A 72089-nucleotide genomic window follows, 5' to 3' on the forward strand; every position below is an offset into this window, starting at 1 on the left:
TATTATAAAATGTGCAAGGGTTCTGCGGAACCCAGAGTCTCGCCTACTTTTGCTGTTTATCACACACTCAACAAAAATGATGAAAAAAATCAATAAAAATGTTCTTCTCGATACTACAGAGAAGTGATCGAATTCGCGTTTCTTTACCGTCAGAATAAATTACGTTATCGACAAACTTATTTCAGAAGTGACAATTCAATTTTCTTCATCGACAAAATATTTCATGTCCCACGTGTAAGTTTTCATTGTTTAAGTCGAAGTTTTTTTAACACAGTTACATTTTTTATAATCAACCTCTGTCATTGGCATTTTCATTTTAACGGTAAAGGAGCTAATACGGAATCTATCATTTGTTACGAGGAAAATTAATCATTATTCAATCGAGCATATGTTTTTTTCATGAAACATATTATGAAATACAAAGGAGTTGATATGATCAAATACTTTCGAACTGACGGAAACAAAAATACATAATCTAGAATGTGTGTTCTGTCATAAACAATGGCTTCGTCGTGCGAATCGACGAGATCACGTTACATGTAACTAATCTTAGCTGTAGAAACAGTTAGTGCGACCTCAATAAAATCTTTACCCTACTACGCGTGAAGAATGAGTACAGAATCGTCCCATACAGGACATTTTCTATGTTATCCTAGTATATTATCCGAAAGTTAAGAATAGAATCTGGTCAAATTTTGAAGTTGAACATGTGGGAATTTTTTATTTTTGCCACGGACCATTTAATTTTCATGGAGGAACGGGCCTGGTTGTTTTTAGAAAACAATATTCTGACCCTGATTTTGACTTTAAAAATCTGCTGTCTCAATATTTTGTCATATGAAAAAAATATTGTCAACAAAATTTTCCTGTATAAACTTTAATAGAAAATGTGTCTATGAGACACAGATGCCCCCTCCAAATAGGAATTAGACAAATGACAGACCTGAAAAGAGAAGACACGGTACTTTTTACCTTGATAAAGCTTCAGACAAAATATCAAACCAATCCGACATACACAAGCCGATATATATTTGACAAAAAATGCATATACCGGACGTACAGACGTACAGACAAGGGTAAATCTTAATGCCACATCGCCTAAAGATGTGGGCATAAAAATCTGACCAGCGAAGCGGTTATTAAAATATCCTGAGATATATAACTATATATCCCCCTTTTCCTCTCCTGAAAATCAAATGTGTCGTGCCTTAGCAGATGTGTGTCAGCACTAAGTTGTTCAATTAACGCGGTTAAGAGGAAATGTATATGTGTATTTCGACAAAAATTGGTAAATTAACACCAGAGATTCCTTCGTTTGATCGAAGAGTTTTCTTGCTTCAAGCTGAATCATTCACACCGTTCTACATGAAAAAAAAAAGATTTAAAAACCAAAGTTCCGGCGGGCTTTTTCACGTCCTAAATGTGGAGACCTGACAATCCGGGAAATTAAAACTCCACTTTACCAACAAAAAGATAATCCCAGCTTTATTTCTTGATAAAGGGTCTCTGGAAATAATGATACGAAGTCAGAAATAACTCAGGTTTTAAGAAAATTATACGTAAGCTTTCTCGTTTGAATTGTTTTACAATGTCTTATCGGAACCTTTTTTTGCTCATTGTTGAAGGCCGTACGGTTACCTATAGTTGTTAATGTTTGTGTCATTTTGGTCTTTTGTGGATTGTTGTCTCATTGGCAATAATACCACATCTTACTTTTTATATGTGTACATTCTGGATTTCAAAAGTAGGAATTTTTGACAACATATTTGGCCTTGGATAGTGCCTTTTATCAGAAAAGGAGGTCAGATGTTAAACTAAGCTGCCTAAAGGCAATCGTCTTGGTTCAGGATCGAAGTCGCTGGATTCAACGTTTGAAGGAGACTAATCAAGTGTAATTTCAGCAGATATGTCGAGATTTGGCAAGTGGCTTAAAAAAGGACTTTTGCAAAAATGTTTCAGCGTGGCGACCAAACATTTTCAAGAACTGGCTGGAAACGATCAAGATTCTTTCAAAATTTGGTTCCTATTTAATCAGTTGTTTCATTTACACAAGCACGGTGGGCCGTGGAAGTATAAATGCAAAATGTTCACACTTCTTTGTCGGCTATAGAGTACATTTTTCATTAGAAATACCGCGTCTAAAATGAATTAATAGTACTCGGTATACAATGCAATGAATTATTCCAAACATTTAACAAGTATTCATAATTTATCTTCAAAATTTCTGTGCATGAAAATACCAAACTGTATACTACTATTGAGAGGACTGCACTTGTTTAATGAAATACATGTTTTGTTTGTAGCCAAAACTTCCTAGATCAAAGACATGGGAGTGCGATCCCCTGACACCTGTTTTTAAGCAATGAAAATGTTTCGTTCTAACGATATAGCTTTGATTTTACGAATGTAAAGTTTGGTCTACCCCACATGTACAGCTTCACCCAGCCAATCCCAATTTTCGTTCTTGTTCCTATTCTTGCCAATGAAAATCTGATGTCAGTTTGCAATGCTAAATATAAGTCATAAAAGTACAAGACCTAAATTTAGTATGCAAGATTCTTCTATTTAAGACTCGTCAGTGACGCTCGAATCAAGATAATTGAAAAGGTGTTCCTACTGGGTAATGTTTTTAGGTATATTTGGTGTATTTACTTTTGTGATATATATTTGCGTGCAGTCTAACCATCCATGTAAAAACGAATATTCAGTTAGAAATGACAAATATCTGTTAACCCATATTTCTTTACCAAAAAGCAGATTGGGTGAATTTCTGTGTGATTTTTGTAATTCGTCTGTTACTGCTTTTGTTTTTATTGATTTTTCCTTTTACCACTTGTTTTGGAGGGTTGGCATACCACTAAACTAGTTCAACTCCTGTGCCTGTCCCAAGTCAGGAATTGTGGTAATAGGTTTGTCTTCGTTGTTTTGAGTTGAATTGTTTTGTTACATGTACAGCAGGTAAGAGCAGGTAAATTTTAGGCATAAACGTTTATTTATTTGAGACGATTTAGAGCTTTTCACAAGGATTGGAATTCCAACCTTGTTTCCCGTTAACATGTTAAACCCCGTCAAATTATTTATGTATGTGCCTGTCCAAAGTCAGGAGCCTGTACTTCAGTGGTTGTCGTTTGTTTATGTGTTACATATTTGTTTTTCGTTCATTTTTTTACATAAATAAGGCCGTTATTTTTCTCGCTTGAATTGTTTTACATTGTCTTATCGGTGCCTTTTATAGCTGAATATATGCGGTATGGGCTTTGTTCATTGTTGAAGACCGTACGGTGACCTATAATTGTTAATGTTTGTGTCATTTTGGTCTTTTGTGGATAGTTGTCTCATTGGCAATCATACCTCATCTTCTTTTTTATATTGTTGAAGGTCTTGTGGAGACTTTAAGATTTGATTTTTTTTCTCGTGGTCAGAGTGTGATCTCCGACATTTACCCCATATTTTTTTCTTTTTCATGTTCAAGAAGAAATAAACAGACATTTAACAATATATCAATATCAATTTTCAAAAAAAATAAAATCACATATTAATTTTCAAATTATTCTTTAAACTCTTGCAGAATATGTCACTGGTCACTCCCAGTGAATTAATACACATTAAAAAATCAAAAAATCAAATAAAAAATCCTTCGACGATCATTATTTTCCAACGGCACGTTAGGTAATTCAAAGATGATAATAAACCTTTTCTTCAGGCCAAGAATTGTTCTGATTTCCACAACTTCTTTCCTCAAAGTTTGAATTGGGCACTGTCGAATTTTGAGAACCCTGAGCCTGGTAGCCATACACGTATGCAAAGTTTGTGTCATTTGGGGTATGTGGTGGGTTATAAAAACCAGTAGGAGGGTTACAATCTTCAAGTGTTCTACCATTACTTGGATCAGAACTTTCAGGATTGGGAAAAGTGTGAGATGTAGGCGCCTGACGTGTATTAGCTGAATTGTAGCATTCGTCACCAAACTTCGGAAACTTTACATTAAACGTTGGATTGTCCTGAGGTCTTTTCCTAACTGGGTCATTTTGTCGAACGTCTTTTTTTCCTAGTCTCTTGAACTTATTAAAGTATTCTTCGATGATTTGGGGGAAATTCTTTCGCTCCCTTTCCAGATCCAACGGAATTTTCCCTTTGTAATGTTGCTCAAGGATGAAGCTGTGACAATTTATCTTTTGAGACTTCAAGAGTCTTCCGTTTTCTCTATTACTTCTGAAAGTGTAATCATCAGGGCTGGAATTGACTAAATGTGGTGTGATGACACTTATAAAAGATGACGACACTTGCTTCTCTAGCAGCTGTTGAGCCTTAAATCGGTCTGAAATTTGCTGAGATCCTTTTCTATCTGTCTTTTACTTTCGGCAGCGTCGTTTACTTGTTTCTTCTCTTGTGGATGCTTATCTATGTCGTTGCACTGCATTGCCGATACACACGGCCCCTGAGGACAATTTCTTTTAGTATGTCCACTACGCATGTGACACAATCCGCATTGCTGTCGGCTCCTGTCCCCATTAATAAGAGGGTTACTAAATTTTGCAGTAAGTGATTCCAGAAATTCAGTGGCACTCTCTAATTCAACTTGTTTAACACGAGTTTCGTCTTCTAAAGTAGCCATTTCTTCCTGAAGTGGGGTTTTGTAAACGAAAGTGTTGTCTTCACAAGTGGTATCCACGGCATATTGACCAAGGCCATGTAGGCTGTTATCATTCACTGGCTGCTGCAATTAGTAGTTGTATGTTTAATTTCATAATGGACAAAGTTGGTGGCCTTAAATTCAGTCTAATTTGGTCTTATACAATTAGTGCCGATTACAAGGGAAAAACAAATATTTTGGATTGGCTTTCTAGAGGAAAAGGAGAAAATGGACTTCCTTGTTGAACAAAACCCAAAACTTGTAAACGTTGTGGACTTTGTACAACCTGTTGGCTACACGTATTCTGGCAGAACTGATTTATGAACTCATGTCAAGATCTGAATATACATAGTTTAAACAAATGTTTCTAAAGTCAGGAATATGACAGTTGTTGTACATTCTTTTGATGTGTTTTTTGTCATTTGATTTTGCCATGTGATTAGGGACTTTCCCGTTGAGTTTTCCTCGGAGTTCATTTTTTTTGTGATTTTACTTTTTAATTCATTTTAATGGTGAATTTTACTTGCAGGTTAATATGATGACCTTGATTCAGATTCAATATTAACTTAATAAATATTTAATTAATTTTTATTTTTACTTTGCCGTCTTTCAACAGGTATTCATTAATTATTTTTCCCGAAAAAGTATTAACTTATTTTTTCCGGAATCGTAACTATTTTTCCAGAAAAGTAAGTTATCTATTTGCGGAAAGGTAGGGCCAATTTTCGGAAACGTAAAACGCCAAACATCATACATGTACAAATGTATTACCTACACCATTATTTGTTTAGGTTTAGGAGACCAAGGGAACTTGTTTCACTCTTTGTTTACTATGAAATTTTATATGACGACAATGTGATTTCTTATTCTGTCAAAAAGAGGTTTACAAAAAGATAAAAAAAAAAAATAAGTTGTGTTTGTTTATTGTACGGTGAATTGCATAATACGAATTTTTCTTTTGTATGGCGAATTTGTTTTGTGTACGGCATCTTGTATTTATATGCAATGGAAAGATGCAATTAATCGTTACTTCTGAAGTAACTATGTTGTCCTCTCAGTAATCATCTAAGCCAAACATGTCATGGGAAATTACATCATACTTAACGTATATTGAAAACTACTGAATACAAACTGGAGGTTATTACGTTACCTGTATGCTTCAAATTCAGATAGAATTACATTAAAACGGCAAATTCGAGGTAGGTGTTGTTTTATTTTCGATTATATAGTAGTAATCGAACATTTATTGATTCATCAATTCAAAATGGCGGGTCTCTCCTTAGTTACGCCTGGTCAACTGTGGATTTGACGGCAACTTTTAGCCAATGAAAAAACTTGTAACATCCAAATTGCATTAGAATTAAGGAATAACAGTACTGTAGTTGAAGAGTTGCCACCGTCAATTGTAGATTTGACGGTCGCAAATGCAGTTTTACTGGCGACGCGTAGCGGAGACAGTAAAACGGAGATTTGCGACCGTCAAATCAAAATTGACGGTGGCAACTCTTCAACTACAGTACTGTTATTCCGATTCTAATGCATTACAAAAAGAAAAAATACGATAAAACTTGAAAAAATGTCTAAATTTGTCAAATAAAAAATAATCCGCGAAACTTCATGAATGATTTTGGCACAAAGACGTCATGGCTTAACGTGACGTCATACAAATGAAAACTTACAAACTGGAGGTTATTACGTTACCTGTATGCTTCAAATTCAGATAGAATTACATTAAAACGGCAAATTCGAGGTAGGTGTTGTTTTATTTTCGATTATATAGTAGTAATCGAACATTTGTTGATTCATCAATTCAAAATGGCGGGTCTCTTCTTAGTTACGCCTGGTCAACTGTGGATTTGACGGCAACTTTTAGCCAATGAAAAAAATTGTAACATCCAAATTGCATTAGAATCTACAATGTACTATAATTGCATGTGTATGTCATAGTGTTGTCATCGAAGATATGATAAACATTTGTTGATAACGCAATTGTTATATTTCAGACGCCCCTGTTATTACAGATGTGCTATCATTAACTGAGCAGTATCAAGTATTCTCCATCTACTATTATGCAGTTTCCTTTCCAGTTGAAGTGCAGTGGTTTAGGTATACAGAGAAGATAGAAAATTCAACTTTGTTTTCTCTGATCAACGCAAAAACGAAAATAGCCTTGCATGTGTATGGAACTATGATAGAGCGTTATGGATATAATGCAAATCTAACTATTAAAGATTCATCCTTTGGAGAATATAAAGTAGTTCTAAGAAATGAGTTCGGAGAAATCGAATATATTTTTGATTGGGAAAAAGGTATTTAATTACTTGATTGAACATCATAACAATAATTCTATTGCCCTTTTGTGGCATCTATACGTTGATTAAATTCTGTGGGTTCCACTCATTGATTGTTTCATGTTCAAAGTCAAGTGGTTATTATTTGCAGGACCTGCATTTTTCTTCGTAACAGGCTATCGATTGAGGCCTCAAAGACTTGTTACAATGGTTCATTAATGTGAGATAGTGTTACAATCATTCTATACACAAGAAGTCATTGGTAACGTCTCTTCCGATGGCAATCGGGCGTGGTGATCCTTTATACGTCCAGCATAGCTAAACAAAAGCTTTACTTTAATTTGCATGACACGAGTTTTTTGTTCTGACGGACAGAACAAGTCCCGAAAAATACCCTATTTATCTACAATTTTATGCTTGTTTGTAGTCAAGAGCACACGTCATTATTTATGCACGCATGTATTATAAAGCGTCATTTTGTAACTAAATACGTTTAAGAGTTTGCCTATAACTGTTTTAATCTGACTTCTGAGTATATTGAGATATCCATTTGATACATGTATATAATTGAAGATAACACAATTTTAATAGTAACAGGTAGTCAGCTTAGAGTTGTTTAAAGTGGAATATTTGTAAACTTTTAAAAGTTTTAGAGCCAAATCACGTATAACCGATAAAATAGATATATAAATAAAATTTAAAGTGTTCGTGTTTTCATAACCCGAATAATTCAGTCCCTCTCCATAATGTATCTCCAAGATTTTCAAGATTTTATTTGAACACTCAGACACAGATACATGTGTAACATGAGGTCATACATAATAGCATTATATAAACGTGACGAAGTAATTATGTGGTATCAATTGCATAGATATATCATAAAGATATATAACAATAACATGCAACTTTTTTTAACATTTTCAGAACATATTGGAAATGTTTTTGATAAATACAGAAAGTCGTTTATACAGTTGTACATTACATGTTTAAAGAAGACAATCCATTTTGTAATAATAAGGGTTCACGGTGTAGTAGCTTGGTAGAAACTTTTCCCTTCATACAACAATATTTTGATAAGTACATTTAAATAAACAATGAAATTTATCACCAATATTACTCTTACACAAAGTACATATTCTATCAAGCCTTGGGATATTTTGCCATCTGCCTGTTTCGATAGACAGACGCAGATTTGAACACCTAAAGTGTGTGATCCAAAGCCTGCATTATTCAGGAAGTTTTAGAAGATATGTTTCTAAAGTAAAATCTTTTTTTAAATATTGAGTAAAATTGTCCTTGTGATGAGTTTTCAATACCACTAAACCACTGTTGTACAAATTGATCACAAAGTATTTGTTTTAAGTACATTTTATCACAGTAGCAAGCTGTTTGATTGGCAAAACTATATCCAATGCCAGTATCGTTTAATATTGCTTCCATACAATTTACCCATTTAAAGGTGTATTTAGATTTAGTCTTTAAACCAAGCATCAGTCTATACAATAAACTGCATAGTTTTGATTCATTATTTACAATTCTACACCAATATATAATCATTCTAATTTTCACCTTTAGTTCAAGAAAAAATCTGCCCAATTCTCCGTAAACCATAAAATTAGTCGTAGTGTTTCTAACTTTCAGTGCCCTTTTGCAGAATTTCAAGTGAGTTTTTTCGATAATTTTCAGGTTTTCAAAGCCCCAAACTTCAGAACCATACAGTAAGATAGGTTCTATAATATAATCAAATAATGGGGAGGGGGTAAACTTCTGCAAATTTTGTATATCTAAAATCAATGTTTACATATATATCCCTATTGTTCAATCAATTTTGCCCAAATCAAGTTAAGAGGGGGGTGTGGGTCCACAGGCACTTGTTTCTATCCATTGGAAGAACCACTATCAACGTATATTTACGAGTGGGGGTCAGTGAAAAAAACACTGTGAATTAAGTTTTTTTTATCCTACATTGAACTTTTGATGTTATCCCCAAGCTGGTAAATAAATATAAATAACAAATTATGATACTAAATTATAAAAAAAGAAATCATTTTAATTATTTTACTTACGAGTTCCAACTGGAACTATGATTCCTGTTCTAGCATGAATCTCTTTCACTTTTTCCAAAGATACATTTCTGTCTGCCTTTACCCCATACCATCCTCCATATATTTTGTTGTCTTTGTTGTGAGAGGAAATTATATCAGGTATCCCACATATCTTTGATTTGCAACCTGCTTTGTTTTTATTCAAAAACCTGTGAAAATGTTCACTGCACACTTGAAACTTCTGTGTAATATCACTTGGCAGTAGACCAGCCTCAGTAAGAACAATGGACTGCAATTCTGATGACAAAGAAGTCATTGGGGAATTTTCACCTACACATTCACATATCTGTGAGCTTTTAAAGCTACAGAAGGACATAGTTATTTACAGACCATAACTATTGTTTTAACACTGACTGTTGATCACTGATATCGTCTGCAAAGTTTCTCCCATTTGTGTAAACTTCCTGTGTACATGTGTGCTTTAGATCAGAAGAGTTATACCAGGGGAAATAACTCTATATTATCAATAATGAATAATGAAGATTTTCTTAATACTTTTTTAAGGACATGCTTGAATATCCCATTCAATTTACAAGTTTACTTGGTTATTTATATAATATAGATTATATTTAGATCAGATAGTACTTTGAAATCAGTGTGGAAAGGAATGAAAACATCTACAGATTTTAAGGATCTATGGAACACTGTAGAACCACTAAATTCTTTAAAATGTAGAAAACCTTGATAAATCTGCATATTGGCCTATTAAAACTTTTGAAAACATTAAAATAAGCTTGGAGAACATTTTTCATGACATTAAGCAGTCTTCAAACAAAAATTTAACAAGATTTTAATTACCTTTATTTTTACCTGAAAAGTCATGTTTCCATGGCAACAACAGGGTGACACATTATGATTATGGAGTGGCAAATATTTTTTTTTTGAAAATTAAGACATTAAATGTATTGAGGTGAAATTTGGTGGAATTCTGCATCATGTCATGGCCAGCTCATTTTTATATTTACAGAGAATTGATATTAAATAGTATATCAATAGGTAAAGTTTCATTACATACCTTTTGGGCTTGGTCTACAAGTTTCTTTTGGTATCAAAAAATGTACCATTGTATTTGAAAATGACACCCAAATACGAAAATGTATCAACAATTTTAAGTAAATCATTCTGCAGTGTGAATTTAAGATTTTGTTTAGTTTTCCTCTTGCTAAATACCATAACTTTAGTTTTCTGAACATTAAGCTTTAGTTTCCAACTTTCACAGTACAACTGGAAAATATCTAAGGAATTTTACAAGCCTTCTTTAGTTTCTAAAAAGATTACTGTATCATCAGCATACAGAATTACAAGCTATTCAAAAAATATATGAAGTTCGTTTTCAAATTTTTCCTTTAAAAGTTCTAAAGGAATACCATCTAAATTTCTAAAATATTGTTCCAAATCGTTCAAGAAAATAGAAAATAAAAAAGGAGATAAGTTTTCCCCTTGCCTAACACCAATCAGACATGAAAAAAATTCTGATTGTTCACCATTATATTGAACACAAGATTTGATACCTTGATACATATTAAAAATAACTTTGAAAAATTATCCCTTGATTTCACTAAGATGTAGTTTTTGCCATAATCCAGTTCTTAAAACAGTGTCAAAAACTTTTCTAAAGTCAATAAATGTACAAAAAAGTTTTTTCCAAATGAAAAATATAATTCTACAAGTGCATGTAACACAAAAATATTATCTATTGTTGCATATCCTTTCCTAATACCAGCTTGATTTTCTGATATAAGCGAAATTTCATTCGCAAAAAAAATTTAGTCTAGTATTAATATTGGAAGTATACAGTATAATTTTCCTAAACAGCTGATAAGTTTAATAGCTCTAAAATTATCAGGATCTGTAGGATTGCCTTTTTTTAACACAAGTTTAATAATACTATTTGTCCAAGAGTCTGGAATAATTCCAGTATCTTATACAATATCAAATAATTTACAATACAATGATATAAAAACAGGTGGTGAATTTTTCAAAAATTCATTAAGTATTTTATCAGAACCAGGAGCCTTGTTATTTTTTTTAATTTTTTATCGCTTCCAATACTTCCAGTTCAAAAGTACCTCCATTCAATATTTCATCATCAATGGAAGTTTAACATTCTCTCTGCATGTTTTATGTTATAAGATTTTGATTAATATATTTATACTTCAGAACTGCCAACCTTTGATTTTCGAACGATTGTGTGGGTTCTAACAGGAGTTTCGATATTTACTGTCATAGTTAGTGTAGTGGCAATCATAATGAAACTGACAAATGTACAAGGTAAGCTCCACCTCGGAATGTTAGGTACGATCAGATATGTTTATTAGTTAATAATTAATGTAAAACCAAATATTCTAATAGAAAACTATAAGAATGGAATTTCAGTACAGTTGTGCAGCTGAGATTAACCAATTCATGTATATATGTGAAATCCCTACCGATAAATATATTTCACAGCGTAATCATGATAAGCCATTCATTTATTTATCAGCTCAAATAGTACCTATATGCATATACAAAGAGTTTGGGAATTTCAGTGAAATCGTTTCATAACAAACTGAAAAGTTATGACCCATTTATATCACCAGTTGTCAATTACTACCAATTGATATATTTCCTCCGTAAAATTGCACCTCATTGACATATTTGACGTATCAAAGAAGGTACCCATCCAGCGCCACTTATGCTTATATCTTCATATAGAGACCCAAGCCCCCCCCCCCCACACACACACATTGTGGCTATGTTCCGGACCATATGAGTATTTGGACCATATGCGTATACTCATATGGTCCGACCAAACGCATATGCTCCGACCGTACGCGTATGGTCGGACCATATGAGTATAATACTCGTATGGACGGACCATATGAGTATAATACTCGTTTGGTAATTACTGGGCCGGACCATATGAGTATTTGGACCATAAAGGTATTTTTTTAAAATTACATTATAAAAGATTCAATAATACAAACCTTTATCTAAAAAAACAATGATGGTTACATTACAATGTACATGTATTATTTTTATAATTCAAATTCTATGTAAAAATTAAATATTGATGCATTAGTTAGTTTTCATCGCTAATTACATTTTTTCATGTAGGTTTGGGTGACATTTACTTCCAACGATATCATAGCTTTATTGCATTTGCCAGTCTTGGTTGTGTACGATCCTTTTAATTTACACCTTTTGTATGCGAGTGAAAAGCTAGCTTTTTTGTAGCTGTGTACATTGATACCGAGGTCTTGGGTCATTCCGATATTTCTACGGTGTTTTTAAGAAGCTATAGATCTCAACTATCGACTCCAAGAACACTATGGATCACGACACCAGGTGCCGGTAAAGGCCTGACATCCGCTCTGGGAGAGGCCCCGATCAAAAGGACGTAGGCACCCGTACATTGCGCCAATAGACGTCCCAAACACCACATTTCCCTGCAGCGCAAGTCTGCGGGATTCAGTGCTGAGTTCTTCCCGCTTCATTCGCCAATACTAGGGAAATCCTAGTTAGTTTCTTTTCCTCCACTTAGTGATATGCTTACATTCAGCGGGTACTTTCGTCTGATCTGAGGTCAGATAGATGATGCGACCGTTTCTCTTTGCCTTTTTTGTCGTCCCCGCAAATAAAGACAAGAGACGGAGAGAAGAGTCGATCGTGGATCCGTGGTCTGCCGTTCGCTTCGATGGTTGCATGGGCCCTTTTTCTTTGAATATATATATATATATATATATTTTATTTAGAAAACTACCCCTTTACATCGGGGGCACCAGTCATCAGGGTAGAAGTGATGGTGCGTCTATACTATATTATTTACAATTATATACATTATAGTTAATGGTTTCATTATAAAATGTCTTTGAACAATAACATACATGGCACATTAATAAGACAAAAATAGAGATTTCTAAAATACATAATCATAATAAAAAAAGACAATTTATAGAATGTTAAAATATACATGTATTTTAAAACACTCATAGACAAATATGACCATGCAGCATGTATAAAGCATAAACACTAAGATCAATCAATATAAAATAGTACATACGAGTAAGTTAACTCAAAAGTTATTTTGGTTCAACCATTTTGACGTAATGTAAATAATTCTAAGAGATACATTCTTCCATTAACATCATAAAATGAACCAATTTCATCTTTAAAAGCATAACCAATATCGCCAACTAAAAATAATACTTGTGCACGTGGCGACAGTTCCAGAAAACTTACATTTCTATTATTAAAAGAGGCAAATAAGGTGAAAAATTTAGAACTGGTTTGTTCAAGAGATGTACACCCGAGCAGAAAATGTTCTAAATCTTCTGACTCCCCTGAATCACAAATAGTACATAGGTTGTCTTCGGACATATGCATTCTAAAATGAAACTGCTTTAATGGCAAATAATTTGTTCTTGCGAGCAGTTTAAGACGAGATGAATTAAAATCGCTTATGTCCTCTAAGTATAACTGGCTACCTGTCTTAATATAGCAGTGCTGATACAAATCAAGGCTACTTTTAGTAGTAAAATCAATAATTAAATTTTCCCTTATGGCATTACCATACTGACAGTTAAAATTATCAAACCCAATATATTCCGTGTAGGTGTTTATCTCTTGAACATATTTCCAGACACTTTCGTTTAATTGAACCATTTCACTAAAGACTCGCTTGCACAGTCTATCGTCTGGTATGTTATTAAACCTTTTAAAGTACGCAACATTTTGGCGGGTGATAAATGCAGATACCGGTTCCCATCCAAGCTCGAGAAGGAGAGCGGAAAGGGGAATATTCATTTTAGTGTTCATAATGATCTTAGCTGCGCGGTATTGCCAACTGTCGATGATCGATATGTTTGTAGCTGAAAGTGGCATCCAGACGGCGCATGCGTGTGTTAAAGAAGGCCGGAGCACTGAGTTCCAACGGGCGTCTCCAAATTTTACACGGTTAAAACTTCCATGCTCCCCGAGAACACGTAACAAATAGTTCAGCATATTATCCATCTTATCTTTCAAATAGTTATTAACATGGAAATTTGACTTTAGTGATCTATTTATGTAGTAACCTAGGTATTTATATTCATTCACTTCCTTGATATTGACATCACCAAGAGACCAGACTCGTTCCGGATTCAACAGCTTCCCAACCACTAGAACTTTAGATTTCTTATGATTAAATTTCAAGTTCCATTTAGTAGCGAAATCGTGTGAAATCCGAAGTAACGTCTGTAAGTCTTCTGGCGATTTGGCAACAAGTACAACATCATCTGCAAATAGGAGACAATTTATAAGTTGTTGCGAGCGATCAAAACCTACACCGCTTTCATTAAGCATATCAACCAAGTCATTCATGAGCACAGATAATACAGTGGATGATAATATGCAGCCTTGTTTGACACCATATTCCTGTTCAAACCAGGTAGATTCAATGTCACCAAATAGTACCTTATTTTCTACATGACTATAAATATTCTTAACTAGACGCCATACCTTCCCTTGTATCCCCCTTTGCCATAATTTAACAAAAAGCCCATCGCGCCATACCATATCAAACGCCTTTGATAAATCCAAAAAGGCTAAGTAAAGGGGTCTTTTAGAAGAGCGTGTCAAAGTACAAATACCTTGTAGAGCAAATATTTGATCTTCAATGCGTCGATCCTTTCGAAAAGCGCCCTGGTTTTCCCCAAGTACTTTGTGTTGTTCGAGGAAGTTCACGATATGTATTTCCAAAGTCTTCGAAAAAAGTTTATATACATTTGATGACAAAGTGATACCTCTGTAATTATCTAAATCGTAAACAGAACCGGATTTATGGAGAGGTTTTATAATCCCCCTTTGCCATTCCACCGGTATCTGTTCGTGATCAGATATGAAGGTAAACAGATCACACAAAATATTAACCATCGTATCACCACCATATTTCAAAATCTCGTTCGGAATATCATCGAAGCCGGGTGCTTTTCCTAGTTGAATCCAACGCAGTACATCTGAGATAGAGTCACTCGAAAAAGTTACTGAAAGCAAATTTTCGCCACGGCCACGGTTGCTCTCAATTTTAGAAAAAAGGTTTGTGACATGGTTTTTGAAATCGGGTTTAGTAGTTGTGTCTTTTCCGATTTTGCTAAAATGAGTTTTTAGACACTCACTTATGTCCGCATCGTCCTCGATAAAATCGTCCTTATTGTTGGGATCAATAATTCGACTGGGGTTAACACTTTCTTTCGGACCTCTGAGCAGTTTCCAGAAAATTTTACTATTTTTATTAGTAGCTACAATGTATGCCCTTAACTGTGAGACACTTAACCTTTCTGTCGAATTCCTTACGCTTAATGGCTAAGTTCCACATTAGCCGTGTCGGATTTCGCCGTTTATTAACGTCGTCTCGTTGTTTACGCAGCCGAATCCGAACAATTACATGGTCGCTATGGAGATGTAAACTCCCAAGTTCGTCCATGAAAACCGATTTGACATGGTTACAAAGCGCTTCCGATAATAAAATATAGTCAATTGCAGACTTCTGGTTATTAAGAACCCTGGTGTAAAAACCTTCACAGCAGTTCATAGAGTTGGCAATTTCTAGGTTTACAGTTTCTGAAAACTGACGAAGTCTTACATCGTTGTAGCTTTGTTTTATATCGGTTACTAACGTCTTGCCAGTAAAATCGCATTTACTTAGGATTTACCATTAAAGTCGCCCGTAAGACAGATCTCGTACCCGAGCCGGCGAAAGACTGAACAGTTTTCCAAAAGCTCGTAGAACAGCTTATCAGTAGTGGGTTTATCCACTCCATCATTTGCAAAGTAAACAACCCCTACAGCTGTTTTAACATTATTCATTCTGCACAGGATCCAAAGTCGTTCAAAACCATCGTCTCGACTATCAATTAAGTTTTCGCCTAAAATATTTAGCCGGGAGTTAACACATAAAATTATACCAATTCCACCCTTAATTTTAGAACCAGTACGACAGTTTCCTACCCAGACATAGTTATTGTGCAAGTCACGAGGTTTGCAATTTGTCTTCACAATTGTTTCAACCAAACAAAGTAAGTCTGGGGAATCTTGATCAAGGTGTTTGTTTACCTCTTAAATTTTACCCTTGATGCCTCTTATATTTAATAAATCAATACATGATTGTGACATTTTATTTTTATTTTTTCGACCCCTGTGATGGCGTCGATTCTTTGTTGTCTGACTACATCTTACGTTTAAAATATCATTCGAACTGTCGCCGTGTCCGGCGCTAACATCATGGCCAAAAACCTACAAATTACAGTGTTTCAACTTGTGGCCATACTCGTTACATCTCTTACACTGCAAGTATTGCCCGTGACGACAACTTTTAGATATATGTTTACCTTCACCACAGTACCAACAAGATAGCTCATCTTCATTTGTTTCATTGTGACGTCTGTTTTCTGATTGGCTGTGTCTCTCATAGCGGACATGTTGCGCATTACGAGTCGCAGTCGGCTTACTTTGACTGGCTGCTTATCGGTTATTGCGCTGATATCCTCTCTGAGGTGCACCACCACTCTTTCTAGCATTACTTGGCCGTGGTACCTGTTTAGCAACCTGTTTTTCAAAAATATCAAGGCTGTTTGCAAGCTTTACAGAACCCTTTTTATTTAAATGTACACCATCTCTGTTATACAATAAACTGTTTATAGCACCATTTGGTAATCTAAAATCATCATCATGTTCAATATACAAACAATTTTCATCACATGCAATCTTACTAAGGACAAAATTACCAAGTTTAATGTTACCAAATCTATCGTCTAGGCGTGGGCAAATAGAAGAGATAACAACATTTTCACACTTACTTTGTGCGGTCATAACCAATGTCTGGTAGTAATCGCGGAACGATTCCTCGTCGAATAAATTACTCGCACAGTCATTACTACCTATTTGCAAGATAATGTTTTTGTAAACTTCATCACCAGGTTTGCTGAGGAGTTCTGCTGTAATGTCTGACACCCTGCCACCCGCACGCATAAGGGTTGGTTGTCTAGTTTAAAGGCATCAGTAGTAATATCACGGATTACTGAACTTCCAACTAGCAAAGTTCCTCTATGTGGTTTACTATTTTCTGTAATGTTCCTTTGTTTATCCCTCAAACCATCTTTCTTGCAACTATGAATGTTTAGTTTGGTGAAACTCTCACATTCGTTTTCTTTATTTTTTGTCTCGTGTTAAACAATCTCGCAGGCGGTTGTTTTCCTGTTGAAGATTTTCAACTTCTTGAGATTCATGTTCTAATTTACACTCGACCTCCTGATACTTAGAGACGAACTGTTCTAACATTGTTTTGATGTTCTGGATTCTACTAGATAAAAGTCTGCAATCGAGACAAACCCAGAAACCAACTACAGAATAATTTTTGTCCAGGACACAAGCAACATGAAACCAAAGCTGACAGAGGTTACAACGTATCATATTTCCTGTCTTGTTGCTTTTGCAGATGCAACTATTTTTGCTGTCCGTTTGGAGGCCCTTTTGACCTTTCTTTGTTTTTTTCGCTTTTTGTCGCGTCTGAACTGTTTCTTCTTGATTTGGAGTTATGTCAAGTGCTTGTTCTTCGGAAAAAAGGGTTTTTATTTCTGTGATACTGTCATCAAAATTTTCGGCTGCAGAAGGGCAAACGACAGATGATTCATTTTGCGAAATAAACAACTCATTCATGGATTCAGAGAGTTCTCCTAAATCTAACTTTTCTTGTACCGAAAAAACTATATCGTCTACATTGTCTTTGACAGAATTTATAGTATTCCCACTGTTTTTTTTCTTCGGTGGTAGGTTGTTTCTAGATTTATGAGGAGTTTTTTCGCCTTTTTTGCGCCGTTTCCCAAGTTCTGCCTGGCATTCATTGTTAAGAGCGTTTGACATACAGTGACATTGACTTTTAAAATGTCGATTGAAACAGTACCATTCATTTCTGTACTTAGTTCACATATCATAATGTCTTAGCTTTATCAAACTTCTTAAGATCACAAAAATACAGAGAACGAACAACGTTTAAGTATTTATCTTTAATTTCGTTTTCCGCTTTCATCAACTGTTCTCGAACCTGTAAAGGTTGTTTTAGCACTTCCATATTTTTCACGGTCAGTGTTAAGCCTTTAGGTATTCGAGTCCAAAGTCCAACTCCGATAACTTTAACGGTCAAACTTTGTCCAGTATTACGACCACCTTAGTGAGTAGTTTTCATTTGTGGTGTTGTGTACATACATGTATTTGAAGTAATGAAATCAATCAAAGTCTATATGGGTAAAAAATGAGAAAACTCACGATTAAAATTTTCTTATGTCCAACTGAAACATCAATCCATACGAAAAACCAGAAAAAAGGGTTAGATGTTCGAAGAAAACACAATTTTTGAGAGCTATAATAGCATACGTCTAGGTCGTCTGGTACCATGTGATCGTTTCTCCTGTAAGGCACCGTTCAGTTTTTGATCGGGAGAGGAGCGCGAGATATTTCGATGGACATTCTCAGGCGTGCGTCCCCTCTACAGCCGTACGGGTCTTACGTGAGGCTTCCCGATGAAAAAGTCTCACTCGTAAATGTTTTTTTTTAACCGAGAGTAAAGTTTGCCGGCCTCGATGGTCAAGAGACCCGCGGTAGCCCGTTCGCGTCTTATAAGACTCCTCGATGAAAAATTCTCCCACGTAAAATTAAAGGAGGGGTGTTCTTCCAAAGTGCCTCGTTACCAGTATCAGAGTTTCTATGGAACACCCCTTCACATTTGACCTGACCCAAAGTTTACCCGCTAAAAACATCTTACTTTTTTCTATGTTTATTAATTTAAAAGTATTATATGAATATATGAAACAAGGCTTCTGCCGAACTGTAACTAATATTAACAATTTAACCTTAGATACAAAATCATCACAGTTTATACAATTTTACGAAAATCTTTGATTTATATATCCTATACTGTACCTTAACGTTTATATTACTAGTTTTTGGTGGGGTTCATGTTGTTTATTCTCTAGTTTTCTTTGTTGTGTCATGTGTTCTATTGTTTGTCTGTTTGTCTTTTTGTTTTTAGCTCACCTGGCCTAAAAGGCTAAGTGAGCTTATCTCATCACTTAGCGTCCGCGTACTGGTTCTTTCCGCGTATTCCGGCTCTTTCCTACAACAAAAAACTGACCACCACGACATGGAACAGCAGTGCCGAAAGTGGCTTTTAATACAAGTCAATAAATTAATCATTCGCCTAGTTGTTAATGTAATTGCATATGTGTGGCTTATAAAATAAACGGAATCGAATACTACAGGACGTTTATATTACTAGTTTTTGGTGGGGTTCGTGTTATTTATTCGTTAGTTTTCTATGTTGTATCATGTATACTATTGTTTGTCAGTTTTTTTGTTTTTTTTTTTCATTTTAAGCGCCATGGCGTTTTCAGTTAATTTTCGATTGATGAGTTTGGTTTCTTTCGTCCCTCTTTTACTCGTCAACTGGATAAAATATCCCTACCTCGCCAACCGGGCAAATTATTTCGACTTCAACTCGACGAGTTTTGGTTTAACTCTTAAACGCCTATAACATATTAGCAAATCTGAAATGATATACTATTGCAATTTTCTAACGTAAAAAACAGACTACTAGAAATTCATAAGATGACTTAATGTATTATTATTCACGTAATACTAATTTTATTCAAATATATGTCTTTGTTTAACCCCGTCAGGGCTGGAATATTATTTATCTATACTATTAAACGAGAAGACCTCATTTTGGGTGTCGCTTCTCAAATCAATCATCATGCCTCTGTGTCCTATGGGTATAGTGCATAATTTCATTTGTCATCCATTCATATGATTATTCAGATTGAGGTATTTTGGTTGAAAAACGAGAAAAAAGACGTCCGGATATGTTTCCGTCATTAGACGAAATTTTAAGTTAGATTAGACTTCCGGTTTATGTTTTTCTGTATACTTTGAACATACATTTATACTACGAATACAGTGTATTTTCTGTCTTATATCCGTCATTGGACGAAATTTAAGTCAGATTAGACCTCCGGTTTGCGTTTTTCTTTTTACTTTGAAACACATACATATACTACGAATATTTTGTATTTTCTGTCTGATATCATTTTCAAATTTACTATCCACAGCAGTCACAGGGTTTATTTAATAGAGAGGGTCTAAATATGAACGCTGTGGATCAATTATCAAACTGAGAATTGACTGTAAAAAGAAAATACACTTTCGGGACGTCTGGAACGGGTGCTTTTAAGATCGAAATTTCAGGATTGACCATTTCGGGATCCGGGATTTCTTTTTTCGATATTTAATTTGTATAATAAATTCAGAACCTCGGGATTTCATGTTTTTAAGCCCGGGATATTGGGATCAGGGCCCCTCCGCAGTGGCGGATCCAGAAATTTTTATACGCAGGGGCCCGTTGACTGCCTAAGAGGGGCCCGCTCCGGTCATGCTTCAGTGATTCCCTATATAAGCGACCAATTATTTTTCAGAAAAGGGAGGGGGCGGTCCCCCTAAATCCGCCTCGGCCCTGATCCCCCTTTAATGAATGTTCATAATATACAGATAAGCGCTAAAATATTCATGTGTCATTAAAATCAATAGAGAAGTTCAACAATTAAACAAAAAAGGAGGAGCCGGGCTAGAAAAACAATTATCCTGTCCCAAATTCCTATGACTTTTGTTTGTTTATTCTTTAGTTTTCTATGTTGTGTCATGTGTACTATTGTTTTTCTGTTTGTCTTTTTTCATTTTTAGCCATGGCGTTGTCAGTTTGTTTTAGATTTACGAGTTTGACTGTCCCTTTGGTATCTTTGGTCCCTCTTTTGATACCTTTTCTGAAACTCTCAAGTCACTAAATGTTTTACAAAAAAAAAGGAAGATGTGGTATGAATGCCAATGAGACAGCTCTCCACAAGAGACCAAAATGACACCGAAATTAACATTTAAAGGTCACCTTACGGCCTTCAACACTAAGCCAAAGCCGATACTGCATAGTCTGATATAAAAGGCCCCGAAATGACAATGTAAAACAATTCAAATGAGAAAACTAACAGCCTTATTTATGTACAAAAAATTAACGAAAAACAAATATCACTGAACCACTGAATTACAGGCTCCTGAGTGGAATGTTCATAATACATGTACACTAAATGTATGTTCATAATGAAATTAATAGAAAACAAAAAATGGGAATTTTCGAAATAAAGGAGGAGGGTTAAAAAAACATTTTCCTGTCCCCAAGTACCTATGACTTTTAATACTTTTCCTGAAATTTTCAAGTCATTAAATCTTTTACAAAATTCTTCCTACAACACTTTACATCCTTTCAAATACGCTCTGAATTCCCGCGATTTCGCGGGTTGTTCTAGTATATATAGATATTTATAAATATTTGACATGTTGAACTGTTCCTTCACTTAAGTAAATACGATTGTTCTTTTCTGTTTTCAAAACAGAAAAGAAAAATCGTATGTACTAATTTCTGCGTGCAAACATTTTTTTAAAATAAATTAAATGTTGTACATTGCGGCTTTAAAAAGTGCACATATTATTCATTTATTCGCCAATATGTGACAGGAAGCATGAAACATTTTGTGTTTATTACTTTATTACAGTAATTCACTCGTAAACTTTGGAGGAATGTTTATACATACATTTAATTATTCATGTTGTGACCCTCAGTTGAAGTAACCCTGAAATCTATTCATCGAAAACCAGAAAGACCTGTCATGTAAGTAAACTTTCACATTATCTCCCAATGTTATAATAATGGCATCATGTCACACATACGCACACAGATAAAGAGTGACCAGTTGTCCTAGTTAACAATCTATGCTTGTGTTACTTGTCCAGTATTCAGCACCTCTGTGTTGACTTCAGTTATCATTGATATTTTCATAATTAACAATTAACTTTTAACAAAACCTTGAAATTCTGAAAAACTAAGGCTTTTCTACCTCAGGAATACATGTATATAACCTAGCTGCATTTGGCAAATCTTTAAAAAAATTGTTTGTCCTCAATGCTTTTCAACTTCTTACTTTTTTTGCATTTTAACATTTTTTATTGGAATGTCACTGATGAGTCTTTTGTATACGATACGCGCGTCTTGCGTAACTATAAATGTCAATCCTGGTATCTATGATGAATTTATCATGATTTTTGTCCGTTAACTTTTACAAAATCTCCTCTGAAACCAAACTTGGCTACACAGTTATTGTCTATTATCTCGAAAACTATTATAGATACAGGGAAACAATAAACTTAAATAAGCAAATTTATCAGCAAGACCAGATAAACAATGTAGAGGATATCGTTTGACGTCTCCTTGGAATTATTGCCCTTAATGACGATTTTTTGGGGGGAGTGTGGTGGTGCTTTACATGATAAAAATGTCAATACAAAAAAAAGACACTTTACATCACAAACATGATCAGCAAAACAAGATCTATTAACAAGTCACAGTAGGTTGATATAGATAGAAGGCGGTCACTTTTTATAGCAGTGATTAACTAGCTCCTTAAAAAAGGATTTGTTATCCTCTTTTGTGTTTTGAGTATTCAAACAAAGAAGTAAGCAACTGAACAGAATTTATGATCCGCAATACAGGATCAACAAAACTGATTTTTGTAATGAATACTTTCCATTCTCATTTGTATTATTATCGTCTACAATGTTTGAGAGTGTCCTTCATTGAATAAACGCACACTCTAAGTTGCACGACACAGGTTCTTTAGAGCCTCTAGTTTTATATGAAATAGTCAGAATTTACATTACAAGATCTATACAATAACAAATACGATCGAAACTTTTGGATACCCCATCACGGAGTCTTGATCTCAAAATGCGTCTTTTACTTTCAAAAAGATTTTCTTACGTCGGAATCAACTTAACAATTTTTTAAACAAAAAAAAAGTGAATGATGCTTAGGGTATCATGTATCATCTCAGTGAACAAGCCCTGCCGCCATTTTTTAAGAGTAGAACATGAAATGTCTTATATCATGAAAACCAACATGGTGTAGTTAAATCAAATTTGACAGTGTCGAAAATGTCCAGATCTGCCTACTGTCTTATGTTACCAAACTTATCAGAAGACTTCTAAATAGTTGCCTTTATATGACTTGTTTTCTCGAGTTTTGTGTATGGTCTACAACTAAGATTAGTTAGCACCAGATACCAAAAGTGAAATATGGTCAGAAATACCAAAATTATCTACAAATATTTTAGTATGTCATAAACTATTGGACGACTCTTCAAAAATTTCATGCTTTTAAATGACAATCGAATATTTTGATTTGCTAATAACATTGAAAATTATGATAAATGGATAGAAGCTGAAAATACTTTAATTTTCAGCCATACAAGATCTACAAAAATGTCAATGGGGACACCGTTTAGAGTAATTGCAGTAAATAACGATTCTTATTCTCTTTTATTTTGGAATTTTAAGGAAAATCTACAGTAGATGCTTTTTTTTTCAAATTGGCCTTTTTATTCAAATTGGCCTTTTTATAATGTTTGATTCTTGCGTCACTTGTGATTTTTTTTTTTTTTTTTTTTTATCTACGATTCACTCGTCTGGTGTCAACAATTTTAATTCTGTTGTTTATGTTGAACTTGCCATACACGGCAAAAGTATAGGCAATGTTAGTTTAACAAAAAAGATATTTTGGTCATGACATATACTCTAGTCTATAATACTTGCTCTTCGAGAATGGCCTGTGTTGTTTTCAATGTCTGTTTTAAATCTTTGAACGATGATGGCTATGCAGAAAGGCCCAGCTAAAAATGTAAGCAAGTCGAATTCAAAACATACACTTGTGCTGTATTGTTTCAAAAGACAACTTTCAAGTTCGATGCATTCCCGTCAAAAACTTTGGTTTTAGTGAACATCATTCGTGCGTTTAGGTGCGTCGTCACTTTCGTTCCAATGTTGAGCGAATGGTTGGAAAACTATGATGCTATATTGCACTAATAATTCGGCAAATTGAATTCTCATAGTTGATAATCAGCACTACTGTCATTAGGGAATTATGATTAAGTATCTACAGAACAAATAGTATTTCTAGTTTATCCCGCACAATGACGATAACTAAGACGCTTGATGAACGTTAATAGTACAGGGATACCTGGGATCCCCTCTATCTGGTAAATGACCTCATAAAGGAGTTTGTTCCGGTCTATTAATTATTGACAAAAAATCATGTGATCTTCTTGATGTTGTACCTTTTGCATCTGTGTTTACAAATAAAACAAATCTAAACAAATTAAGTTGATTCAAATTAATTCATTAGTACTGATTGTGTGATTACATGCTAATGTCCTTTAGGTTCTTGTTAACATGTCTGTGGGATAATGAATTGGACATTTGAAGCAAATTGTTACAGGACATGACGAAACACAACTCCATCTGTTGTCAGCAACAATACAATATAGAAAACAATATAATACACAACTATTTGGAGTATATTAATTAATTTATTCCACTAAGCAAGCTAAGTGTCTCTATCAAGCCATATATATTATATATTTCTTAAGACTCATAAAGGATATTTGCATGTTTCAAGGTACTTTAAATAATTGATGATTGATTGTCTCTATATTTAAATATGCTTTACATTTAGTAAGTAACACTGTTAACATATATTTGCTCGTGTGTGCTCACAAGTAGCATGCATGTTCTACTTTATTGCATGCTTGTGAATACAGTTGTTATAATTGAATTATACCTGGTACATGTATTATGGAGAGAGCTTTTATAGGCTGTGCCTGTTGCTCAATCCTTTTCATATCTATATGAATAAAATATGTTTAAATTAAAAAAAAATTCCCTGTTAAAACTAGTTTCCAGAGCTTGCATTTCCTATCGGGATTTTCATGATTAAAATGAAAGTATTAAACCATGGGTTTCAAATGTTTGATCTCCAATAGGAGTTAAATACACATTATAATAGTTTGAACATTTTTCTTAATATACAGTAAATAACGTGTTAGCTTTATTTTTAATTGTTTTATTCATCATAACATCTACTGTCACGTAATGTTTTATTTCAAACTGACTTAGGACTATTCTTAAACCCATCACAAAACTCTGCCACATTTAAGAAGATGTAAGGTATTGTATAAAACTAATATTTTTAAAGTCAGCATAATTGCATGCGAATGTTTTTCCATATACTGTTACCAAATGGAGTAGAATTTAGCAATGTACAGAAAAAATGCTTAATATATTTCCAGATATTATGCCGCTCCGGCGGATGAGAACAATCGCAACGTATACAACACAACTGATACAAGTTTTGAAGAACCAGACGAAGATCCTTATTCGCATTATGAAGAAATTGCCGATAATTATGAAGAGCTTGGACGCAATGTTGATAATGAGCAGCAGTATGAAATATCGCATACTTACTTTGACATAGAATTAGGCCAACCAGATCAAAACAGTGAAAAATCCACAAAATCATGACTTTGACTCTCAACACAAAGAAACTTTCTAATTTTCTGATACGAACAATATTTAAAGTTGATGAATTAAAATGCGACAAATGAAACAGAATGAGGTTTGTCGAACGTGTAGAAATATCAGTTGTAACCGCCCTTTGCTTTTTGGATCAACGGTACTCTTACATGTGCGAAATAGTCTTTTATTTAGTTTGGTGCACAAATATATTATCAAAAGTAAACGTTTTAACCCTTAATGTTAATGCTTCATCGCTCAACCAAAGCATTTCACTCTGTATACATTACAATAATTCATGATTTTTTTCTCATTAAATGTTTTTTTCTTCTTCTTTCACCTTTTTCATATTCATATATTTATTACAGAGCATGCCAGTATTTATATTTATGTATTGTTTAATAACTGTATTATTTTTGAAAAGGAGACAGATTTGTAAAAGCAAATTGCTTGTTTCTGAATCCTGCATATTATTTCATTTGTATAATATCGTTTCATGATGAATTATCTGATTAAATGTTGTTTAAACTGTACTTTATCATTTTATACGTTTCTAAAACATGCTTGACCTGGTCTGAACCATGCTCGACCTAGTCTTTACCATACTCGACCTAGTATAAAATATACTCGACCTAGTACGAATCCTACTTGACAACGTCTTAACCAACCTAGACCTGTGACTTGTATCTATCTATTGTAATTATTCACTCCAGGAACTAACAACAGCTTACCCTGGCTAAGAGTTGCACAGCAAATTGAAAGTAAAAAGGTATTGATGATCAATATGGCATTAAAACCGAAGCTTCAAAATAAATATAATATAAATTCAACACCATATTCATCAACACTTACATATATATGCATCATCTTTCAAATAAAACTAAAGCAAGCTGATCAAATAATCTCAAAACTTAAAGGGTTATTCGTAATGATAAAACAGAAATATATAAATATGAAGTGATATGCCTTGATTGGGAATTTAGTTTTCGACGGTTGGGGTAGAACCTCCCTTTTTCATTTTGTTTTATCTACGGCTTTTTCTCCATTAACAAAATGTTATATTTCTACTTTCAAGACTACAGTCTAAGGTGACACTTTACATTTTTATTTGTTTATGTTAAAAATCACCAAACATTAATAATAAAAATAATAACTACTTACTTGAACCAAACCTCAAGGAAATGTAAAATCCAGATTTTCCTTACGAATCATAGATTGTATAAGAAGCTACTAATGATGTACGCTATTGTTAAGCCAAGTGAATTCAATTCAAAACCTATGTTTATATTCATCTGTTGGTCTCATTTGATAAGCTGTTTTATTTTTTTACGGCAAATTGGAGTGTTTCATAAAAAAGCCAGCAGACAAATCAATCAAAGTTTTCAGAATTTTTGATCCCATTTTTAATCTTATTGTTTCTATTTTCAAGAACGTTTTGTCTTTAGTTTATAATCAGCATGATCTTCTGAAAATATTTATAAATTTGACAACAGCAACTAAAAACGTGTCTGAGAAACGTTTCAGAACCGAATAAAAGAGTACTAAGCTGACAATACTTAGTAGTGCAATATTTGAAAATAGATAGTTTTTATTGTATACTGAGTCAACTCTCACTTGGGCAATGCACAATATTTATTTTTGATATACACTGTACTCATAACTCTAATATGACATGACATCAGCTGAACTAGTAGTTGGACATCGTAAAGCGTACCAGCTACCAATTATAATTGTAAATTTTACCATTTAACTGATTAATAATCGATTCATTGCATCTGTAATTGATTTTTTGATTAAAACCAAGTGTAAAAGAGGGACTAACGATACCAGAGGGACTTTCAAGCTCTTAGATCGAATATAAACTCATCGCCATGGCTTAAAAAGAAAAATAACCAGACAAATGATAGTACACCAGATACAACATAGAAAACTAAAGGATAAACACATGAACCCCACAACAAACTGGAGGTGATCACATGTGCTCCGGAAGGGTAAGCGGATCCTGCAAAAATTTCAAATTGCAGACCGTACTTTGCCTATAATGATGTACTCTTAAAAATTGTGACTTAGTTTGCGAGTTATCTTACTGGCATTCATACCAAATTTGTTTATATCTTTATCAAAGGAAAACAAATAAAATATATTCTGCTGTGTTAAATAAGACAATTAATGACACAAGAAAAGATGGTGTTTAATTTTAACAGCAAACTGAAACGTGGCACTTATTCCTGATATATGTTTCATGAATAAATTTTCATGATTTAAACTTAAGAATGTCATAACAAAGATAATTCGTAACTGACAAATGACAAATGACATAGCACCAAAATCACAAAACACCCACATACACACCATAACACTCCACTAGCACACATTCGAATTTATCTTCACTGATCTTCATGTCGACTGGACCATTTCAAAATAGCGGTCTCCATGATAACAAATGCGTTCTTGAGTATATATCAAACAATTTAGACATTTTCTTTTTTATATCGAATAACATTTCACTTATTTTAGCCTGGATTTGTATCACCGTTAATTCGTGTTTCTGTGTTCATTATATCTGCTGATGGCGAACAATTACAACAGGTACAGCCCAAACAACATATGTTGTTTGCGATAGGCTCACAAACAATATATTCCTATTTTACCATTGATATAGACTGAAGGTGTCTATAGACTTTCGTATTAGAACACTGTACATTACTTTGCAGCTAATAATTTCTAAACCAAACGACAATGAATATTCAAGATTTCTACACTCGACAGTTGAGGAAAAATATAAGCAACTGAAAAGAGATAAATAATATGCTAACACTGTTATTGATTTATAAAGTATATAAATACAATTAGCAAGACTTAATGATTGACAGAGTTAGAAAACATAGATAGTTTTTTATTAGAGTTTAAATTGTTGTCGTCGTGAATTTCAAGGGCTGAAAGATCTTGACCTAATGAATATTTTTAAAACTTCTCAGATTTTCTATAACTACTTTAGTTTTAGAGATATACATGTAAGCACAACTGCATTTACCCACATGTTTATGATTAGCCATAGCGGGCATCTTGTTTCATAGGCGGGGTCATGGGATACATTTTGTTAACTTGATAACATGTAGATGATTTAAAGGCATGTCAATTAATCAATGAAGATTTTTGTAAAAATCTTGGTTGATTGGCGCGGTCATCGGATACATTTTAATCTAGATATCCTAAGGATTATTTAAGCCAAGATTTTATTTGTCCCAGTAGTTTCAGAAAAGGAGATTTTTTGTAAAAGTCGATAGATAACGACGACGTACGACGACTCACGAAGGACGTCAGGTTATGAGAAAAGCTCATTTGGCACTGTTGGGCCAGGTGAAGTAAATATGAAAATTGAAAATGATATGTTACATAAAATAAAATGATGAAAAAGCAAGAGAACAACATTGATGAAATGAAAATATGGGTAATATCTTTACTCCATGGCAAATAATGACAGTCTATATCAATGACGTTATTCATTTGTATCGAATTTGATTTTTTTTTCTGTTTTAATATTAATTTTAATTACATTCAACATTTGTTTTCCGAGGCAAGTAAAGAACTCGCTAGCTGTTTGATGGTTATTTTTCGATTCAATTCATATTTATTTGAAGGGTTATTGAAATGTTCATTGATAGTGAGATCGCAAGTTTGGACAGTTGTTTTCATTTATGTGTTTGCATAATTTCTTACCAGTGACCTAAAACATATCTAATGCTAAAAGCTTAACATTTTTAAAGCTGCAATAAACAAGCCGCACTTTGTACAAGAATTACCGGTCAGTTTCTTGAAATTGTAAGTCGGTATTTTATCAAAACTTCCAGGATAACGAATCTAAAAAGTGCTTAAGATTATGCTCTATATTGGTATACGGAATATGTTGCACATACGCACAACTATATTAACCATTTCTGAATTTGTTCAGGAATATAAACGGGTTTGAAGTCAAATATGATGATGTGAATTAAAAAATCCAAAATTGTATTAACGTTAAAAGCGAAATACGTCTCAACTTACGACGATCTTTTTTATTCTCCAGATTCCCTAGCTTGGTCGTGTGAGGTCCCAGTCGTCGGTGGTTCACCTGAAGTGTTGACGGTTCGAGTTGAATAATAATAAAAACAAAGTTTAACATTATAACTCTGCAATTCCAGTTAAAAACAAAAAAGTCTGAAGAAGTAAGCATTATAACCTTAATAAAATATACAATTCAAGAGGTCATATAATAAAGCAGATGTTGTATGCTTGCCAAAGAGACAACTCTCCACAAGAGACCAAAATGACACATAAATTAACAACTATAGGTCAACATACGGCCTTCGACAATGTGTTTTCAGTGAATTTTTTCGCCGACATTTCTATCTAATTGTTCAGGGTCAGATAACTAAGTAATTATTAAAATGAGTATGATAGGTTTTTTTAAATATCAGAGTAATTTTGACGATTGATAATTATAGATTATCGTTCATTTCCTCAACGTGATTGATTTTCTCGCTTGAGCTGGTACAGCGAAAGTGAGAAAAGCAATCGAGTTGAGATGACCAATGATAATCTGTTGATCGCTATTTTACCTATGACGACGTTGTCAATTTCAATGTCAATTTCGTTAGCAACGCCACGTGGCCTCCTTAGTTTCTAGCGATAAATTTTCCATCTCAAGCGAGAAGCATGATATGAAAATTATCACAAAAAACGATCAAAGGAAAAATGCACAAAATAGCGATAATAAAAATTATATGTTTATGCTGAATGATATTGACTGACAAATGTGACGACAATTGATTACTTTGATAAACCTAATGGATACATTTCGTATGATATATTTTGTTCTTGTTTTTTTTCATTTATAAAATATTAAGCGTACAACATGTTACTCAGTAGAAATCATTTACGCTGTATTCACAATTTTATTGACAAAGATGTGTTAAGAGTGCATAAGTCTTTGACATATTCCCCATTTCCATTTTTAAGTTGGATATTTGTTTTCTTGCTTTCAAATTAAGATTAAAACAAACATCACGAATACGTAGCGTTCTTGAAATGTCTTCTCACATTTACAATTTTCAATAGTAAATGAAATATTGTCTTTAATATTTGTCATATCTGAAGACAAAATTGACACACCACACTACAAATGATCGACTTTCGGTTTTAGATATAGGAAGATGTGGTGTGAGAGCCAATGATACAACTCTTCATCCAAATAACAATTTAAAAAAATAAACCATTATAGGTCAATGTACGGCCTTCAACATGGAGCCTTGGCTCACACCGAACAACAAGCAACGAAGGGCCCCAAAATTACAAGTGTTAAACCATTCAAACGGGAAAACGAAAGGTCTAATCTATATATATATATAAAAACCAGAAACCAGAAACACGTATATATTACATAAACAAACGACAACTACTGTACATCAGATAACTGAATTAGGACAAGAGCAAACATTTGCAGCGGGATTAAACGTTTTAATGGTACCAAACCGTCTCCCTTTTTCTGAAAAAATAGCATAACATCACAACATAGAAAAACACACGATAAAATATTAATTGGCAGGCTAAACTCAATAAAAAAAAAAAATTAATAGTTTGTAAGGTATAACAAGATTTCATTTCTAACATTTTGGCAGCGATTTTATTAATCATAAAAATAAAAATAGTTACCCGCTTTCTTCCGAAACAAAGCACTAGTTACAATTCCAAACACCGATCCAAGGACAATAGAGACGAATTGTACTAAAAAACAAAACATTCTTCATCAACTCGTATAATTAAATTCCGTCAAACCAGTTTATGCTCCCAAAATCATGAATCAAACACCTGGATTTTAATCTTGCTAGTCGTCGTTGTTGTTTTCTGTGTATTATTTTTTGTCTGTTTTTTTTAATTTTTAGCCATGGAGCTGTCCATTTATTTTTGAAAAATACGTTTGCTGTTCCTCTTGTATCTTTTGCCCCTCTTGCAAGACTGATTATTTCATATGTTGCTGTCTAACTTATATTTTTTGTTTTTTGTTTAAACATGCATTTTGAGTAAAAAATCAAGAATTAAAAATGGTAGTCTCATTTGCAATTATACCGAATTCTATCATTTTACCTTACATAATATTACATGTTGCATACTTTAACGATGAATAACTTACACTGACAACCTTCCTTGATTAGAAAATTCATTAAATCCATAATAAAGAAAAATGCCAAAGTTAGAAGGATGATCATTATCTTCTTCCACACTAAAACAAAGATATAGGGACGATTCACATATATGTACAATAAGAAAATGACGAAAATCGTATTAAGGACTAAAACTGTATGAGAATTAAATGAACAAGAATAAAGTTGTACATTTTACCGAACGTTTATGCCTACAAAAATGATCGACTGTTTCTCTTATGACTCATATATATTTAGCCAAAACAAACCATAGACAATGTACATATATATTGATTGACATTTTGTATATCATATGTATTGCATCATTTTTCACTTGTACCTACAATTCGTCATTACAGGTTTCACGAATGTCGAGATAAATATTTTATGTTTTATGGCGGCCTTTTATAAATTTGTCTTTTTTTTAGATCTAACAATACAAAGAAATTGTATGAGAAAAACATAACATTGAACAATAAGAAAGTTGCAAATCTTACTGAAAGTTTACTCCGACAAATAATTACTGTTTTTCAGCTGTTCTAATGTATTGATTTGTTCGAAATTGACATAAAAACACTTATATTTTGACTGAATATTTATTAACGCATATGTATTGAAACTGTTACGAATGTAAAAATGTATACTAATATATTTTCCGAAAATTTAGATCCGTCTTTGACATTTAAAGTTCACTTTCAAGAGGGTTTTTTTTATTATTGAAGGTAGATTTTTCTAACACATTTCTTCACCACAATTTTATGCAGCACTTGAAGCTTAGTTTCAGAATTACTTTGTTTTTATATCATTTAGGGGATGTACTACTAAGCAACACAAACACCAGTAAAACAAGGAATCGTCGAAGATGCTCCAACAGGATATGCCGACTTTTTACACATTGTTTCGTTGCTCGTGTAAATCCAAAACCCGGTGAAAATAATTATTCGGTATGTCATATTGGCGAAAAAGAAGACGGGTATGGGGTAACGACAATTATGCCAAATGTGTCGTAATCTATGAAACAAATTTCATAATAAGATCAACCAACTTGTGATGGTGTCCGTTATATTTGTAAAGACATGATCTTAATTTTACCATTTGGAGCACTTGGTTGAATAGTTTCCTTTTGAGCAGCAATCCTCAATCAAGGAAATCATGATATGAAATGCAAGGTCTGAGGTATAATTGCATAAGTATCTGCTGATGGAATGTTGCTGTTTGCAATTAGAAATCCGAAATTATCTCCTTTCAATCGACCAATACATGTTGTGAGTGTTCAAAATAATCTAGATATATACAACAAATTTAATGTATTTAGACCCCTCTTGATATATACAACACATTCAATTTATGTAGCTCCCTCTACTAAAACCTGTTTAGCATGCACACGTACATCGGCGACAATTCTTCACACACAGTAGTGTTATTCCTAAAGCCTCGGTCACACCTTACCGGATAGCTCGAACGGACGCCTAACGGATAACTTTTTTTTCAATCCGTTGATGTCCGTCAGACGTCCGTTCTGATCCGTTAGGCGTCCGTCCATATCCGGTGCGTGTCCGTTAAGCGTCCGTTTTATCCGTTGACGTCCGTTCTGTCCGGTGGAATATTTTGAGCATGTTCAAAACTTTGAACGGACGTCCAACGGATAAAATGTCCGTTGAACGTCCGTTGGGCGTCCGTTAGGCGTCCGTTTTGTACGGTACTCGTCCGTTTTGTATCCGTTACGTGTCCGTTATGCATCCGTTGGGATCCGGTAGACCAATTCACCAACGAACGTCTACCGGACGCCTTACGGACGCCTAACGGATAAAACGGATGTGAAACGGACATTAACGGAAGGATAACGGATAAAACGGATGCCTACTGATAGTTTATTCTCATAAAACCATGCAAGTACAAAGGTTACAGAGAAGTTGAAAAATAATATACATAAAAAACAAACTATGCATTAGAAATGCATAAAATTCAAAAATACTAGATGTAAAATGGACAAATGCCAATTGAAATTTCACGTCAGAAATGCCAATATATGGTATGTTAGATTTTCTTGAGTGTCATGACTATTTATTATTCGTGATGGATCTTAGAGTAAGAGCATGTCTTCGCTACCAAGCAGCTCTTATTCAGGCCAGACTCAACTTAAATGTAGATAATATAAACCTTATAGCTGTCGAAAGGAGAAGACAAAGGAGATGGTGGACACGACCATGGCTTAGTCCTGAAAGACGACGCAGTTTTGGTCTATATTACCAACTCATGACCGAACTTAGGGGGGAGGATCGGCATTCCTTTGTACACTTCCTTCGAATGCCCACAGAGATGTTCGACGAGATATTGCTGCGGGTTGTGCCTCGCAAAGCCAAGCAGAATACCTTTTACAGAAATCCGCTTGAACCAGGACTCAAGTTAGCAATTACACTTAGACACCTTGCTTCTGGAGCAAAATATCGTAGCATGCAGTACGGATGGAGAGTTCCGCATAACACCACATCCGTTTTCATGCCAGAGGTACATAATATAAACAAATTCAGGAAATTAACTTAAACTCTATAAGACTGAATTACCACACTGCTTCCACCTTGATTTTTTTAAATCAGAGGAGCTCTATATTTGCACACATATCATGCTAAACAAGACGCAATACAAAATAAAATCAACTAAACCAGTTAACTCAAAAAGTGACCCTCGTGTGAAGAAACGTAAACAAAACCGTATACATTGTTCAATTTGTTTGGTACGTGTGACCTTAATAACTGTCCTACTGACCAGACTTTCCTGGAAGCAAATATTATAACATATATTATAGATACCATGTCCATCTGACGCGCCTTTAATTTTCAGATGGTTTATTTCTTTTAATTTTCAGATGGTTTATTGCCTTTAATTTTTAGATGGTTTATTGCCTTTAATTTTCAGATTATTTTGTTCATAGGTTTTATCCGTTACGCTTCCGTTAGGTGTCCGTTTTATCCGGTACTCGTCCGTTGGATGTGCGTTTGACGTCCGTTCTGTCCGGTATGTATCCGTTTCACGTACGTTCAACGTCCGTTAGGCATTCGTTACATGTCCGTTAGTACACCAACGGACTCCCAACGGATAAACATTTTGTCAACGGATAACTTTTTTTTATCCGTTAGGCGTCCGTTCGAGCTATCCGGTAAGGTGTAACCGAGGCTTTATATATTTCTTTTTAAACAATGAGATATTATCTGAAAAAATACATTGTATACATCCTTTATATATAGTATGATTTTAAGTATGAAGGTTTTTTTAACGTATGATCATATATGGGCTACGCATGCAACTGTTTTTCGCGTTACCTTAAATGACGCCTCTACAAATACCTTGACATCGTTATCAATAATTTCATTACTGTGTAAATCAGACACACGCATCACAAATTAATATTACAAGGTCAAAATAAATTACCATCCATATTTTGCAACCAACATATCCGTTCACCACTGGATAAAAATACAATGCAAATCATCATTGATGAAAAATAAGCGATGATAGTCCAGATAAAGGAATACTTTGTACAACTCTCTGGAAATAAACACAACTGTTATTGGCTGTAATTTAACATAACAAATCAGGAGTTAATAATATGTGTTATAGATTTATTAGCATGTAATTAACATATTGTATACACATGCAAGAATCAAGTACAATTTATATTTTTTTCATTTTTTGCAGCCCCAATCCCATTTCTGTTCTTTGATTTTAATTTCACCGATTTCAACTTAAAATACTTTTTTACCTATTAGGATTAGCACGACGTTTGGTACCAGTAGATTAAACCTGCTTCAATTTTATGAACATATCAGTGACATCGGTTAAAAGTGATAATCGTGGGTTTTAGTCTTTGAGTTTTAGTGAAGTGTTTTATAGACCTTTTTTGTTGTTTGCCATTTTTAAGTTTGCTCTCTGTTTTTATCTCTCCATAATTTCTTTATTGCCAGCATTACAGCTTCTGTCTATTTCGAGAACTAAAGAAAAACAGTTAAAGAGAGATGAAGTAGGTTGAATATCTAAGGATGCTTATAACAAATTGCCTGAAATTATTCAGCATATCTTTAAGCACATTTTTATGGAAAGGTGTTGTACACCCGTTCGCCTCATTGTTCAATTCGCGAATGTTAGTTCTTGGATAAGACAATTACTCAGTATATTTCACAAGATTTGCAATTTTAATTATTAGCAAAAATAAGTTTAAATCAAAACCTTTTTAATCCCTTTATAAAATTACCGAAAACATAATTTCGTTCTAGCATCTTTTGTTCTTATTTATATTGCTTTCTTTTCTAAAGTAGGGTCAAGGAACAGAAAATGGGCTATGTCGTAGATTTTTCTAAAATTTTGCAAACAACCTTGACTCATTGAACTGCAAATGAATATTGAAAACAAAATGCCTTTATCTTTTTTATTATCTGACAAAATGCAGATTGAATATTTGTATTGAAAACACATAAAATCGGCGAAAATCTTCTAGAATTTGCCATAAAAATATCAAATCTCTAATTCTACTTCATAGATTTTTTCTAAAAAAACATATATGTTGTTGACATATACATTTCATGATATAAAAAAAAATTATTGTCACTGATTCGTTTTTTGTCACATAATCAATTTGTTACCTTGTTGGTAGTGACAAACGTCAAAAAGCAACGTTTTAGGGCCTGTCAGGTGGTGACGTTCCGATTATTTCGACGTTTTGTTGATTGTTTTCACAAGGAACACGACTGTGAATGTTGTATACTGTAAAAACAAAGTCGGTGGCCTTATATTTATTTTGCACCATGAAAACGGAAATGTATGTATCAACAACATATAGTTTTTTAATTAAAACCTATGGAGTAGAGTGAGATATTTGATGATTTAAAGACAAAGTTTAGAAGGTTTTGAGCCGATTTTATGTGCTTTCTATACAAATGTTCAAAAATTTGGAAAGAATTCAATCAGTTATACTACAAATGAAAAATGGGATAATGGTATCATTTTTTCCGATTTTAAGTTGTAGTTCATCGAGCATGTACAATTTTACTGAAATCTGTGACATAGTCCATTTACTGTTACTTGACTTTAACTACATCTAGTTAATTAGGAAATTGATAATTTTGCAATTAGAATATTTATTATGAGCGTCACTGATGAGTCTTATGTAGACGAAATGCGCGTCTGGGGTACAAAATTATAATCCTGGTACCTTTGATAACTATTTACACCACTGGGTCGATGCCACTGCTGGTGGACGTTTCGTCCCCGAGGGTATCACCAGCCCAGTAGTCAACACTTCGGTGTTGACATGAATATCAATAATGTGGTCATTTTTCTAAATTTCCTGTTTACCAAACTTTGATTTTTACGAAAAAATGAGGATTTTCTTATCCCAGGCATAGATTACCTTAGCCGTATTTGGGACAACTTTTTGGAATTTTGGATCCTCAATGCTCTTCAACTTTGTAATTGTTTGGCTTTATAAAAAATTTTGATATGAGCGTCACTGATGAGTCTTATGTAGACGAAACGCGCGTCTGGCGTACAAAATTATAATTCTGGTACCTTTGATAACTATTTTCACCACTGGGTCGATGCCACTGCTGGTGGACGTTTCGTCCGCGAAGGTATCACCAGCCCAGTAGTCAACACTTCGGTGTTGACATGAATATCAATAATGTGGTCATTTTAATAAATTTCCTGTTTACCAAAATTTGAATTTTACGAAAAACTAAGGATTTTCTTATCCCAGGCATAGATTACCTTAGCCGTATTTGGCACAACTTTTTGGAATTTTGGATCCTCAATGCTCTTCAACTTTGTAATTGTTTGGCTTTATACAAAATTTTTATATGAGCGTCACTGATGAGTCTTATGTAGACGAAACGCGCGTTTGGCGTACAAAATTATAATCCTGGTACCTTTGATAACTATTTACACCACTGGGTCGATGCCACTGCTGGTGGACGTTTCGTCCCCGAGGGTATCACCAGCCCAGTAGTCAACACTTCGGTGTTGACATGAATATCAATAATGTGGTCATTTTTATAAATTTCCTGTTTACCAAACTTTGAATTTTATGAAAAACTAAGGATTTTCTTATACCAGGCATAGATTACCTTAGCCGAATTTGGCACAACTTTTTGGAATTTTGGATCCTCAATGCTCTTCAACTTTGTAATTGTTTGGCTTTATAAAAAAAATTTGATATGAGCGTCACTGATGAGTCTTATGTAGACGAAACGCGCGTCTGGCGTACAAAATTATAATCCTGGTACCTTTGATAACTATTTACACCACTGGGTCGATGCCACTGCTGGTGGACGTTTCGTCCCCGAGGATATCACCAGCCCAGTAGTCAACACTTCGGTGTTGACATGAATATCAATAATGTGGTCATTTTAATAAATTTCCTGTTTACCAAACTTTGAATTTTACGAAAAACTAAGGATTTTCTTATCCCAGGCATAGATTACCTTAGCCGTATTTGGGACAACTTTTTGGAATTTTGGATCCTCAATGCTCTTCAACTTTGTAATTGTTTGGCTTTATAAAAAAATTTGATATGAGCGTCACTGATGAGTCTTATGTAGACGAAACGCGCGTCTGGCGTACAAAATTATAATCCTGGTACCTTTGATAACTATTTACACCACTGGGTCGATGCCACTGCTGGTGGACGTTTCGTCCCCGAGGGTATCACCAGCCCAGTAGTCAACACTTCGGTGTTGACATGAATATCAATAATGTGGTCATTTTTATAAATTTTCTGTTTACCAAACTTTGAATTTTACGAAAAACTAAGGATGTTCTTATCCCAGGCATAGATTACCTTAGCCGTATTTGGCACATAGTTTTAGAATTTTGGATCCTCAATGCTCTTCAACTTTGTAATTGTTTGGCTTTATAAAAAATTTTGATATGAGCGTCACTGATGAGTCTTATGTAGACGAAACGCGCGTCTGGCGTACAAAATTATAATCCTGGTACCTTTGATAACTATTTACACCACTGGGTCGATGCCACTGCTGGTGGACGTTTCGTCCCCGAGGGTATCACCAGCCCAGTAGTCAACACTTTGGTGTTGACATGAATATCAATAATGTGGTCATTTTTATAAATTTTCTGTTTACCAAACTTTGAATACTACGAAAAACTAAGGATTTTCTTATCCCAGGCATAGATTACCTTAGCCGTATTTGGCACAACTTTTTGGAATTTTGGATCCTCAATGCTCTTCAACTTTGTAATTGTTTGGCTTTATAAAACATTTTGATATGAGCGTCACTGATGAGTCTTATGTAGACGAGACGCGCGTCTGGCGTACAAAATTATAATCCTAGTACCTTTGATAACTATTTACACCACTGGGTCGATGCCACTGCTGGTGGACGTTTCGTCCCCGAGGGTATCACCAGCCCAGTAGTCAACACTTCGGTGTTGACATGAATATCAATAATGTGGTCATTTTTATAAATTTTCTGTTTACCAAACTTTGAATTTTACGAAAATTAAGGATTTTCTTATCCCAGGCATAGATTACCTTAGCCGTATTTGGCACAACTTTTTGGAATTTTGGATCCTCAATGCTCTTCAACTTTGTAATTGTTTGGCTTTATAAAAAAATTTGATATGAGCGTCACTGATGAGTCTTATGTAGACGAAACGCGCGTCTGGCGTACAAAATTGTAATCCTGGTACCTTTGATAACTATTCTAGCCTTCTTCGGTCAATTTTCGTGAAATCAAACATTTATTTGAAAGTCTAGTCAAAAGTCAAATCAAACAGTACCAGGTAATATTAATATTTCTTCGGTGATTCACGAGGCTAAACTAATTGAATGTCGAAACCTATAAACGTTGAAGCATTGAAACTATATTTCAAATGGTACCCTTTATCTTAAACAGCAATGGTCAGTAAAAAACAAAACTCGTATTTCCTCTGATTGCATCTGAAGTTTTAACCTATCCTTAGTCTGTACAAGAACTTAATGAATTTATATGTTATAGCAATATACTAAACTACAGTTAACATATACACTTATCGTTTATTTCATTCCGATGGCTATGCCGTGATAAGATCTATAATATTCGAATAAAACATTCTTATCATTAATAAACTCACCGACGCTAGGAATGTTTTTTCTTTTGTTTGCCGTTTTATTTATGACCTCAGAACTACCTTGAATTAAAATGACACATAAAAATAATTGATATGGATAGGATTATAATATTTCTCTAAAGCTAACATTGTCGGAAGGCTGAAATTATGTAAATTCAAACAATGAAACAATTTAAACTAACAGCCTAATTTACGAAAAAAATAAACGAACAAACAAATCGACTATTTAAGTAACGCCCTAATGTATGAACAAATAAATGAATAAAAACCCGACTATGATATACAACAACAAACGGAAACCACTGGATAACAAGCTCCAGACGTAGAACGGGAACATACAGAATGTAGCGGGGTCAAACATGTAAGCATGATCGAGTCTAACCCTTCCTTACCTGGTACATACATGTAAGGGTATATATATATATATATACATCTTACAAAATCACAGTGGACGTGGACGGGTACTTTTACATCCAAAATTATAAAGACACCTAGTAAAGATATGAGAGTACTCAAAGTGCAAAGATAATAACAAGTAATTGTCTTTTATCCGCTCGCTTGTTGTTATGTGTTTAGAATCTATGTGATGAGTAAATACCTTCTCAGTTGATTTAAAAACTTTGTTAAAACCATTTTTTTATATCTGTTTTTTATCAATATATCGTATGGTCATGCTGACCAATTTCCTTACTTATAGATTTAGTTTTCTCTTGAATGGCGACATCATATAAGAAAATCATGTGAACTTATACAAAGGTTGATCGATTTATAGCTGATCACTATGCTAGATAACAGAGTGACTTTCAAACTCAGGAGTCGAAAATAAACTGGCTATAGAAAGAAAAATTCCCATTAGACATACAATAGCATATAAAACACAACACAGAAGACTATAAATTAAGCCACACGAACCCTACCATAACCTGGGGTGATTTCATTTGTGGCACTTGTCGTGTTAGTACAGACCCGGTAATAAGTCTAAATCGGCAGTTCACATTCGTGAAAAGGGGACCGGATTGTTGTCACGACATTAGGAAAATGTCCACTATTATCTGTGAAACAGAAGCCATAACGTCAACAAATTAAACTCGTGATGGCGTCCGTAAAATTTACGAAGGGAAATAACAGGGTACAATTAATTCATTCCAAGTAGATATGAATAGGCCACTTAAAGTAGTAAAACATTCACACAACAAATGCATTTCTTAAAGCGTTTGGGGTAATCGGGGTTACAAATGGGGGAAGCCACTCTAAAGTGCAACAAAAACAAATGACAACACACACACAGAAACGAACTATAAGATTTTAACTACCATTTTACTGAATTGGTATACGTAGGACATGTTAAGAAAAAACAGTGAGTTGAACCACGTGCTATATAGCATGTTAAATCTAACACTAAAATGACAACATTACATGACAGGAATACATATAAATACAAAAACATTCAGAACAGAGAAATACACAAATAAACAATACAAAAGTACATTTCGACATGATAACCACAGAATAAATCAGAACAAGTACATGTAAAATATCTGGTACAGCACACAAAACCAGCGCAAAAGAATAACGAACTTTCTATCACAAGACTTGAAAACTGCTATTCAAAATTCTGTATTACTTATTATTTAGGCATGGTTAAATAAACTTTTGTTTGATATCGCTAAAATTATCCATTAATTTAAAACCTCAATATATGAGTATTGTTATGAAAAAAAATAATCTTTTAGAGTACCGGTATCTGTAAAAATTGATCAATTTATATTTTTATAATACTTGGTTAATTTATAGTAGATATAAATTTTCTTTAAATCATTGTTTGATTACAAGATAAAACACAAAAAAATCGTTATTTACTGAATATGGCAGTGAAAATTTGTTTTTTTCAGATTTATTATCATTTGGAAGTCATATATGTATTATCTTGTGAAAAAAAAAGAAAAATCACAAAAATACTGAATTCCAGCAAATTCAAAATGAAAGTACCTCATAAAATGCCAAAATTAAAAGCTCAAACAAATGAAACAAATGTAACAACCATCATATTCCGCCAGCCCAGAAGGGAAAACTCCGGTGTTGACATGAATAGCAGTAATGTGGTCATTTTTATAAATTTCCTGTGTACAAAACTTTGATCTTTTTTCGAAAAACTAAGGATTTTCTTATCCCAGGCATAGATTACCCTAGCCGTATTTAGCAGAACTTTTTGGAATTTTGGATCCTCAATGCTCTTCAACTGTGTACTTGTTTGGCTATAAATATTTTGTATGAGCGTCACTGATGAATCGTATGTAGCAAACGCGGGTACGAAATTATAATCCTGGTACCTTTGATAACTATTGGTACCGGTATTTTTGTATGTAAAAAATGGTAAATTAACTCTGGTTTTATAGCTAGCTTAACCTCTCACTTGTATGACAGTTGTACAAAATTCCATTATATTAACAACGATGTATGAACAAAATAACCAGACATAATAGGTTAACATGTCAAATATAATAATTTTTAAAACAAACAAATATTTAAAAACAAGCACAGTGACACTTGTCATATGTTACTAAGAGACACAAAAAGGCATATAAGCCATTAATGAAAGTTAAAAACGCAAAATTATTCAACATACAACAACATAATGATGGAACGTATAAGTACAGATCAATTTCAAATGAATAACACCAAAAACATACCAAACAATAAAAGGGATATTCATAAAGACAAATAAAAGAATATTATAACACCTTGAACACGTTAATTAGAAGAATTCATTTCTTAACCCATTTATTTTTGTTTCTGATGTTTGCAAGGGCAATATATATCATCAAAGAAAATTATATAATGCTACTACACTTATTCATAGAGAAATGGATTTTAACTTAATGGGTTTCTATCTCATCCAATATCTAGTCAAATACTGTAAGCACGCGTTTCTGTGAACTTGACATTTTATTATACTATCACCATGTATGATTATGTATGATTACGATGGAAAAAATAGATAACAAATAGATATATCGTCTGATCTGAAATTTGTTACAGATACGTGCACATCACCAGATATTAACCTTGTCCACATAAGAGCACTCTATGTGATTAATTCGGTTCCGATTCCTCAGTCATTTTAATCTTGAGAACCACTTAAGATCATTGATTGTTGAAATGTCCAAGTGGGTAGTAAAATTGGTACCGTTAAGGATTTTATTTTGTCTTGTTTACTCTGAATGAATTAAAGGTATTCTTACGTCTGAAAACGTGTGTTATCTTTTATTTTTATAATACAAAATATCGACTGAACCATTTACCTCAGTTCACCAAAAAAGTATACAAAAGGTCTATGCGAAATCTTTTTGTTGTTAACTTTTTCATTGTTTTTTAGAAAACTCTGTGCTGACCGTCAACGTTTAAAAATTTATAAGATTGTTTTCCACAAATATTCATGCATAAATTATGAAAGAGTGATTTGAAACTTTTCTGTACGTTTATAAATTACTAAAAGACTAAATAGCGTACGTACATCTCTCTAGTACAGTTACCTCAACTGTCGCTACATTCATTCTCGATCCATGTCTGCATGACCACTTTCCGTTAAGGCGATGATCAATTTGTCCATGCACTGTATAAACAATCTCCTTTGTTTTGGCATTTTGTGTTATACTCTCATTTTTGTAATACGCATCGCATAGATGTTGTTCGATATCAGGATAGCAGTCTGCCCGTGTAGAGCCAGTAGGGTCATCAATAAGAACTAATAGGTGAAGATTGTCAATTTTGCAAATGAGGGTAAGCTCGTCTACAGATATTCGCCATTCCAAACAAATTTGAAGATTGCAAGCATTTATTTCTGTTAAAAAATATAGTTTTTAAGGAAGCGTTTATTTGCTTTATTCTTTTGCAGTCAAATTATGATTACCTTTTTAATAAGATGTAACCAATGCATACAATGTTGCATACTCATAGATATGTAAGAGTTTGTTGTTCATACTAAATGAATATTATGCATATGGAAAAAAGTTGGTATGAAATTAAAAAAAAAAGAAAAAAAACCCTGCGCTTTTGTCAGTGCTCTTCTTTTAATTTTTCCATATGCCCACTTTGAATATGAAAAGATTCAGGGAAGGAGGTTTGCCAAATGCTATATTTTAATATGTTGCTGTATCAGGTTGAATTATTATCAGGTGTTTTTGCGATCGTCAATCGTTTGACTTTTGTTGCGTTGCATATGTATGTGTACCAACAGCTGGCGTAGCATATCGTTATATGCAGATTTGAACCGTATATATGAAGAAGTAAATATAAAAATTTAGCTTTTTTATGTTGAATTAAATACTACAAGAATGCTCGAACAAACCACATTTACAGGAACAAATGAGGAAACAGCAACGACAATAAGTGATTAAACGCGAAAATACGTTCAAAGTTTAAAACCTACAAAACTCTATAAATCAACAAAAACCTCAGAACTTCATTATACATCGTAAATTTCTGAAAATCTTCCTTCTGTTTAAACAATTCAGTTGAATTCAATTTTTGATAAAACTAGATGTGTTTTTACACTTATGTACATACAGTTCTTTATCTGTTTGGTTCTTTTGCATTATTGGCATATTTTTTAAAGTTTCCTGACGAAGGAAAATCCCGAAACAAACGCTTTGGAATCACGAAATTCCTCAAGTTTTCTTTATATTATGTATATGTCATATCCTTTTTCAATCGTTTACGAACCCTATAACATTAGACATCGTGGTATTTACTACAAAATACCAGTTCAAATATATAGGTTCGCATCACAAGAGTATCACGAAGAAAGATCAAAATGTATGTGCATATACATTGATAAAAAGACCACTCATATTTACTTTGCAGTTTGGAATTTATATGAGACCATCACATAAGTAATACGAACACATTATGTTTTTACATAAGTATATCATCAAACACCTAAACACTGTTTTTTATAAAGAAAAATGATTGTACTACGTCAGGAATATTACAGTTGTTATCCATTAGTTTGATGTGTATAAGCCTTCGTTTTTGCCATTTGACTACGAGCTTTTCGATTTGAATTTTGAATTTCTGTATTTTTGTTATTCTAATTTTTGATAACATCAGGTATAAAAATTGGATTTACATATATCTGTTTAGACTTTTTCACTATCAAATAATAAAAGGTGTAGACATTACTATCATTACTATGCATCTTTACATGTAGATGTCATAAGATAGAATTTTCTTAATCTTTGTCGATATTTGGATTTCACCATGCTTTTTTTCTGAAGATACATTATAAGGTCAATTAAAAAAAAAAGCATTTGTGTATAAGACTTTGGAACTGGGTAAGGGCAAGGTCTGATCAGCCCTTATGTATCGTGACGTAAATCTTTTAACAGAATAACAAAATATAATGTGGTTGTGATCTCCTATTTCACGATGTATATGTCTAGTATAAGGTATATATTAAATACATAATATATGATGCTGTCAGTTACAATAAGGTGAGATGACTTGTTATTTTTAACGGTTTAATTGCCATTGACATTGAATACATAAAACATTTTGATATTTTTTTATTGTTACATATATGCAAACGACGTGAGATTGTCCTTAAGTGCCGTAAAATTTTGTTTTAAATCCAACAGAATAAGGTGAATTCTGATAACTGCCATTGGCGCCTAGAATGTTCTGTACCAAGTAAAAAATACGGCTGTTGTTTTTTAAAAAGTTCGTTTCAGTGTATGTTGGTGTTGTGATTGTTGCAGATCAGTGTTTATGTTGTTCCGTTCATTTTCTCTTATATTTGATATGTAACTCTGGGTTTTGGTTTTTGATCCGTATTTTATTTCGTTCAATAGATTTATGACTAATGAACAGCGGTATTCAACTGTTACCGTCTTTTAATGTTTTTACTACTGATCGATCAAGTGTTATAACACACATACCTTTGACAAAGAATAAAACTAGTAGACAGCCTACAATTCGTAAAGTCCTCATCACTTTTTGCTTGCAATTTAGGAAGTGACCTGAAACACGTACACCACAAGTGGCAGATATATCAACTATTACTCGTCAATAAAATACTAGAATACAACTGTTCTCTTAAAATACTAGAATGGTTTGTGTTTAATTAACTGTCTTCGTGCTTCACTTTCAAATAGAACATAAGCTGTCGAAACGACAAATGCACTTAATAAATCAACGTTAAGATACTAAAAGTATATGATCTATGAGTTTGAATGTCCGCCTGGTATTTTTCACACCTTTGACAGAGTAAGGGACAAAACACCTTCAATGTAAAAATTGTACATTTTTTTTGTAAATATATTACTATTGAAAGATATTAATTCAAGATTCCTGAAATAAGTTAACTTGTAATCCCCAAATGTACGTAGATTCTTATATTTTTATTACTATTTAGAAACCCTATCAGATAGACATGTATACCATATAATCATTCAATGCAACCATAATACTTGACCTTTTGCTTATGAATAGACCAGGCCCTGAACATTTACCAATTCAATGAACTATTCAAAAATGGTTACAGTCAGATAACCTTGTTAGATACTAGTAGACAGGTTCACCTTACAATCATTACATGCACCATATATAGTTTACCTTTTTCTTATAGTAATGATTAATAAAATTGAGGTTGAAAATAGGGAATGAGTCAAAGCGACAGCAACCTGACCATAGAGCAGAAAACAGCAAGAGGCCACCGATGGGTCTTCAATGCAGCGAGAATTCCCGCAGCCGTAGAACCATATATACCCGTAAACTTAACATTTTAAAATGAGGTCAATCAGCTAAACCTTACACGACAAACATGCATAACATACATCCATTCCATTCACGAAATATAGTTTACCTATTCATTATAGTATCAACGAAAGAAATCAAGGTCAGATGAAAATTACAAGACAGACATAAATCTTTAACAATCATTCCATACATGAAATATAGTCGACAAACTGCTAACTTGTTCGTATATTGTCTGAGAAAGCAACCAGGTCAGCTGGACCCTGTCTTACGGAAAAGTAGAATTTACAAGAACTCACATACCAAACATAACTATCCTGCTATTTATATAGAATTAGGAATTCATAAGACAAACTCTTGTTTTAAGTTGTTTTAAGCAGTATCTTGATAAAAAAAATGAGCAAGAACAATGGATTTATGATAGCGTCGTACTATTAGGCAACTATAGCTGTGTATAATGCATCCAGGTCTTTGAAAATGATAACAAATGCAAGCTAAAACTCAAGCATATCCATGAAAATTGTATACTTACGATTAAGGATGTGTTTTCCATTTTTCAAAAATACCCATGTGTACGTAATGGTTGATAACAGTTTTGCGACATAAGATAGCGTGATTTGGTGCATATTACCTAATAAACATGTGATCATTTGATAATATTATAATATATGGCAGGTTCATAATACTATGCACAGATAAAGTAACCACGTAAGGTAATCACTTTTTCTTTAATCATAATGCTAGATGGATTAATTAAAGATTAAAATAATTCAAGAAATATTGTGTGGAATAAAACTAGCCGCATATGGTAAGGGTTTTGCTCATTGTTGAAGTTTGTACGGTTACCTTTAGATGCCAATACTAACGTTGTTTATACAGTTGAGTTGTCTCAGAGGCGACCATTCCGCAACTCCTTAATACTAAATAATTCAAGAAATAGTATGTGGAATCAAATCGGCCGCAGGTGAAAAACAGTAAACGAGGACTGGCAAGACGATACAAACCGCCGGCATTTTTAATATTGGTAAGTAGGTGTTTATCCTGGTAACAGAAGTAACAAAAGTTCCTCTAAGGAAAATTAGAGTGAACGAGGAGCACGACCCCACACTGACGCTAGGCCATAATTTGAATAACGCTTCTTCGGTACTCGGAGGATAAAATTCAAAACTGGTAACAGTGATGAACAAGCCGCTCTGGTAAACAAGATACACATATTTATATTTAATTCGTCAATTACAATTTTCAAAAAAATCAATATTGACCTTCCAACTTGTTAGATACGAGTGTCACAAATGTGCCTTACACAAAACGTGCTCCTAGTATTAATAATTATTATCAATATATTTCATCCTTTTTTTTTAATTTAGTTCGATGACATTATCAGAAAAATAAAGATTACAATACGTATACTTTTTTTTTCTTTTAATTTTCCAGCTCTTTTTTTTTTTTTTTTTTTTTTTTATCAAATACGGCTTTCAAATTATTTTTGCCTGGCCTCAAATATCGCTGAAGACACATTTATTGTCGACATTGACATTCGTAGGAGTAATAAGTTATCAAAAGTACCAGGATTATAATTGTGTCCGCCAGACGCGCGTTTCGTCAAGACTCATTGGTGACGCTCATATCAAAACAGTTATAAAACAAAGAAATACAAAGTTTAAGAGCATTGAGGATCCAATATTCCCAAAAGTTGTGCCTAATATGGCTAAGGTAATCTATGCCTGGGATTAGAAAATCTTATGATGTGATATGTGTTGTAGTTACTATCAGTCCTTGTTTCAAGAGTAAACTTATATCCGCTATATACGAAACGAAATTACTTAAGCCATTATTTTATTTCATTATTTTATTATGGTCGTTTGCAAAAAGAGAGTCTTTGTGTCCTAAATATGTGTTCTATGTTGATACATAGACAAGATGTATAGGGGATGCTTCAGAACTTACAAAACAAAGTTAACCCTCCGCATGTTTGCGCCTGTCCCAAGTCAGGCCTGTGGCCTTTGTTAGTCTTGTATACTTTTTAATTTCAGTTTATTTATATGTTTAGGAGTTTAGTGTGACGTCCTTTTTGGTCTAGTGCACAGTTTTATTTAGGGGTCAGCTAAGGACTACCTACTCGTGCATGATGTTCTCGCTAACCATAAGTGGCTTGCGGATGTTGTCTGCTCTTCGGTCGGGTTGTGCCTCTTTGGAATATTCCATTCTCAATTTTAAGAAAACATTAATGTTTTCCTCGCGACTGGTGCAATATCTAGAAAAGATCATCCCGGTTTTTGGTAAGTTTCGTTTTGTTGTATATAAGTGTAAACTATGTGTACTTTCGTCGTTGTCCATTCTTCGCCTTGTATTGTCGGATTTTATCAACTTTTGAGTTTGTATAGTATTATGGTTATATGTAAAAAAAAAACGTCGTCATATGTTTTCGTATAAATTAAAAATTGTATCAGTTCACGGACAGGAAATGGCTATATAATCCGGAAATTAGAAATTTCTAAAGTAGTGGTTCTTGTGATCGCTTGAATCATAGTTACGGTTATTCGATACTTTTCATTACTTTAGAAATAAATAGTAAATAGTTTTAGGTTGGTGTTTAATTTGCTGAAATTGTTACATTTTAATTTATTTTCGATGGGCACTTGGTTTCTACATAGGACATTATTTTTTTAAAAACAAAATGCATTTTTTAAAATTTAGGGTTTCAATGTAAAAAGTTAAGAATGTTTTCAACTTCGTGTATCAAGGATGTATAAAAAGAATTGTCAATGAAATATTGAATAAATGGATTTTGAAAAGCCGTTTTATATATGGACCATGATAATGTAAACGCGCTCGTTTGTAATAAAATGACAAAAAAAAAAACACATGACAGTCGCATGTCTTGAAGATCCGATGTCGGGCAGGCAGCTATACTTCATGTAACCCCTAAGAATAGTGCTCAACAACTATTCTAGTGAGGCATATGATTGACATTAAATAGAAATGACTAATCTGGTCCGTTTCATTAAATTTGTTCTAGAGCCTTTTAAAACGACTTTGATATTTTTTACATTGTCTTATAGGGGCCTACATATATTTTACATAGCTGACTATGCGGTATGGGCTTAGCTCATTGTTGAAGGCCGTACGGTGACCTACAGTTGTTAATGTCTGTGTCACTTTGGTCTTTTGTGGATACATTTGTGTAGTTGTCTCATTGGCAATCATATCACATCTTCTTTTTTATATTTGAATATGTTTTAAAGATGTCAAGTTGTAGTGTTGCTGTTGTTTCAAATATAGAAACAGAAAAACCTGTCAAAATATAAGTGTGTGAAATCGAAACTGATGAAATATGGATGATAAAAAAAAACATATGACATACGAAAACATATGAAACGACGATAAACTCGTAATACTATATAATTGCCTTATTAAAGTAAAATTGAAAATCAAGAATGCAATTGTGGCAAAGGCTACGAACTGTAATGAAAAAAAAATAGTTTTGTTTTAATTAATGTTTAAATTTGAATGCTTAAAAAAATTATATTTGTCGATTAATTTTTATGATTTGATAGATAGTATATTTCAAATCCGATAACGGCCAAAAACTTCAATATTTAATCATATTCATTCTTGCTTGATGCATGGCATACCCCTCTTTATGAGCGAAGCGTTTTGTTTAAATGTTGATTTTAGATAAAAGGGGAAACTAATTACAAAAGGGACATTCAAACTCATAAATCGAAAAAAAAAATTGAGAACGCAATGAAAAACAAACAGCAGTACACAAACCTTATCATAAACAAATTCATTTTGAGCAACGCGAACTCAAACAAAAACTTGCGGTGATCTCAAATGCCCTAGACATATGAGTAGATCCTGCTGTACATGTGTACCTGTCGTGTTTGATCATACAGTTTTAATTTTATATTCACTTAAATCTTTTCATTAAGTTGACAAAATGTACTATATGGCCATGATTCTATTTCTAGAGATTTTATTAAGAAATTTATTAGAATGCAACTCATCTATTTTTATATCTAAACATCAATTGCTTATTCAGGTCTCAATTATTGCATATGATTTTTTTTCTTCAATTAAACTGTTTTTTGTGAAACGAGACATGATACATGTATATCGTATTTTTGCTTTCATTCCACATGAATGGATCGTCAAAATACATATTGTTTCACAGATTGAAGTGCGAGTGTGGCCTAGTGGGACTACGGTATTAAAGAGTTAGTCTTAGATGCAGGACTTTTTTCATTAGTTGCTAGTGTCTTTGAACTAGCTGTCAGTAGCTGGGAGTACTCTAAGATCTATACTTTATGCCTGCTTGTTGTTGAGATACATGAGTACCTGGCCATGTTTCGTCTGTGCTTTTGTGAGATGTATTTCTATTTGTATCAATATCAGAAAAAAGTAAAATCACAAAAATACTGAACTCAGAGGAAAATCAATTTGGAAAGTCCATAATCACATGGCAAAATCAAAAAACAAAACGCATCAAAAACGAATGGACAAGAACTGTCATATTCCTGACTTGGTACAGGCATTTTCAAATGTAGAAAATGGTGGATTAAACCTGGTTCTATAGCGCTAACCCTCTCACTTTAATAACAGTCTCATCAAATTCCGTTACATTTACATGATGCGTTAAATAAACAGTCACAATCAATAAAATAGTCAAAATATGGGAACATCAGTCATCATCGTATAACAATTTAACAGGACACAACAACATCTCAGAAGTTAAGACGTTTTCAACTTATTTTATAATGTGTTATTATGTTGTATTTTTACACCACTGTCCCAGGTTTGGTGGAGGGTTTAACCCCACCACATTATGTATGTATGTTTCTGCCCGAAATCAGAAGCATTTATTACAGTGGTTATCGCTTGTTGATGTGTTACATATTTGTTTTTTTTTATCATATATTAGGCCGTTATTTTTTCTCGTTTTAATTGTTTTACATTTTTGATTTCGGGCTCTCGTACAACTGACTATGATGTATATTCTTTGCTCAATCTTGAAGACCGTACGGCGATCAACAGATATTTATTTCTGTGTCATTTGATCTCTTGTAGGAACCGTTTCATTGGCAATCATAGCACCTCTTTGTTTATATACTAGTACTCAATTCACAGAATAATCGTAATCAGTCTGTTCGTTTATAGTGTTCTAAAATTTCAAGGTATCATATTAATGTCAATCTGATAAAAATAAAAAATAAAGATTAACGCCGCAACCGCTACTGAACCAACTGGTATACATCTTATTGTATAGTTTATAACTATGGGGTGTTCAGGTAGACATGTGGTGTCAATAATCAAGTGCCAATCACTTTAAAACTAATATGAATCCTCTGACAAATGACGATCTTTATTTTAATGTTACGTAGTAAATGTACTTTTTATTAAAGTTGTGTCTTTCGAGTTAATTCCTCCTACATTTAATCTTCGTTTTATAACATGGTATAAAACCGGCTTTTTTAAAGGCTAAAACTAAGTTATATTAAATTTGATTGCAACAAATCTGTTTCAGAACTGAGTTTGAGTAATATCGAGTTGATATCTTTGAAACTACAACAAATAATCATTTACATTTATGTTATAACTGCAAGACAAATACTGTAACTAATTGTATCAAAACGAAAGAGTGCAACCTATGTCTGGTTTGCTTCTGTTTTTAGCTCACCTGACCTGAAAGGTCAAGTGAGCTTTTCTCATCACTTGGCGTCCGTCGTCCGTCGTCCGTCGTCCGTAAACTTTTACAAAAATCTTCTCCTCTGAAACTACTGGGCCATATTTGACCAAACTTGGCCGCAATCATCATTTGGGTATCTAGTTTAATAAATATGTGGCGTGACCCCGCCAACCAACCAAGATGGCCGCCACGGCTAAAAATAGAACATAGGGGTAAAATGCAGTTTTTGGCTTATAACTCAAAAACCAAAGCATTTAGAGCAAATCTGATAGGGGTAAAATGTTGATCTAGTCAAGATCTATCTGAAATTTTCAGACGAATCGGACAACCTGTTGTTGGGTTGCTGCCCCTGGATTGGTTATTTTAAGGAAATTTTGCAGTTTTTGGTTATTATCTTGAATACTATATAGATAGAGATAAACTGTAAACTGCAATAATGTTCAGCAAAGTAAGATCTACAAGTAAGTCAACATGATCAAAATTGTAAGAGGACCCCTTAAGGAGTTATTTCCCTTTATAGTCAATATTGAACAACTTTTCGTCATTTTTGTAACTTGTACAAAAATCTTCTTTTCTAAAACTATGGGCCAAATTTAACCAAACTTGGCCACAATTATTACTAGAGTATCTATTTAAGAAAAGTGTCTAATGACCCCTCTAGTTTCACCAATTTAATCAAGTAGCATTTTGTTGTCGAGCTTGTGTTACGAGTGAATAAAACTTCTATAAGTTTTGAGTCATATTACCCGTTTGTTATCGTGAAGGCCTCTATCATGTCGCCTCCTGGCTTTCTAAATTTTAAAGTAGGATTTTTTAGAACTTTGATCCGTTCTTCGTTTGATAGATCTTTTAGGTTAGGTAACATAGGTGTTGCTCTACATTCGAATTTTTCAATTATTTCGATATCTTATTTTTGTGCGAGTTCCTTACAATACTACCATATTCAAGACGAGGACAATGCCTTAAATGGTAGGCAGAAGCTTTATAATCTAGATATTTAAAAGTTCCTCTAATAATTCTAACTAGTTAGTTTGCTTTGTTGACGGGCATCTGTATATGTTTATCAAACTTTAGCTTTGAATTTATAGTTACTCCTACATCTTTCTCTGATTGGACTGTTTCTATCTAGTGTAATTTCAGATCCATCGTATGTCGACATGTTTTACGTGTTGTCTTGTCAATTATTGGGGAAAAAAAACATTACAATAACTGCCGGAGAAATGTGTTGTACGGACATGCAAATACGGACTGTCAACCAGAAAACGGCCCATATTACATACATTACATAATCTTGATGTTAATATAAACACAATACGAAGGCTATTTTAGTACCCAGCCATCCAAAAATGAATTCTATTGCACACTAGCTCTGATATTTGAAAAATCCACAGGGGCCAAAATGCGAAAGTACACACCTAACTGTGGAATGTTTCCTTATACGAAAACATATCATTTCTTGACATACGAAAATTGTAATCGGAAACAGAAAAGTCGTAGTAAGCCTTAACTAAAAACTACGTAACTAATTATTCGTCATGTCATGCTTTTTAAATTTGAGTTAACACCTGAATAAAAACTCAACAGTAAAAACCGCAAGCAGTGAAAATTGTTATTAGTACGAAAACACATCACACGATGGTATGTCTCTTTTTCGAATTTAAATTTTCTGTCAAATTGACAGTTATAGGGAATAGTTTGGAACTACAAACTATATTGAAGTATCTATTTGCGTATGTCCTCTATGTGAGGTAAAGCTAGCTTTATAATCTAGTTAATTCCACGAATTTTCAACATAAGAAGATGTCTTTACAAAGTAAGAATTATGACAATTGTTTTCCATTCCTTTGATCAATTTTTTTATTTTGGGGAATTCTGTTTTGAATTTTCTTTGGGGATCGGTATTTCTGTTAACTCTATTTAGCAACATCTTTATGTCTAATTCTCTTTTGCCAAGCGATTGTATTCATTTCTGTGCAATGAGAGCTATTTTTTTAGTCGAAACAATATATAAAGGCAACAGTAGTTTACCGCGGTTCAAAACTCGTAAATCTATGGACAAAAAACAAAATTGGGGCAACAAACTAAAACTGAAGGAAACGCATTAAATATAAGAGAAGAACAACGACACAACATTAAAATGTTAAGCGCACAGAAACGGTCTAAGCATAAGACGAAATTCGTGGAAAATAACAAATATAACATCAAAACCAAATACATGAATTTGGGATAGAAAAGTACCGTGACACGTCTTATAGTAATGTGAATACACACACAAATATATGAGAAAACAATCGACAAAGCGGAAACACAACGTTAAAATATTACACACACAGAAACGAACTTTGATACAACAACGGCCATTTTCCTGACATGGTATAGGATATTTTTAAAGATAAAAATGGTGGGTTGAACCTGGTTTTGTGGCATGCCAAACCTCGCACTTTAATGGCAATGTTCAATACATTGAAATGACAGCATAATATGTCACGACTACAATACAAATAAATAGGAGAAAATTGAACTCACTCTTTTACCAAGTTATATTTTCAATACCAAGCAAAGATTTGCATTTAACACCTAAGAAGCCAGCACTTATAATGCATTTGATAAATGATAAAGATTATATTTTGAAAATTATGTTAATGACAATTGAAATGGGGAAAGTGTCAAAGAGACACCAATCCAAACAAAGACCAAAAATCAGCCGTATTTCGTCAATTGGTCTTCAATCCCAGAGGCGGGTTCCAGCTGGCTCATAAACAAATTGTGTATGAGATCAATAGAATGAACATCACACGTAATTAAAAAACATATAAATGAACAAACTTTTTATAAACTTTCAAGACTAACAAAGGCCAGACACTCATGACTTTGAACAGGCGGAAATTTTCGGCGGAGTTGAACCCTCCCCTTTATTTTTAGCCAATATAGAACATACATGAAATTAATAAAAGACAAAAATTTACCAAGCCAACCTGTGGACGTAATGCTTTCTATAGAGCTAACAATGTTATGAGATGTTTTAAATCGTTGTTTTATTTTCCAACAAAGATTGTTAAAGGTTTTTCTTTTTATTTGTATAAAGATGTGGTTTAGACTTAAAAACCTAAAATAACCCCTCTTGATGTTGATGTTAAATAAAAACTCGATAAGTATTGTATTTTGTCATATCTTAATTTGGCTGGGGTTTGTTTTGAAGGAAAGGAAAATGATTAATGTGATACTTTAAGTATAAAATTCATCATTTTTTTTTAAACATTTGATTTCAATTCAGGAGATTAAAATAATGATTAATTCTGCATTATAAGTCTGCAATAGCGTGGACCATTTTTTAACTATATTAAAATAAAATTAATGTGATAATTCGATTAAACCAACGTGCGTTTATTTATTTATCTACATTGCGATCGATTAAATGTTAAATGTTTACACCAGTTAACTTTTTTTACAGATAACAGTATGAAACATGTGGAAAGATGAAAATGCATCGCCCATTGCAGTACATGCTCATATTAGTGTTTCTTATGGTAAAAAGTATACAAGGTAAAATATGAATTGAATAAAGTCGATTGTATTTATTGGATATTTTTTTAGTAGGGATGAGAAAAATATATTTGTTGATAAAAGCAAAAAACAAATGCAAATCGGTCAAACACCTGTGTTTTTTGGGGGTTATTTTCTAGTAATTATATGAGAGCATACACGATGTATGACCAGTGACAAAAGGGATTCAATAAGTTGAAATGAAATTTTAAATTTTGAATAGAAGTTGTAGCATAAATTCTTTTAAGGATATAAAACATTGTTTCTAGAGGTAACTGGTGTTTAAAATTTAACACTCTTAACAAAAGTCAGAAGGCATTTTTTCCCATGTGTTATGTATAGCAAGCAAACAAACAAACAAACAAACAAACAAAAAAATATTTTATTTGTCAATCACGGCGCCCAAAATGAGCAGAATAATTACAATAAAATTTACAAACATAATGTAAAGTAAATTAAAAATAGGTTAATCACAGTACATAATATGATTGATTTTGATTTAATTGATTAATATGAAATATTAAAGCAAATGAAGTAAGAAATTTGTCATAATAAGAATATATAACTGTTACTCTGGTCCCTTTATTGGATAGCACACCTCATAGTATATTAATAATTGATTAAATTTCAAACAAATAACTAATGTAAATGCATATTTGATCATACATATCATTCTAATATTTATATAGAGAAATCTAATTTGATATTGTATTTCTGTTTATATTTAAAACCTCAAATAATTGACAAATTATTATCAAAATGTTTTTATCTTCATTTTCCATTAGCCAAATCAAAAGAGATTTGTTATTACGTTTTGAAATAGTTTTATTTTCCTATATATTTTTCTTAGAAAGGAACATTATCCAAAGTTTTACAAGTATATCTACCAATAACCCCTTGAGATAAAAAAAAACAACAAAAAAAACTTCTGATATCTATGTCAAACATTGGCAGAATTTTATTAATTTAATACCAACATAAAACTTACTGAAAAGATGGTATTCTAAAAACATCAAATGCAAATAATTGTACACCATATATGTATTTTGCCAATATCTCTTACGTGATGCTAAGACTATAAGAAAGGCCATATAATTTACCACAATTTATGATAGAATCTTGAATTTTAAAGAGTAAAAGTAGGATAAACCCGTCTTCTTTAGTTACAATTTTTACTTCCGATACTAGGGAGTTTGGGTACAGACAAAGCAGGCTGTGGTGTGATGGTGGCTTATTTGTGACATCGACATATATGTGATCGATATAGATTTATCTCGATTAAACATGATATTATCTCGTTATGTCGACCTTCATGTTATTTTTATGGTGTCATGTTTTGATAAATGATCGCAATAATTCGTTATACATGCTGCAGGATGTCTCGTGATCCTGACTTTTTCTTTCTTACTCCCTGCTTCTGTCATTCACATAAGGTCTTATCAACATAGAGTTATCGAATCCTGATATGTTGATTATCATGACAAGTCGACACATATCACGAAAAGTCGCTAATATTTATCTCTATGATATCATTGTCTAAAATGTTGCTTCGATTATATTTTCGAAACTGCCTGTTCAGAATTATGTTGGCTTAGTTATGTCATCAACATAATTTTTGCTGACATAGATTTAGGTTCATGATAATTTATCATGACATCACGCGAAAAAAATAACCTGAAAGTCGACATAAATCGAAAATATCATGGCTCGCCAAGATCATATCATGTCTATCAAAATTAAATCGATGGCAGGAATAAGTCACTGTAGATAACGGACCCTTTAAATTTTCAACATTGCTAAAATATGAACAAATACAAATAACTCATCATAAATACCAGGATTGAAATTTTATATTTTCGCCAGACGCGCATTTCATCTACAACAGACTCATCAGTGACGCTCGAATAAAAAAATGTTTAAAAGGCCAAAAAGAGTACGACGTTGAAGAGCATTGAGGACAAAATCATTGATATACTTGACTATAGCTTACTATGCGGTATGGGCTTTGCTCATTGTTGAAGGCCGTACGGTGACCCATAATTTTTAATGTCTGTGTCATTTTGGTCTTTTGTGGATAGTTTTCTCATTGGCAATCATACCATATCTTTTTTTTTTTATATCAACACATATAAAAGACACATTTTAAGAGCATGTCAGTGTTTACCTTCATATAGGAATAGACCAATGTAACCAATAATATTTTGGTTTCGTTTTGAGAAAATATATTCTTAAATAATATTGTTGCTATTTTTTTTTATGTTTTATAAATACGTGTACGTAAAATAAATTGAAGATATAGTCTTCAATTCAGGTTTCAGTCTATTTAAACATGAATATCCGCGACATTTTGTTTCTTTTTATTTCATAAATGAAAATTTCAAAACGTTAATTTTAAATCACCAGCTGTACGCCATCAGCTTGCGGTAATATATTTCGAGACATGCCAATGTGTGTACTCGACAATTCTAAATACAAATTAATGGTCATTTATAATTTGATGATTTGTTGGGGGAAAAACAGGCCAAAGTCATATTCATTGATAAACTTCATTTTGCATTTTAGTTCATAAAATGTGCATACATGATATGTCGTCGAGGATATCAGTAGACACAACGTATCGAAATTTGAAAAAAAAATATTATGAATAACACGTTTGTTTACAGCTTACAGCCACAACGAACAGGGATGCTTAACTTGGGAAATTCGTAGAAATCGACTTATTCTCACTTGTAGATTGACAAATCTTTCCAAACAAGTATACCTTATAGACAATCATGAACAAGAGTACATACGATGTACATTAAAAGAACAAATAAACAGCTGTATTTCCCCTCACGCAAGTCAAAGCATATTTGTTAATAGTTCTATCAATACAATTACGCTAACCATTCGAAAAATAGATGAACACAATGTTGACGGAAAATGGAGATGCAAGCAAGGAAATAATGCCTACGAAACCGAGGTGTCAGCTGCAAAAGGTAATTTGTTATCTATTTTGTAGTCTAGTAACAAATGTCACGAAATTATTAAGATGTGTTCAAACGCACTTATACTATATTTTTAATTTACAATACATGGTACTAAACACATTTATTTACATGAACTATCGTTCAATAGACATGTTATGAAATGGTAAACACTCGATGCTGACTATGAAAGTTTTTAAGCACCCGACAGCCGAACAGAAGTATTAAGTGCCAGTCTGCCTAAGAATCAGGCAGTGGTGAAAACATGACAAAAAAAACCACCCAATTTGACATTGATTTAAGTTCAAAATATGTAGTTATGCACAAAAATAACAATCATTTCCGTTTTCTGTTCTGGTAATAGAAGATACAATTTGGATGAAATGCATTAGAAATTAACGAATAAGGGGAGATAACTCTGTAATTCGCTATCATTCGAACCAAGTAATTTGCTATTACCAGACAAACATAAACGAAAGACTACTAATTTTTAACTCAGGATGATGGCTAGTATTAAATAGCATGATTAGCTCGTTGTTTTTTTTTATCAAGTTTTGATTTTTACCCAAATTGCCTGATTCTTACAAAGACTGACACTTAAATCAATTTTTACATCATTTGTCTTTCTGCCTTTTGTTTTACATGTATCTGAGTAATGGCATAAAAATTGCTGTCGATTACCCACTGTTGGCATTTACTGCCATCTTCCACGTAGTGTTCGCTAATTGTTTACAGCCAACCAAAATGCATTAAGTGCGAAGATTTCACAAATAATCAGTATCTAAAGATGTATTTGTGCACTCCCAGCACAGGCTAGTCAAAATATTAATAGATGAAAAATGTGACCAACCTCAAAATAATTGCAACAGTATTTTTTTTTTTTTTTTTCAATTATAAAAGTCTTTCTTTGTGACATATCAAAAGTCTACAAAGATATCTGAGTGGGCAAATTGATATTTGTGGGTGGGTAAAAATAGCAAAAAATAGCAAAAATAGTGTAAAACTGGGAAAAGGTTGTTAGACATTTTTTTTAGAAGATAATCATTTCAAACTAAAATTTTACAACAGTCCATAGTGTTTATGAAATGACATAATCAAAAATATGTTTTTAGTTTGTAAACATGGAATTCTAGGTGAAACATCAGATTTTTGTTGAAATGTGAGAATCACAAAGCGTGAGTTGATTACAAAAAAAGACAAGAAAAATATAACAGATGGTAATAGAAGTTCATTTGATATTTTTAAAAAAGACACAAACCTTTTTTTATCATTTCAAAACTTTGCAGCAATTCTGAATTGGAAAAATGTTGTTTTGGGGTAAGATATAGCAAAATCATCCAAAAATCGTTAGTATGAACGAGAACCAACCAAGAGAAATATAGAGGACTATGTTTTAGAATGTCAAACTGTCATACACAAGTCACATTCAATATAGAATCATAAAGAAAAATCTAAATTTCAGTTAACATTTGGTTTTTTTTGTTGATGTTTTAAGGACATTGTAATAATTACATAGAAAGTTATACAACGAATACTCCTGCATTAGAGGGTATATCACAGGCAGACTTGGGGGCAATTACATTGGAATGTAATTAATTAAATTACACATTACATTGCAAAAATTATCAATTACACTAATTACACATTACAGTTTTTGAAATGTTCTTTATTAAATTACAATTACTTTACTAAAGTAATTTATTAAATTACACATAACATTTCATCAAATTTTTTAATAATATTATACATGTATCTTTAATGCATGTGTAAAATATTCATGTAAGCATAGTTTAAGCCGTGCATTTGATAATCATTTAATTTACTTATTGTAATGTTTTGTCATTTATTCTGAATCTCTCTTGTCTGAACACTTTGACATCAATTCTAAATAGTCTTTCGACAGGAACGTATGTGGCAGATATTGCTTGATCAGAACATGGAAGTTCCATGATCAGAAGATCATCATATTGATAGGAGAGGGAATTTGTTCCTATTAACTTGTCAATACATCAAGGGGTATTTTGACATCTCAAGTGAAGTCATTTAAATTAAACATAATTTAAGAAAGAAATTATAAATAAAATAAAAAAAATATTTTTTAACTTTAAAAATATTTAAAAGTGTGCTTGTCACAATATTGAAAATAATTTTTAGTAAAAAGAATGTATATAATTAATTCAAAATTTTTTCAGCCTTGACATAGATAACAAATTTATTGATATTATGAACTGTTCTGATATACAATATTTCCTATGCAAATTTTCATATATTTTTTTCTGGCGAAGAAAATTGTTTAACTGCTCTTGATGAAATTTTTACTAGCTTCAGAGTTTTATTATTTTAATTTTACCAGGAAAGTCATATTTCGACAATTTTTATATGTATATATTTATTGAATATAGTGATTTTTTTATTTTAATGGTGACTTTTTTTGTGACTTGTATGTTTTTACGGAATATATTTGAAATTTTTATAGAATCTTAAGCTTTTTAGTGTCTCATAATTCGTTTTTATGGCTGGATATTGATTGTTTTATGTGTATATATTTATATAATGTTGCTTATATTTATGTCAATCAATATGTGACACTTAAATAAACTATTTACTTTTATAATGTCTAAATATTAGCAATATTTTGCTAATTAGATGAAATACATGTAATAGTGGCATTGCCCCTGGTCATTTTAATCTGATTAGTTGCTGTTTGTTTTCAAAGCTGTTAATTTTTATTTCTATGAGCCTTTTGTGTATACTAATTTAACAAAATGAGTGTGTGCAGTGATCTAAATGAACTATCTAGGAAAGATTTTTCAAAGTGACACATTTTTTTGTTTTTATTTTACAAGGTGATTTATTACTTATCAATCTATTTAGTTAAAAGATCTTTCTTAAAAACTGAACAAAACAAATATTTGGTCCTCACTTTTTTTAATTATAAGACTATTCTAAATAATACTGTCATGTATGTAGGTCAAATAAATAATATAAAAACTTCAGAATGAATTACAGACTTCATATATCAAAAAAAGTATGTGATATCAATATTTGAAAAATTAATATAATTTTACAATTTATATTATTAAACACAAATCCTTATCTTTAACACCATAAAAGTACATGTAATTCAAATGTAATTAAAAAGTAATTGAGCATTACATGCTTTTTTCAATATAATTAATTAAATTACCATTACATGTAATTAAAAAGATGCTCAATTACACATTACATTCAATTACATGGAAAATTGTAATGCATTACACTTAATTACCATTACATTTTCAATTACCCCATCCCTGATCACAGGGATTGTTTGAAAAGCATTTCATATGGTCAACAGAATTCAAGTATCGGAAATTATAATTAGAAATGTTTTGAAACTTTGCATAAATATGTATAAGATGTCTTCTCCAAAAGATTCTCATTTCGTTGGTACGAACAAGACACATTTTATATGAAAATAGTATAAGTAAATAAAAATTGTCTGAATATGAATTATCGTATTCGTATATTGAAAATCATTTCCTAGTTGTAATAAGGGCCATTGAGGTGTCATGTTGGTCAGTTATACTTCACGAAGTTTTACCTCCGGAACAAATGAGTTGTTCATGTTCTATGTATCACGCATTTTGTTCATATATAACCATGCAGGTAAAGGAAAAAATATAACATTGGGTAAACTGGGTAAAACAGTAAAATGGTTCGTCGATATTAAATTTTGAGACACAAATAAAAAAATTAAATACCAAATACATTTTTCATAGATTCAGGACAGACAAGAATTATTTTTTCACTTCCATTACCAGTGTATGTAAAGTGCGGATCCTAAAATATAATTTTCACTGTATATGCCACAAATTTCTGATGTAGAATGATAAATAAACAGACGATTTTTTTTTTCATTTTTGAAGAAAATGAAGAAAATGAGTTAAAATGAATATGTTTAGAAATAAATAATACTTATAAGACAATGCAAGAGATGCAAACAGGGTTTTATCATGCCTAAAGCCATCCAGCTGTGAAATATATACCGAAATAGGTGAATATTTAGGACATTTCACGAACAGATCGTGCGGGTGATTTAAAACTAGCAGGTAAGATGTTGTTGCAGAAAAAAATTCATTTCAACACCATTATTAAAGTTGTATAACGCAGAATAGGTTTTGTCATTCAGTTTCTTCATATTGAACTAAATTCCACTATGATGCTGTCTTTATGCGAGTCATGTTTACTGTCGAATAATGATACTTTACTTTCATTTTCACTGTAGAGCGATTCATTAGTATTGGATATGCGGTGAATTTTCACCATATTAATTTTTTTTTATCTATTACAGCCTTAATTTAGCCGACTTGCTCAAACAATAGATAAAGTAAGAGAAGGATTTGATAAAGTTTATCTTGCGGATGAAAGATTCAATAGAAATAACATGTATTTCAAATGTAATTCTATTTAATTTCTTATAAATCGTAGGGATCTTGGTCCTTGGTTTTATTTATCCATTTCCATGACACTACATCACTATAATCACGTACATCTTGATATAGATTAAACCGTTGGTTTTCCCGTTTGAAAAGTTTTACACTGGAGCCTTTTATAACTTGCTGTTCGGTGTGAGCTAAGATTACATGTTGAAGACCTTGAAGACCGTACTTTGACCGGTAATGGTATGCTTTTATAAATTGTGACTCGGATGGAGAGTTGTCTCATTGTCACATATGACATCTTCTTATATCTATATTATGATCAAATCGAAACGGGACGGGATAAAAAGGGTTTAAAAAACACACCACTTGTCTAAATATTTACAATGGACTTAATATGAGTGTTGTCAAATCGTACTATTTTGCCTAACCGGTTACTCGAATAGTAGTTCGACCGATTAACCGGTAGTTTTAGTTCATGTTTGAGAGTCTTGCATATAGTACACTACAAAAGTTCGTTTTCATAATACGATGAATTTAAAAAAAATAGAGAATGGAAATCGGGAATACATCAAAGAGACAACAACCCAACTAAAGAGCAGATAACAGCCAAAGGTCACCAATGATTCGTCAATTTTGTTTTTCATTTTGCATTATACATGTCATAAGGATTGTCTGAGAGGAATACCGGCGAAGTTTGGCTTTTAATAATCCAATACCTTCGTATATATATGCTATGGCGTTTGTAATATCTTCATATTGAAAAAAATCTTGATCTCGTTGAATTAAAATGATTCTTTCTCTTTCTCTCGATGTCTCAGAAAATAATGTGGGGTGTTTCAATTTGAAATTATTAAGCCAGTTGCATCAAGTATATATTTATTACACTCACCTTAATTTTAGTACAATCTTTTTAGTTGACATTTCGTTTAAAGTATGACAAAGTTGAATTCGCATGTGTAGGTATTGTGTGGAAGATAATGTGACATTTTGAGTAGCGTTTTTGTTACAAGTTTGTATAGCTATATATTTGATGAAGAATAAATGAAGAGTTTGTAATCAAAAATACTTAAGTCATCAACTAAGTTTTTTCATTTGTTGTAAGTCCATTTATCACATAAATCTACGATAAAAATTCCTCGCATCTTCGAAAATTCTACATCAATATTAAATGATTGCACTAACAGTGATAATTCGTCGCATCTATAATCAAAATGGATCGCTTCCAATAATCGATATGCTGTATTATGTACTTTAATGCTATGTGTGTACATTAAAAAGACATATCACAATGAAAATATGTTGAAACGTTCCTTAAAATCAATCATTTTGGTATTTTCGAAACGTAAACAAATACAGTTTTCCCCTGATCCTTTATTCTACAATAGACATACCCGCATATGACAGTGAAAATGAACTAGCTGGATTCGCACTTTATATACACTGATTACTAATTGTGTCGGCATCTCTTGTTGCTTTTAATCTAGATGATATATCCTTAATGCAATGCCCTTGCCTCTGATCATTGTTCCAAAAGGAAGACATATTATGAGATTCATCATTTTAATTTCTCACGGAAAAACTTTTATGGAATATTTGTTTCATAAGGAATATACAAAAAGAAAATTGTGTATAATAAGATTTTCAAAGGGACATATATTATAAAGAACAAATATACGTAGGCATACACACAAGACGCAAATGATACACACTTTGTTATTCAAAAATTTTATATAACCTTTCAAAACAAACTACTGAGTGATAATACAATAACATTTTTATTTATTTATTTTATCAATAGTATAATAACGTGATATGTTTAATGTCAAAAAGTAGTGAATGGTCATATGATATTTTGCTTTGATAACACACTTTCAAACATCAAAGCAGCATGTGACACATTGTGGACTAGGAATGCATAACGTGGTGCATTATTGCATAATGTGACTAATTTTATTTTCTCAATCTCGGCTATCAAAAGATAGGTGTTAAATGGGGATGTTATTAACCAGTTTTATCGACAGCTATTTTGTTACGCAGGTTTTGTGACAAGTGTAGACTAAACCAAACACAAATCTGATGTAATAAAACTGTTTTACTAAAAAGTCATAAATAAAGAAAATTATTAGCCACATTACTAAATTCTTTTATGTAATCACACTTATAGTTCTGCACACTTTTTCTTTTCATAGTTGTGACTCCACTCAAAACAAGAAACTGATATTGACCAACATTCAAGTTAAACTCAATATATATGATAAAACATGTACTATTATTTTGAACTATTATTTTCTAGTAGACATCGCCTATGCTCATTAAGCTAATCCATATCTTTATTCAACTTCGTGAGGTGCGTATTTCACGTGTATTTCCTTACTGTTAAGTAATCAATTTCTTTACCATCATGTATGTAAAGACATATGTATATATATGGGTTGCTTTTTTGATTCATTTGCTATATTTAAGCAAATGATGAACCTAAATTAATTTACATTAAAGTAGGCAAACTGATTGTCATTCTATTTTCTGTTTATTGTGTCGTCTTTTAAAGTTAGTGGTCATCCTGATGTTTGTTGTGTATTTCAATTATATCAAGGGGCATATGTGAGAATTCAAAATCGTTGAACCCAACACTATTTTGTGATTGCATTTAATTAGGTGAGCTTGATCATGTATTATCTGTGGTTGTATTCCTTGAAAAAGTTTTTCGCAGTTGCCTTTTGTTCGAAGTCTGTGTTGTCTGTATTTCAGAGTAATGGTAATATTATTTATGTTATCTCTTAAACAATTGCAGTTCTCCATTGTCCATTTATCATTTGCCATTATTACACTAAACTCTACACCGTCTAATAGTGTTGTCATATCACCCTTGGTGCAAAACGCATTCTTTTAAACAACACATATCAACATGTTGGCAAAACTAACTGTTTCTGCAATTAATTGAAGAAAGACTAACGTTGACACTTCTAGCCAATTTCATTCATAAACACAAAAAAGTTGACATATATAATTTGTCTTTCCTGTTTCAACTTACAGAAGACGTGTTTGCAAGTTCTTTTATCTCAAGATGTTAACGCGTAATTATCGGATATTGTCATATTCCAGCATGCGTGAAATAGTCACTGTGAAATCGTAATGGTAATAAAAATGCATAGCAGATGATGCTAAACTGCTTCTTCTTTCCTTCATTTGATTCTCTCAGTTGCGTTTGGATGTTATCATTAGTTGAATTTCGCATAAATTAGGTCTATGTTTTTGTTCAACAATAAGTCATTCCGAGATCTTTAACAGCTGAACAATAGGTATGGGTCCCTATTGGACGTTACTTTGACCTACAGTTGTTTAATTCAACTTTTCATTAATGGTATTAGTGACATGTCATTTAAAGCTTATCAATGGTTCTTTTTGAATAATTTGTATCTTACAATATAAACACACCAAACCCTATTATTTTATATAGGTATTATCAGTGCCACTGATATTCATCTAAATGGTGAAATACTAAATACAGGAACTGCACAAAAGGTGAAATTGAAGTGTCATTCCTGTAGAGAACCACGTCACAACTACGCAGAATTTCTCATTAATGGATCTTCTACTGACGGCATTTCTTACAACAGGACAAGTGACAAGTGTAGTAATCAATATGGTGAATGCAAACCTCATGTTTGTTCTTGTCATCGTTCAGGAAACGAATTCATAAACCTATTCAACGTTACTAATGTTTTTGGCACATACTATTCTTGTGAGATGAGATTCAATGACAACGATAAAAAGTCAATATTTTCAATGGAAAGAACTGTATATGTTAATGACACAGGTACAGTATTCACGTATATATAAATAGTATTGGTGATGCTTCTTTTATTGTGACAACACCGTAGCAAAATAAATGTGATCTCAAATATTATTTTAAAACCATGACAAATTAGAATTTATGCATAGCAACACGAACATTATCAAAAACCGGGATGATATTAAATACTATAAAAGAGTTAGCAAATTCTGCTCGATATGTTACAACTGGCTTGTTATAAAATTGAAAATGAAAATTGGGATTGTGTCAAAGATCATACGATCAATATATATAAATGAAGCTTAATATGTTGGTGATTCATTGTTTGAAATGTCAAAGAAAAAATGTACTTTTCAAAAGCCAATAATGAATTAAAGCACATCATTACCAAGCCAATAGACAGTTTTTTTTGTTGTAAAAGCGAAACAGGAAAATGCTTTTAGACATCTATTTAATATTTGTAAAAGCAGAGGTTCAGATTAGCATTTTCACAGATAAATCGATGTTTTATAAAAAAAAAAATCCAGGTCCTAAATAAACGATGCTAATCTGGAATACGTTATGTTATAAATAAAGGCAACAGTAGCAAGCCAATATTCAAAAGTCATAAACATTTGGGAGAATTGTCTTCACTTTACCTTGTACATTAAAGATCACTCCTAACCTATGACCAAATCTGTCAGAATATGTCAGGAGAACTGTATTTAGGACAGTACGTAGAACAGTTATCCTGATACTTTTTAGAATCTTCTAGCTAGAACAGTTCTAACCTAAAACTGATATAGTCAGTTCTACCTAGATCTGATCCTGATAGTTCTACCTAGAACTTATCCTAATAGTTCTACCTAGAACTTATCCTAATAGTTCTACCTAGAACTTATCCTAATAGTTCTAACTAGAACTTTTCCTGCCAGTTCTACCCTAGAACAGATTTATAATTTTTGACCTAGAACTGATCTTTGGTCATTTCTACGACTAGAACAGTCCTACGACTGGTGTAAACAATTTTATTATGAATAATACAAGTATAACTTTAAAGACATTTACAATTATGATACAGAAACAAGAAACAAGTGCGCTTATATTAATCCGTCTCCTTAAAATAAGAACTGATTTGGTCAGTTCTACGCCTAGAATTGATTAAGTCAGATCTATCCAAAAAACGTTTTAACATCGCAGCACTTTTTTCACTTTTCTAAACGATAATAATAATAATGAATGGTGTCCAATGAAATTCCCCTATCTGCAGTGACGTCATTTAGAACTGTTCTAAAATCTTGACTGGTTTTGTAATTTCCTCGGCTAAAATTGATTAAGTCAGTTCTATCCATAGAAAAGTTTTAAGAACTCTCTGTCTTAAATATAATGAAGTCAACAGAATATAATATATATTAAAAAATTCTTATCACAGTACTGTTTTAACTTTCTCAACCATAATAACAACACTGAATGGTGCTAATTTAGTCAGTTCTGCTGACAGTTCTACGGTTAGAACTGATTTGGGCAGTCCTGCTGACAGTTCTACGACTAGAACCGATTTAGATAGTTCTTCCTAGAACAGTTAAAGGGAGTTATACTCTAGAACCCATCATGACAGTTTTACCTAGAACTGATTTGTTCAGTTTTACCTACAACTGATTCTGCTTCTGACAGTTTCACTTAGAACAGTTTTAGGTAAGGCCGTTAGTATTCTCGTTTGAACTATTTACATAGTCATTTCGAGGCCTTTTGTAGCTGACTATGCGGTAAAGGCTTTGTTCATTGTTGAAGACCGTACGGTGACCTATAGTTGTCAATTTCTGTTTCATTTTGGTCTCTTGCGGAGAGTTGTCTCATTTTGTTATCATACCACATTTTCTTTTGTCACTGCATCAAACAAATGCACTTTATCATTTTGACATGCATCTAATTGTAACACATACAGTTTGTAAATGTTTCCAAACTATCACACCGAACGAGTTTGTTTGATTAAGTCGATTACGGCTCATTTAGCCATATGCATTTCAATATACCATAACATATATGTGTACATTTAAACAATTATTTTTTGCATATAGTTTTAATAAAATCAATCAGTTCTCTGAATTGAAAATATGTCTAGGTCTGATACGTGTATTTATCCGTAATTTGTACATTTTTCCTTTGATATTTACTCGCTGATAATGTCAGTATCAGTGGACTGGCCGTGATATTAAAATTATTAGGTTAGTACGCAAATGACATGCGCGAATGCAACGCGTAAGGATCTACTCTCTCCTTTCATTGACAAAATTGCGCGTAATTGTTTTCGCAGAAACGCACGATATTTTTGGCGAATAAAACATTTTTACATCGTTTGAAAAGATTTTTGTGAAAATGTGAACAGAAAATGCACGAAAAAAAGACTTTAAAAAAAGAATAATTGAAGTACAACTAACATACCGTCCTTGATTCAAATCCGAGTTTTTATCCATTGAATACCAATACATAGCCTGGTGCTGTTTCAAGTAGTTTTCTTTTTCTTGAGAAGTATTTGTTTTACCTGTTCAGTCACTATTTATAGTATAACTATTCGCCGTATTTGAATATCAAAAATAAGACAACGCGTGACCGAACGACGCATGGATTAAACGAGTGCGCAGCACGAGTTTAATCCATAGCGGCGTTCGGTCACAAGTTGTCTTATTTTTGATATTCAAATACGGCGATTTGTTATACTTTTTATTTCATTGGCTAATGACTTTTTTTTATGAAATTAATGTAAAAAATGTAAGGAACTATTTGTTTTTCCTACGCATTTACAATTTGTTTTGATCCGACGTTATCGACGTCTTGACAACGCCTATTGTTGTATGACGTCAAAGAGTGAAATAACCACGTTTATTTCACATGTGAAATTATCTTATCGGTTTTTATTTAACTTGGAAATCAATGTAATTTATTGCAACCAAAATAATAAAAAGTGTTACAATTCATATTTAAACGCAACACATAAATAGTGACCAAAACGGTACCGCTATCGCACCAGAGAAGCTAGAAAAAATGAAATTTACGCATTTTCGACATTTTTGTGGGGACCATCATACACAATTTAAAAAATTTCAATTCATTGTAAATATAACAGATATCCATAGAACAAAGAACAAAAAAAGTGAACCGTAATCTGCATGTATGCGGATCTAGGATAAATTTCAAAAAGGGGAGTATAACCGGGGGCACCAAACTATAAAAGTCTGCTTTGACCAGAATTGTAGCCTTTATAAAAATGGGTTTAAATCAACCTCCAAACTATCCATGATTCTGTAATGAGGAGTCCCAAATTGCATCCATGGTTAAATTCACATCGTCAAAAGTCTAATAACCGAGCTTCTGTTTAATTTCTTCAAATATTTTGAACAATTGGATATTAGTCCATGCTTACTCTTTATATTTTACGACATTAATACTTATAATATATAGTATTTGCTAATTTTAAAAGATGACGTTTTGATGACGTCGCATGGTGACGTTTTCGTACATTTTGCTTTTTCAGTAAATAGCCATCAGTTGACAAATACTGTGAACGTTTTTGTGTATATCGAAATATGTTAACCTATGTTGAAAGACGTGCATAGTATCAAATCATAAAAAAAACAAATTGTTTAGTCTCTAGAAAATCTTGTAAGATTTCCGTTGCTATTTTTTCTGAATAAGTGCAATTTGGGTACTCGGTGCAATTTGGGTACCCTTACGTTATGTTTCTTAGTTGAACAGTAAAATACAGAAAAGGCATTTATAAGTTTTATACCAAAAATATTGACAGAAATTCTGTAAAAAAAATATGCTTTAAATTATAAGTGAAAGTGACACAATTTTAAATTTCAGAATCATTATTATTGTAAAATTAAACTATAAGATTAGCTTGCGCAGTAGCCCTTTGTCTTATTTCTCAGAGTATTTAATAGATTTATATGAAAGTAAACTTTTTTGGAAAAAATGGGGCTTCTTCTCTTGAACAGGTTGCTGTATCTGACAGCTACTTTAATTACAAATTTATAAACAAAGTATTGTATATATACTTTACATGAATACTAGGGAAATTAAATGAAACTGGTTGGACAAATCTTGTGCATTTTACTTCATTAATGATCAATGATGCTTAAATTTGACAAGAATTTGCCATTTGAATAAATTCAATTTTGTAAGATCACATCTCTATGAAATAACTTCTTGTTTGGCTGACTTGGCTTGATAAGCTAGTTTTTGCTCTTATTAATATACTTACTAAATTTACTAAATAAAGAGATAATAATATAAGCAAGATTTTATTAATTAATCTTCATTTCCTTTTTTCATATGTGTTTTTCCTACAGTACAGAATTTTCTTTGCAATGCATTTTCTATGCTATTTTTGTGCTTTTGTCCATCAATACAGTAGGCTATCAATAATTTGTCAGATCTGTCAGAATTTTCCTAGACGTTTAGCTTTTAACGCAATAAAGAAGATCTTTGTTTGTTGTTTCACTTTTCCAATGTGTAAATTTTTACTATGCGCATGACCCTGACACATATTTTGTTATAAACGTTACATGACGTATGTTGAAAAAAGACAACAATGTCACCGTCAATTTGTGTAGGGGATCGAAAGGGGTTTTTGTTACTTTAAAATACCATATAAAAAAGAAGATATGGTATGATTGCCAATGAGACAACTATCCACAAAAGACCAAAATGACACAAAAATTAACAACTATAGGTCACCGTACGGCCTTCAACAATTAGCAAAGCCCATACCGCATAGTCAACTATAAAAGACCCCGATAAGACAATGTAAAACAATTCAAACGAGAAAACTAACGGCCTTTTTTATGTAAAAAAAAAAAAGAACGAAAAACAAATATGTAACACATAAACAAACGAAACCACTGAATTACAGGCTCCTGACTTGGGACAGGCACATACATCAATTATGTGGCGGGGTTAAACATGTTAGCGGGATCCCAACCCTCCTCTAACCTGGGCCAGTGGTATAACAGTACAACATAAGAAACGAACTATAAAAATAGTATCGTATGGAATTGTGAATATCCACAACTTTTTATCAAAATTTTATTCATGCCTTTAATAAAGTCAGTATTTTAGAGCACTTTGAAATAGGTACAATGAAAGGAAGCTAAACTTCACT

At 32.8% G+C, this 72089-nt stretch overlaps 1 protein-coding gene and 1 long non-coding RNA gene across 2 annotated transcripts; one reads left to right on the plus strand and one right to left on the minus strand.

Annotated features, from left to right (window-relative positions):
• Nucleotides 1–11226: 11226 nt before the first annotated feature.
• On the plus strand, nucleotides 11227–25853 carry LOC134683741 (uncharacterized). Its single transcript, XM_063543055.1, has 3 exons — nucleotides 11227–11300; nucleotides 21702–21750; nucleotides 25259–25853. The coding sequence occupies exons 1-3, from the start codon at nucleotides 11279–11281 to the stop codon at nucleotides 25488–25490; spliced, it is 303 nt and encodes a 100-aa protein (XP_063399125.1). The 5' UTR covers nucleotides 11227–11278; the 3' UTR covers nucleotides 25491–25853.
• A 5808-nt stretch (nucleotides 25854–31661) lies between these two features.
• Nucleotides 31662–39838, minus strand: LOC134683833 (uncharacterized). The gene is made up of 3 exons (XR_010101090.1): nucleotides 39782–39838; nucleotides 35090–35206; nucleotides 31662–31740 (listed from the first exon to the last, which is right to left on the minus strand). It is a non-coding gene; the product is annotated as an uncharacterized LOC134683833 (long non-coding RNA).
• Nucleotides 39839–72089: the final 32251 nt, after the last annotated feature.

This window comes from Mytilus trossulus, chromosome 9 (genome assembly GCF_036588685.1).
Source record: "Mytilus trossulus isolate FHL-02 chromosome 9, PNRI_Mtr1.1.1.hap1, whole genome shotgun sequence".
NCBI classification, from domain to species: Eukaryota; Metazoa; Mollusca; class Bivalvia; order Mytilida; family Mytilidae; genus Mytilus; species Mytilus trossulus.

Coding starts and splice junctions, on each gene's coding strand:
- LOC134683741 (XM_063543055.1), top strand. CDS start 11,279: ATGAAACTGACAAATGTACAAG. Junction 11,301..21,701: donor GAAACTGACAAATGTACAAG/GTAAGCTCCACC, acceptor TGTGACCCTCAG/TTGAAGTAACCCTGAAATCT. Junction 21,751..25,258: donor AAACCAGAAAGACCTGTCAT/GTAAGTAAACTT, acceptor ATATATTTCCAG/ATATTATGCCGCTCCGGCGG.